The sequence below is a fragment of the Papaver somniferum genome, unplaced genomic scaffold (assembly GCF_003573695.1).
Source record: "Papaver somniferum cultivar HN1 unplaced genomic scaffold, ASM357369v1 unplaced-scaffold_29, whole genome shotgun sequence".
NCBI classification, from domain to species: Eukaryota; Viridiplantae; Streptophyta; class Magnoliopsida; order Ranunculales; family Papaveraceae; genus Papaver; species Papaver somniferum.
Window position 1 is genome coordinate 2,363,205 of NW_020639929.1, and position 72,089 is coordinate 2,435,293.

At 39.5% G+C, this 72,089-nt stretch overlaps 1 long non-coding RNA gene and 1 pseudogene across 6 annotated transcripts; one reads left to right on the forward strand and one right to left on the reverse strand.

Moving 5' to 3' along the window:
- Positions 1–23,966: 23,966 nt before the first annotated feature.
- On the forward strand, positions 23,967–24,066 carry LOC113341490 (annotated as a pseudogene).
- A 13,107-nt stretch (positions 24,067–37,173) lies between these two features.
- Positions 37,174–41,122, reverse strand: LOC113341459. 6 transcript variants are annotated; one of them, XR_003355933.1, is made up of 14 exons: positions 40,796–41,122; positions 40,391–40,556; positions 40,162–40,283; positions 39,985–40,059; positions 39,743–39,891; positions 39,542–39,654; positions 39,388–39,455; positions 39,083–39,163; positions 38,754–38,850; positions 38,600–38,646; positions 38,284–38,501; positions 37,647–37,790; positions 37,470–37,559; positions 37,174–37,391 (listed from the first exon to the last, which is right to left on the reverse strand). It is a non-coding gene; the product is annotated as an uncharacterized LOC113341459 (long non-coding RNA). The 6 variants fall into 6 exon arrangements; XR_003355934.1 differs by having other exon boundaries at positions 39,743–40,059; positions 40,391–40,545; XR_003355937.1 differs by having other exon boundaries at positions 38,785–38,850; positions 39,743–40,059.
- Positions 41,123–72,089: the final 30,967 nt, after the last annotated feature.

Genomic DNA, 72,089 nt, shown 5'->3' on the forward strand with positions numbered 1-72,089 from the left:
GGGTGGATGGTGGGTTACCCACCATAAAATACAATGAACATTACACTACAGTTACAGATTTACAAATCGAAGTGAAAATGAACAAAAGAAACGGAGTCAAAGTCTGAAAGGGAGAGAAGAGGCTGCTGCTGGAGTGATTCAAGGGAACTGAAGAGAAGTTAGCGATGATTAGAGTTTGGGCATCATATATCATTACTTCAACGGCTGTGGTTCATCTAGGATATCTAATCTAAGGGTTATAATTACCTTAAAAATATTTAGGTAGGTGGGTGGGTTGGGTCGGATGAGGGAACCTGTCACCCACAGTCGACCCATCCTACGATGGATTTTGATGTTGTGATCCATAATCGACCCGCTCCTAGATGGGTTGGGTCAAGTGTAGGTAATTTCAGGCGGATGTGGGTTAGGTTGGTGGGTTGAGTCGGTTTTGTGCAGCCCTATATAAAAGTCCCTCTTTTTATATCTTACAAAGTGGCAGGCACGCGCGTGCAAAAGTAAATAAACTGTGTAGAGTTAATTTTTGGGCATCAACAGTCCAAGGTGTAAATAAGACACGTATCTCTGTAAACATGTGAGGTGGTAAGTTTTAGGACGTCCTCCCTCCTCGTTCACATGTTCAAGTTTAGAAGTTACTTGGTTTTCTCCCAAAAAGAAAACCTAAAACTCTGTTTAGTTTCTCCTCCCTCCCAGTTTTGTTGCTGCTGCACATGCACCACCATTCCAACAACCACCTCTCTCAGATTCATACTATGCCACCACCACTGTCATTCTTTTTGTCGCAAGTTACGCACGATGCACCTTTGATCTACCGTCCACCATTAGATCTAGAACTGAAACTTCACTCTTACATAAAAGAAGAAGCTTAGATATGGGTTTTGCTTGTATGGTTATTTTGATCATTTTCAAGGACCGCCACTTTGTTGATTTTGTTTTTCAAGATTTTGATCTATGAGAAGAAGCAATCGGTGCATCCTTTTAATCTCTTCTTCCAATTAAAAATCTATGAATGTGTGATGAAATTTCAGATCAAATACGGGTCAATGGGTTGGAGAAAGGAAGATGGGATCCGAGCATTTAATTGCGTTCAAGTTACCGTGGTGCCCCTGCAATAATTTTTAATCTCTTTTAATGTATATATGAAAGTTAGGGTAAAATGGGAATAATAATTTTCAGATATCTAGATTACCATTGAGTCGTCAAATAATATTTTCTCTTTTGTTTTAATGTTATACAATCAGGGTTAAATTGTCCAAAATTTTTGCAGCTTCATTTTGCAACAGTAAGGTAAGGGTAGTTGGCTTTATATAATAGAATAGATATTTGTCATGTTTACAAATAGAAATAATATATATTTGTTTTAAACACAAACTCGGTTAAAAAGACAAAAATCAATAATTCTCTGGTAAAAAGGACATTTAGATTTTGATACTGTTTAAATGGACGAAAATTTAAAAATGGTCAGGACGTAAACAGTTTCATCATATCCATTTTCAAATACTTTTTCTTATTTTTAACTTATATCAGGATGTATCCAGTTTCATCCTTTCTATATTTTAAGTTTATGTCAGGAAAAATCCAGTTTCATCCTTGTTATTTTTGTGGTGCCCATTTCACCCATACTAATTTTTACTCGTCCATTAGAACCATATTTTAAAAATAGGGATATTTTGACTTAGGTGCCCATAAAATGGTATACCTTTGCGTTTGGTGCTTAACTTTGTCCAACTTTAAGTTTGGTGAATCAACCGATTGACCGTGTTTGACACTGCTGACCACCCATTTTACACTTAAACTTGTGAAATGACTAGATGAATGGAGGAAAGTTATTTGTTGGAAATGAATGGTTGAACGTAGATGAATGCAAAAGCTATTTGAAGCACCTTGAATTTTACAATTTTTAATTGTAAAGCGGATGGTCAATACGATCAATTGACTGGGCACAAAATTCAAAGTTGGACAAAATTAGACACCAAACGCAAAAATATACCATTTTATGGACAACTAAATTAAAATATTCCTTTAAAAATATTTGGACAAATGACCCATTTTCCGTTGTTGAAATATCATTTTCGAATCGATTAAGAGCAGCTTTAGTGGGATGGAAGAATGAGCTAACTTGTCCATCCCGGCACAATAGAATAAGCAAATTGGTAAAATGAATGGGCAAGCAAACTATCAGATTTGAGAGTTTACCATTTAATCTCAAGTTAAGGTCGTCTTAAGTCAGGTCAATCTAGGAAAAGACTCGGCTTCTGTTGACTGAATTTTCAATCTCCAGTCTCAAGCTGAGATAATCCGGTTCACCATGATGCTTGCTCTGAAAATTCTTAGTACGACTGAATTCTTTTGCACCCGCGTGTTTACGCCATACATGTTGGGAAAACATTCACTAGTGGCCAAGGTAACACGTGGGTTACAAATTTTTTGTTGTGATACACTGCATTGGCATTCAAATTGCAATTTTGCTTATTATATTGACTAAGAAATGTAACAGAAAAGAATTTCAAAATAGTAATAATCACATGTAGCAAAATTCGTATACTATATAATATATAATTGCATATCGCGTGGGCTAGCAGAAACATGCTGCTTTTACACACATATTAAGAAAGGAAAAAGAAAAAGTAATCAAATTCAAACCATAGCCATTTCAAAAATGAATATACAAGAAAGCGTAAATTTCAGGGCATGCCTTGACTCTGCTTATCCAAAATATCGTCAACACAAACAAGCTAGCATGAAGATGGACAAATTCACCGTATCAGTTTTTAGTGTATATTTTTTTGTTTGATTTTCACTTTTCTCCTCATTTCTGCTCTGATATGACGTGAGGGGGCGTTATTTCTTAGTCAAACTAATAGTTGACCATTTCCATGACTTCAAAGAGAAAATGCCTTTAGTTCTTTATGGGCTGGCCTGCGACTGCGTAGACAATTCTTCAAAAGTGAAAATGCCTTTAGTTTCTTATATACTTTCTGAAAGTCCTACGTCCCGAAACAACAGAAATTCTTCCGTAACTTGTGTTCATTGGTTTATCCTGGTTGAATTTATTGTTTCAATTTTGGTATCGATAAGACGTGTAGGGATATATGATATTCTCTATATAATAACATAGTCTTTTAACGCGTTCTCATCCACATTCACCAGAACTCCATATTAATTCTCACTTCTGATTGATTCTGGTACCACCAATTTTTCTTCTTTTTTGTAAAGTTATTGAATTTAAGCCAATAAAATTTAGGAAAAATACTTTTTTATTCCAATCGTACAAAATAATTCTCTTAACCTAAAATAGTTAAGTCTTAAAAATCTCACAACATGCAAAAAAATATATAAATGTATAATTAATCACAAAATCCACGATTTTATCATGATAATCACAAAGTCCACGATTTCATCATAATAATCAACAAATTAAAATCAGTGATGTATCAATCCCACAATTAGTATGCACAGTGGCGGAGCCTGGTTTTTAATATAGGGGGGGGGGCTAAAAAAAAATTACAGTGAAGTACTAATAGTAACCAAGGCCGCTGCAATTTTTTTTTTTTGGAAGGAATCACATAATTGCAGGGCAACTGTGGATCGATATCCCAATATCAAATAAACAACCTCATGTATGAACTTTGGAATGGTGAAGAATAGAGATCATCATCAAATGAACAACAACAATGAAAAAGAATAACCAAGAAAACATCGGACAATATCAACAACAATGAATTAGTTATAAACGAAAAAGATTGGAATGCAAAAGAAGTAACATACTCATTGAACATGTTGTTTTCATGGTGACAAATTGCAAAAGAAATGTCCATCAAGTTTTCAAAAGAGGTAAGGGAGCTAGGAGCCTATGAACATAATAATTTCCTATTTGCGGACTAAAAAAACTAATGGACGTGATGGACTAAAGTAGTGGAAGTGGTGCACTCAATATTCTGCTCCCTTAAACTGTCCCTCTCGGCCTCTCCTTTTCTCCCTTCCTTTTAACTCTGCAGGTGAAGGCATAAAACCACTGATAGATTTTGGAAGGTGGACGGATATTTTTGGGCTTTAGTGGACTAACTTAATGGACCTGGTGGACTAACTCGTAAAAAGAAAAGAACCATTTTTTTCGGGACCATGATTTTTTTTGTGGAGGATCATGATTCTATTTTAGGCAAGACATTATAAGCAATCCTAAGTCACCCCTTATCTAAATGTTTTTCTTAATACCAAACGTACCCTCCTTAATTAAATGTGTTAGTTTAATGATTAGTTAGTTATTAGTTAATGATTAGTAATGATTACTGATTAGTATGATCAGTGATTAGTATGATTAGTAATGATTAGTTACCATTAAGAAGTTCTATTAAAAAAAAATGGGGAAAAAAATTGCGAGAAATTTTAAATTTTTTTGCGATTAAGTTCGTTTACCCAAATTTATGACCAAAAATGAACTTAATGATTAGTGATTACTATGATTACAAGTGATTAGTATGATTAGTAATGATTAGTTACCAGTAAGAAGTTCAGTTACAAAAAACTTGAAAACTTTCCTTGCGACTAAACCGAACTATATATTTGGTGTGACCATTAAATAGTTCGGTTACAAAAATATTTAAAACATTTTACGATGAAACCGAACTTTTTTAAGAAACATTTTTTTATGACGTAACCGAACTGACCAGTTCCGCTGGGAAATGTTTTTTGCAACTAACCAAACTGTTAGGTTCGGTTGGGAAATATTTTGCGAAATAACCGAACTAAGGTTCGATTGGGAAATGTTTTTTGCAACTAACCGAACAACTAGATTCGGTTGGGAAATGTTTTTAGCAACTAACCGAACTATTAGGTTCGGTTGGGAAATGTTTTTTGCTACTAATCGAACTATTAGGGTTCGGTTGGGAAATGTTTTTTGCTAGTTCGGTTGAGAATTTTTTTTTTTTGCGAAATAGCCAAACTCTTCTTCATGTTCGTCATTTCCATTAGGTTCGGTTAGTTCGACAAAGTTTTTCACATAATTCCTAGACGAGCTTCTCTCCGCAACTTCCATTTTCAACTCATTTGATGGTTAATACTCATTTTTCAATCGAACGAGGAACGTCAAGGAAAGAGAGAAGAAGAAGAGAATAATTCTTTTTTTCAAAACTAAAAAATTTCGATTCCCCCTTGTTTTTGTTTTTGATTTTGATTTTGGTTAATATATTCATTTAGATTAGATATATATGATTAGATTTATATAGTTATTGGGTTAGTTTTGATTTAAATTGAAGTAAAGGGTAAATGTGTATTTACCCAACTTTAGGACACCCCTTATAAGTATAGGGAGGTTGGCCTAATAAGACCATGTTCCCCCATAAAAATCATGGTCCCTAAAAAATGGTTTAAAGAAAAATCCAAAGGGGAAAATTACTAACAAGTCAAGTTTTTATGAGAAAAAGGGGGACTACACCCAGGGTTATCCCCCCTTTGGTTTCGCCACTGACTATGCATCATGATAATTAAATCAATTGTGCATCGAATAATCATCACATAATAAATAAATAACGATCTTAAAAAATAGAATTTTCTAAGATAATGTCCAATGTCCGTTTACATCTTAAAAATAAATCACATGATAATGTCCAATGTCCATTTACAATCTTAAAAACTAGAATTTTCCTAATTACAACCCCAAACTATCAATTAAAAAAGAAAAAAAAAACTGATAAGCCTGGTGGTGGGTACTAACCTTTTGATCTGATGATAAATCTCTTATGCGCGTATCTTTGCCAGCAGTCTTGCAAGGCAGTAAAATATTTTGTTAAAATTTTGGAGAAATAATTGAGAGAAAGGATTATGATCTAGGAGAAGCTAACAAAACACGAGCATGAAAAAAAAACAAATCAGAATAATGATCCTGATTTCCCTGTTACTTTTCGTAGTTTGGTTTTTTCCATAACTAAAAATAAAATAGGATTAGAATATAAACGATTTAGATATTTTAGTGCAAAAATAGCCGTCACCGATTGAGACAATGAAACAGTTAAAACTGACAATTTTTACTTAATATATACTATATTCCAAAAAAAGAATAATAAAAAAATATCTTTTCTAAATCCGTAAAACATGTGCAACGTTTTTTGGACGTAAATATTTTTTGCGTTTAATGTGGCTATGAAGAAAAATATACTCAAAACTCAAGATTATAGAAATTTATGTAGATTTTGATATACTTATTTCCAAAATATTTTTTTTTATTTCTTTTTTTTGCTTTGGTCGCTCTCTATATAAAGTTCTGCAGCCAACACCAGATCTCGTCGTTTGCAGCTTGCATTGTGTTTCTTCTTTTGCTAGGTTTCAATTGTTTTCCTTTTTCTTTTTATGGTTTTGTTGTCTAACCTAATATATTCATTTTTCGTCTTGCATAAACCTCGAAGGTGTTAATAGTGGCTGAGGCATTGAAGCTCACGAGCATCGAAACGGTTATCCTGGAACTTTGTGATCATACTAAAAAAATCACGCAAGGTATAGATCGTAAAATCCTACTTTTTTGGTGTTAGTAGTATTTGTTTGTTTTTTAATTTTGTTTTGGTTTTTAATTGATTTTGTTTGGAAGATGTTGATGATCCGTCACGAGCTATGGAAAGACAAATACTACGAAAATTGCTTTATATTATGGGGAAAAGAAAAATCATGCAAGGTATAGAATCGTAAAATCCTATATTTATGGTGTTCGTGGTGTTGTTTTTTTTTTGATCAATTGACTGGGCACCAAACTCAAAGTTCGGAGTATGTTTTTTTCTTTTTTTTTTGGTAGGTGGAATCATCGTCTTTTCTTCTACAGGTATTGCTTCTTTTGCTCATTCTGTCGTAGTATGACGTATTGCTTCTTTTGCTCCAGCTGCCGTATTATGAAATCTATTAGGATTAGCTTGATTTTATGTGATGTTTTTTTTTTCTTTTTAGTCCACTCACGTCCAGGTTACGAAGTAGATGGACTTATAGTAGTCCACTCACGTCCAGGTTACGATCTCGGAGCCAAGGTATGCGTACAATATGCCAGAACATGGTTTGTTTAACGTTTCAGGGTATATTCCGAAGGAATCTTATTTGTAAATGGATGAATTCATCGTTCGTACGAAGTATATCACTTATAATAGTCCACTCACGGCCAGGTTACGATCTCGGAGCCAAGGTATGCGTACAATATGCCAGAACATGGTTTGTTTAACGTTTCATGGTATATTCCGAAGGAATCTTACCTGTAAATGGATGAATTCATCGTTCGTACGAAGTAGATGCACTTATAGTAGTCCACTCACGACCAGGTTACGATCGTATGCGTACAATATGCCAGAACCTTGCCGAAGCTTCTTGGTTCACAGTTTGTATTCCGTTATACCACATTTGAAGTTCGAATCAACACTGAGCTTCATATTTATCGATTTAGATGATGTATCATTCTAAGTTTGAAGTCGGAACCCTCCCAGAGCTTCTTGGCTCATAGTTTGTATGTTGGTATACCACGTTTGAAGTTCGAATCAATGCTGAACTTCATATTTATCGATTTCGATGGTGTATCATGCTAAGTTTGAAGTTAGAAACCCTCCCGGAGGTTCTTGGATCATAGGTTGTATGTTGTTATACCATATTTGGAGTTAGAATCAACACTAAACTTCATATTTATCGATTTCGATGATGTATCATGCTAAGTTTGAAGTCAGAAAACCTCCCATAGGTTCTTGGATCATAGTTTGTATGTTGTTATACCACATTTGGAGTTCGAATCAACACTGAGCTTCATATTTATCGATTTTGATGATGTATCCAGCTAAGTTTGAAGTCTGAACCATCATGAATTTCGTGGTCCATCTCTAGTAATCTTATAACCTGAGTTTACCAGTGTGAACTAAAGCTACTTCATGACCTGTATGACTTGTAAAAATTACTTCATGACTAGTCGAAATTCAAACCCGGAGCACAAAGAGAAATCACAAAAACACAAAGAGAAAGCACAAAGAAACACACCAATTATCAAATTCATTTTTCATTTTCCCGATTCATTATTATACATTTTTTGGATTTTTTTATATCAGAATGTCGGAAACAATGTTCTAAATTTATTTATATTTTTTTTGGATTTTTTTTCATGTTAAAGGTTGATAATTAAACCGAAAACATGAGTTCGTATTAACACAAAAGAAACACAAATGCTTCTCAATCCGTATGAGCATCACAAATACAATCTCAACCGTCAGATTCTTCTCTCAATCCGTATGGATGGATCCAACGAACTCCGTCCATCATTTTCATTCACCCACCAAACCCTCCCAACCACTCGAACTCTATCTATTTTGCTCTATCTTCATCTTCTCTGCTCTTCTTCGAACGACGGCATTACTTGAGAAAATCTAATTCACTCAACCCATCTTTACTCATCATCGCCATCTCCTCTCCCTCTCCTCACCTGATTCACCAAATCTCTTCAAAAACCCTAATTCTTTTACATAAAATCAAACCATTTACTTTCTATGGTTCTCCTAGGTTAGGTTAGGTCTTGGTCGAGAAGAACACAGACTCAGAGTAGACATGAATTGTGCTGCTACCAGTTGCTGGTTCGATGTGGGGTTATGATTTTAACTTTGATGTCGTGAATTAAATGGGTTTAGATTTAAATCATAGAAGAAGTGAATCGGAAGGAATTAGTGAGGATTTTGTGGAGTTACTTAGTGGAGAAGTGAATCGGAAGGAATTGGTTTACTTATGGGTAGGGTTCCTATATTCTTTCAATTTTTCCTACAATCCTTAGAGTTATGATCGACATATCCTTTTTACTACTTAGGGTTTGGTTTTTTATTTCAATTACGCCCTGCAATTCATTTTTTTGTTTTTTCTTATTTTTTCCCAAGATCTGGATTCGATTTGGTTGGATTGTGTGGTTTTCAAATTTTGATTTTGTTAATCTTTGTCTGTATATGTTGGATTTTGGGGATTTTTGATTGAATTTACTGGATTCGATTTGGGGTATTTTGATTTTTCACTCTTTCTTCCTTAATCCTTGTACTTGTTTTTGATGTTTTGATTCATAATTTGATGGGGGTTTGATGTTATGAATGGCTGAGAAGTTACTAGGTGTTGATGTTGATGGTCTTGGAGGTAGCATATTACAGTCAAGGGTGAGATGGTGAAGCAGCATATGGAATAACAAGGTGATGGTGGAGGTTGCAGCCACAACTACAGATGAGAGATTGCAAGCAGTGTTAATGTCAACTAATTTGGGTATCCTTCTACTTTTGCATCCTAAACTTTGACATCAAAACCAGATCTAGAAAATACGGTATCAGGTCGCAACAGTATGAATCTGAGTGAGTTTCAGAAGAAGCGTGATGTAGCCTTCAAAGATTTAAGTAGATGTATCGATGGTGTTAAAATTAAAGTATGTTGAAGAGCTTGTAATTTGTTTTTTTTAAAGAAATGAGACTGTATTTTTATTTAATTTTTGTACAATGAGATTGTAATTTTCCTGATTAACAATTGATGTTGTAAATTGAATTTAATGATAATAAATTAAATTAATTTCGTATTTAGTTTGTTTTATATTTGCTTTTTGTGTTAATTATGATTTCATTTTTTATTCAGCCGAGTCAAAATTGGTCGGAAGCCTTTAAACGAACCGGAACATTTTGTGTAATGAGCAACTAATTTCAGACAAATCAGACAAGTTGAAAGTTTGTACCGACTAAAATCTTGTACATCCAATACCCTTGAGCAACTTATTATTAGTCAGTTAAGTTGCTCTAAACCTTTGTCAACGTAACATATTACTCGCTAAGATGGTTGAAATAAATTTAGAGCAATGATACTGGTTGGACGCTCATGGCAGTTGAAGCATATTTAGAGCGACTTGATCAACGATAATTGGAATAAACTGACAGCAAGCATATTAGTTAATCGCTGATGGTAGTTGAAACATTCTTAGAGCGAGTGCCTAGCTGCTCTAGACCTATAGAGATCCCACCTTTTGCAACTCAAAAGCGAGAGCCAAATTAAGTCGCTCTAAGGGTTAGTGCGACTCAATATGTGCTTTTGCAACCAAAACTGCCTGGTTGCTTAATCCAGTTTTTCTTGTAGTGAGGCAAAGTACTTAGCCAATATTTATTTTTAGATAAGAAGATAATTTTAGTGCAGTAATTAGGGGATTGCATAATGACCCGTGCGTAGTACGGGTGGACAACTAGTACTATATAAACATAGACTTTGAGAGGGCGGAACGAGTTGAGGTTTTAGAAGAGGGATGGAAAAGGTAAAAGGGCAGAACGTAAAAGATTAAAGCACTACAAAATAAAAGGCCTCTTGGGACGGTCAAAAAGCGTCCCAAAAAGCCCTAAAACCGTCCCAAGAAGCATTTGTGACGGTTTTGTGTCTGTCCCCTATTCTACCGTCACTAATACTTTTTTGTCATACTTTCTTTTAGGGACGGCCCAAAAATAACCTTAAATTAATTATCCCGTGACCTATAGGGACGGTCAGGCCATGAACGTCCCAAATAACCATCTTTAGGGACGGTTTTGAAAAAATGATCGTCCCTAGAAGCCACCTGTTTTGTCGTGAAGTCAACTACGGGTACCCGAACTTGGACTAGAGCCACCAGACAAAGTAAAACTAGAAACTTTTAAATAGGGCAACCTTTTTTAGTTGTTGTTGCTGAAGAGGATAGGTTATCACTTTGTTAAAAGAGAAAACCGGAAGTGCTTAAATCTTTCGTTAGTGACGACGAAATTGGAAATTTACAGAAAATATTAAAATCCGAACACTACAACAACCTGATCCCAAAAAGAACTCCTCCCTTGGACTAAATGCTATTTTCATGAGTGATATATGGCACCGAGAAAAGTGCAATCAGTATTAATTGGCGATCAATGGCGGAATCAGGATTCAAAATTAGTGGAGTGGCTTGGAATTTTTTTCGACGCACTTGTAAAGTATTTTATTTTTGCAATGCAAAGAAAAACAAGAAGAATACCTACTCCTAGTTCCCAAGGGAGACCTAGGAGTGTAAGCGTGTGACTTCATTATTGATAGGCTGGGAACAGTCACGAGGGCCCTGATTATTTCATCAAGAATAAACAATTCAGATCAGCAAGACAATTAGTGGAAACCTGCAAACAAGAGCAACCAAGCAAATACAGTACATCTTAGACAACACACCAAAGCAAATACAAGCCCATACCATCCCGGTGAAAATAGCCTAAAAGTAAGAAAATCCCTTGCCATTTTCACGAAAGAAAAATAGTAGTTTATAAACATTCCATCTGTAACCCATAAAATCTTTATCAAATCAGTTAAATCAACCTACCTAAAGGTTTTCGTGTTTTTGACTCTTTCTCCCGCTCGAATTGAAACAATCAAAAGCCTTCTTTCTTCTTCTATTCTATCCAACAAATTTGGATTGAGGATTTTATACGCGCGCCCAAACAAATAATATTCTTATTATCAGACCCAAAATTAATTTTAGATACCTTGACACCCAAAATTATCCGAAATTATTAAGAATCAATACATAATTCGTTATGCATACTATTTTTTTAGGCATAACTCGTTATGCAGCTGTTTGAGGGTGAAAACGATTTCTGCTGATTTTGGTAATTTCGGGTGTGTGGGTGAGAAACGAGTTTAAACCCTAAACAATGTACTACAAGGGAGTACTTTAGATTTGAGAGATCAATCTGTACAAATCCGGCCTAAACCAAGAAGTGGTCGTTCCAGACTTGCTTCGGTCACAAAGTGAAGGAGAAGGGTTGGTTTTGGGGAGGAAAGCGAAGAGAGTGTTGAGACCAGAATAGTTGATTCTGGAAGAGTAGTTGTTTCACGACTTGTATCAGAAAGTGGGAAGCTAACAGATATTTTCTGAGTATTGTATCCTCCTGACCTGAACTTGTTGTTCGGTGGAAATAGGTAAGACCTATTTATACAAGTCGAAGTGAAACGTACTCTGGTCTCGTAAGAAATGGAAAACAGACGAGTAAATGGAGGAGGTGGTAACCGGTAACGCTTGGAATTGATGTTCCATAAAAGAAAATGTTTCACCATTACTCCCTGTATTGACTAACCGCCTCATCCTTATGACACTGTCTTATAACGGGCGTAGTGTACGCCGCGCGCTGTAAACCTCCAAACCAATACCCAATGAGCATCCCCCAGTTTGTGACATGTGTTGATGTCTCGAGTGTTATCGTAGAAAACATGTAGCATGTTGTTGTTCGGCAAGTTGAGCTTGGGATACTTGCCGGCTCGGTGATGACCTTCGACGGTCGAGATTTTGCATCTTGAGAGGAAGGGTAGTCGTTGATTATTGCAACCCTTCATTTGGTAGCCAGTGGCATGAAAGCATGGACGGTACGGCTTTAATATGGCCTAGTTTAGGCGCGGCCAAAAGTTAGGGTTTTGGCTTTGTTTGGGCGCGACAAAACTAGGGCTTGGCGTCGGGCCAAAGGTTGTCATGCGTTAGCTGGTAACCTTGGACGGCTAAGATCTACATCTTAGATTGAAAAGTGGTCGTCTATCTTCGCAAGCCTTTGTTTTGGTAGCCGCATAGGGAAGTCCGGCATGGTATGGCGCGGCAAGGTGGTTGGCATGCCATTGGCACATTTGGCATGGCTGGCATGCCTTGGCGCGGTTGGGGCGTGGCCAAAACAAAGGTTTTGGCATTGGGCCAAAGGTTATCATGCATTGGTTGGCGACCTTGGACGGCTAAGATTTGCATCTTAGATGGAAGGATGGTCGTTGATCGTCTCCAGCCTTTATTTTGGTAACCGCATAGGGAAGACCGGCATGGTATGGCACGAAAAGGTGGATGGCATGCCAAATGACCGTTGATCGTCGCAAGCCTTTATTTTGGTAACCGCATAGGGAAGGCCGACATGGTATGGCGCGGCAAGGTGACTTGCATGCCATTGGCACATGTGGCAAGGACGGCATTCCTTGGCGCGGTTTGGGCGTGACCAAAACTAGGATTTTGGCGTTGGGCCAAAGGTTACGATGTGTTGGTTGGTGACCTTGGACGGCTGAGATTTGCATCTAATATGTTAGGGTGGCCGTTGATTGTCGCACGCCTTCGTTTTGAAAGTCGTGAAGGGAAGGCCGGCATGGTATGGTTTAGGCGCGACAAGGTGGCTGGCACAACATGCCATTGGCACATCTGGCATGGTCGGCATGCCTTGGCGTGGTTTAGGCACGGCCAAAGGTTAACATGTGTTGGTGACCTTGGACGGCTAAGATTTGCATCGAATATGGAAGGGTGGTCGTTGATTGTCGCACGCCTTCGTTTTGGCAGCTGTGAGGGGAAGGCCGGCATGGTATGGTTTAGGCACGACAAGGTGGCTGGCGCGGCATGCCATTGACACATGTGGCATTGTCGGCATGCCTTGGCGCGGTTTAGGAGGCCAAAACTAGGGTTTTGGCATTGGGCCAAAGGTTATCATGCGTTGGTTGGTGACCTTGGACGGTTAAGATTTGCATCTAAGATGGAAGGGTGGCCGTTGATTGTTGCACGCATTCGTTTTGGCGGCAGTAAGGGGAAGGCAGGCATGGTATGGTTTAGGCGCGACAAGGTGGCTGGCACGGCATTTCGTTGTCACATGTGGCATGGTCGGATACCTTGCGCAATTTAAGCGTGGCCAAAACTAGGGTTTTGGCGTTGGTCCAAAGGTTACCATGCGTTGGCTGCGATATTGGACGTCTAAGATTTGCATCTAAGATGGAAGGGTGGCCGTTGATTGTCGCACGCTTTCGTTTTGGCAGTCGTAATGGGAAGGCCGGCATGGTATGGTTTAAGCGCGGCAAGGTGGATGGAACGACATGCCATTGGCACATGTAGCATGGTCGGCATGCCTTGGCGCGGTTTAGGCGTGGCTAAAACTAGGGTTTTGGCGTTTGGCCAAAGGTTACCATGCTTTGGATGGCGATCTTGGACGGCTAAGATATGGATCTCAGATGGAAGGGTGGCCGCTGATTGTTGCAACCCTTCGTTTTGGAAGCCAGCGGCATGTAGCGGGGACGACATGGAATCGTGGCTGGCATGGTTGGCATGCGGAGGTGTGGCTGGCACGAAATACCATTGGCACATGTAGTGCGGCTGGCATGGTTGGCATGCCTTGGCGCGGAGACGTGGCTGGCATGGTTTGTCATTGGCACGGTGGCGCGGCTTGCATTGTTGGCATGATTTGGAGCGGAGACGTGGCTGGCATGGTTTGTCATTGGCACGGTGGTGCGGCTGGCATGGTTGGCATACCTTGGCGCGGAGACGTGGCTGGCTTGGTGGTGCGGATGGCATGGTTGACATGCCTTGGCGCGGAGATGTGGCTGGCACGGCTTGCCATCAGCACGGTGGCGCGGCTGGCATGGTTGGCATGCTTTGGCGCGGAGATGTGGTTGGCATGGTTTGCCATTGGCACGGTGGTGTGGCTGGTATGGTTGGCATGCCTTGGCGCGGATATTTGGCTGGTACGGCATGCCATTGGCACATACGGCTGGCGTGGTTGGCATGCCTTGGCTCGGAGACGTGGCTGGCATGGTTTGCCATTGGCACGGTGGTACGTCTAGCATCGTTGGCATGCCTTGGCGCGGAGACGTGGCTGGCATGGTTTGCCATTGGCACGGTGGTGAAAGAATTTAGGGTTTGGTGTACGAAGGTGATGTCGGTCAATACTAAAGGTTCTACCATGGAACATGACACATATATATGTAGAAAAAAAGGTACCCTGGTAATTCTTATGTAGGCGTGTTGAACGATTCAATAAATGCGCTAGTGGTCCTAGTGACGTCATGTCAGATGTAAGGTTTTACGATTTTAACCCTAAGCTAAAAACCACCATCAACATTAAGTCCCCTGCTTAGCACGGAACAAGAGCATTGTTGTGAGGTAAGCATAAGATGGTGACAGGCAAGGACAAAATTGGAATGACAGGTCATGAAAAGATGGCCAAGAAGACCCGACTAACCTTTTTCGATAGGTAAGGAGAGTTCATGATTCTCGTGTTGGCGTCCTTGCATAGATTCTACTTGTGGTGTTGCTGGGTAGACCGTGAAGTGGTGAGATGTAGATTGTCGGATTGGAATGGGAGCCACAGGCGTTAGTCGACCTGGAATGGGATCCGCAGGAGTTGGTCAGCTTGGAATGGGAGCCGCAGGCATTGGTCGGCTTGGAATGAGAGGAAACTGGCTTCGGTCAGCGGAATGGTGGAAACTGTCTTCAGTCCGCAGAATGGTGTAAACTGGTTTCAGAACTTCGGCTACCAAATGATGGTGATGATGCTGGAACTTCGGTTATCAAATGGTAGTGATGACGCCTGGCAACTTTGTCGAAATCAGGGTTTGGGATGCCGAAACCCTAATTAGCGCTCCTTACTAAAAAAATCGTTGTAGAATTCTCGTACGAATTCGGATTTTGACGGTCTGCCCCTCCATATGACCGGAAAATAATTTCCTATCTCCTAATACGGGAATATTTAGTTTTTGAGCTCGTTTAGGAGGTGAAAACGGCCCGGTAGTGAAACTCAGGAAGAATTCAGGAGGGATGTTGCGGGGCCGGGGTAGCATAGTCGCACCGAGTCATCTGTTCCCATTCATGGAGCAAGAAGGGAACTTTATTATGTGCAAAACTCTAGAAACTCCGTCCGTATGAAAAGAGGTATTGACCTTCTTCTGTTTTCTGTTGCGCGTTTGTATTCGCGCTTTCGTCTGCAGTGTCTCTCCAGTGGATTCCAAAATTTACCAAACTCCATTGCATTCTTGGGACGGATGGATGGAATATATTCTCGGCAACGATCATGTCAGGGTTAATCTTGTATATTGTGGTTGCGGTGTCGGTCCATCCTCGGCTTTAGGTTGTTCAGTGCCTGGACCTTCTGATCGTGATGATGATGTGTTGTGAATGCTTGTATGGTCGAAAATTTCTGGCGCCCCCGGATGAAATAGGGAGACGTTCTGTTGCCGATGTGCTGCTATCAAGTCTTCTAGGACTTTGTTCCAAGCGACATCCTACGGACCATCTTCTGAATCTTGGAATATCGTATGGAATGAGATGTGGTAAGAAGTCCCCAGTTATACTTCGGTTTGATCCGATGGAATGGATGAATATGTGAATGTATCTTTGTGGCGTGCTCTTGAAGTATTCGGTGTACATGTACGGCTTCGTGTTGAGAAATTTCTTCGGCCCGTGAAACTTCGACAGTGATGATGTTGAAATCAGAAATACCCTGGTTGAAAGGAGTGAAAGCGTCTCATGCTGGTAGTTCCCATGTGTATCCTATTTTCATTGCATCGCCTTGAATCCACGTCCACGTGATTTGATACAAGCTTATCGTACTCTTCTGGATGTGACGCTGGGACGCTCGGGATATCGCATGGACGAAATATTCTGTATAGCGAAGATGTAGTAATGAGAGAGTTATGTTGTTTATCATGGCTCCCTCTGTTTCTTCAAGAAAATGTTTCAGCGCGTCTCTGGAGTTATCTCATGAGTCTTTGATGGTCTTCGATGGACTGCGAAGAGAAGTCCCCATTTGCATTTTTCTTCAGTTTCTGAAGTTGTTTTCCTCTGAGCAGGCTTTGGATCCTCCGCGGCCTCGTAAAGTGTTGAAGGCGTCTTCTAGACATAGAGGTGATGATATTCTTGCGCTGCACCCTTGAAGAGTAGATGACCTTTTTGCGGCTATGACCTTTTGGTTGACTGTGTCTTCTGATCTTTGACAGTGAAGGGATTCCGTGTATATCCTCATTCCTCAAGTATGGTTTACATGTTTCTATCTTTGTAGTGATTGCTGCTGTGGTGAATCTCTGGATGGTATCAACAAATGAGCGGAAACAATTCTTGGTAGCAGATGTAATCAGAAGAGACTACATTGTCGTGGTAACAAAGTAGGTTGGCTGGAATTGTATGGGAATCCGTGGAAGTAAAAGGATTGGCTGGAGTTGTACGGGCATCCGTGGAAGTAAAAGGATTGGCTGGATGCGTAAGCGAGAAAATTGTCCATGACTACGAAGATTGGTTGGCTGTGATCATGATCCTTGACATGGGGAGCATGGAGGTACGACCCTTTGCAGGAAGAAGCGTCTTTGAAGCAGCTTCGGCTATTGGAGAAGATGTTGAAACTTTAGAAGACGAACGCTGAAGCCTCGTCTTCGGATCCTGGAGAAGCTTATGGATAGAACGCTGAAACGGAGCGGCTGATGGAGCGAGTGTTGAAGCGGAGTGGCTGTCGGAGTGATATTTGAAGCGGAGTCGCTGCTGGAGGATGTTGAAGCGGAGCGGCTGCGTTTATCAGTGTGCTGTCAAACTGGACACCCTTCGAGCGAACAATGGTTAGGAGTCCCCAGTTTCATCTATCAATCGTGCTTTCTAGGAGAGGTTGGGGTTTGGGAACGACTTCTTTGGTTGGAAACAGCTGCTTCCCTGATGCAGTGCGGTTGAGGGCTGCAAATATTCCTTGACGTTGCGCCTTGGGGAAATATAGAATCTCACATAAATGTTTCATAATAAACTGCACGACTTTGCGGGCGAAGCCCTAGAAATCATGCATCTCCTGAAATGGAAAAGAGTCTTTGTGAGCTCAGGGGGGTTGCTGATTTTTCTTTGCTTCGATTTTGGAGAAGTCGTTCCTAATCTTTTCGTGTAATGAAATTAGATTGTTGATTCCCTTATACTGGGCGTTCAAGAGCAACGCTGGAAGGATGCAAGATGCTGTCGCAAGGAAGATGCAAGCTGTTGTAAAGATGCAAGCTGTTAGCGCTGGAAAGGATGAAAGCTGCTGGCGCTGGAAAGTCGCAAGCTGCTGTAAAGATGCAAGTTGTTAGCGCGGAAGGATGCAAGCTGCTGGCGTTGGAAAGATGCAAGTTGTTAGCGCTGGATCGGCTTGGAATGGCGTTGGCTTGGCGTGGACGCTGGCTTGGATTTGGTATGGCGCGGACTGTCGTCTGGGCATGGAGCGGATTGGTGGCTTGGAACGGCGCTGGCTTGGAATGGCTCGGACTTATTCTTGCGGGCCCAGTTTCCTCTTTCCATACGTAGCTCAAATAGGAAATCATTTCCTTATTCAAATTCTAAAAGTGTTATGCGTATGAAAGGGGTTGGATCTCCTTTTTATATCGTATCTTTGTTCTCGCGTCCTGGTGTTAGCGGTAGCGCGGTAGCAATAAAGTGGGAAAGCATATTCCAGCTATGTACTCCAGCGTTTCTCTTTCAATTCGTTTTCTTGTTTTCTTGTATTGGTGCAAACCCTAGCCATAGGTATGCCTTCCATAAATCTTTAGAAATATTTTTCTTATGAACTGGTATAAACCCTAGCCGTGGGTATGCCTTTCATAAACTTGTAGAAACACTTCGTCATAAACAATTCCTCTTCTAATATCACCGTAGTAACATCGACTACCTCATGAATAGTGACGAGTAATCATTATTATGCAAAGTAGGCACGTACGGGTAGGTGACTGTTTTTTTTTTTGAATGGCAAACAAATTGCTTGGTTTATGGTTTTGATTTTCTGGATTTTTGGGTTGATAAACAAGTATTACCCCTGAGAGTTTTGGATTATTATTTGGAATGAACTGTTTTATAATATTGATGTTTTTGGTTATGAATATAAGTGGCATGAGTACCGCAGGGAAGTCATGGAATTGTGAATGTTGTGCGATAGTAGAAAGCATGAAACACGGGAAAAATATGACTATCAGTTTTTTATCTCCCCTGTGAAGATTTAAAGTAGTAGACCATGTGTTTTATCTAGCAAGACTTACTCGGTTTTTCGGATCTCTTGATGAAAAGGAATCTCCTGGGTGTAAGACCGAGTTTTGTGGGAAGCACCGCCGTAATGGTGGAAAGTCCACAGTCATCCCTTGTCGTGTCATGACTGGTAACTGGACCGTCAGGTAACTGAGCCGTCGATCCTTGGGCGGGTGATGTGTTTTCAAAGTTGTCGTAGTAATATGATTCGTTCAAGACTTGTGAAAGCGGATTTTTATATTTTTTTTTAATAAATAAAAATAGCGAACTAAATTAAAAAGATGTTGTGAAAATTATGGAGAGAATGGAGCTAGGATTCCACCATTAGTTGATATTAGTGATTTAATAAAACAATAATTATGCAACTCAACATTCAAATTGATTCTAATAGTATTGCCAAGACATGTAGATTTCCAAAAGAATAGATGTTAATCCAAGCATAGAATATCAAAATCCTAAAGCAAGCATATTCTATCAAGAGAAAATACACCTAACTAATCAAAATCATATAAAAAAATTTTAGTTCAATGCAAAAATCATAATAGAGTTGTTGTAATTTAATTAATAGAAATATATCACTTTTACCGAAACAACGGCTTCTTCCATAGCCTAAAGGATTGGGTTTAGCTCATCATGATGTTGGAAACACGCTCAAAAGTTGATTTCATTGCTCAAAGTAGGTGTACAAATGATGAAATGGAGAAAATGATGAAAATCGGGTGATTGCAACGTTTATAATTGTTTCAAAACACTGTTACAAAGAACGATAGAAAGGAACTGTTGTTGTTGTAACTCTGCGACCCTCGTGTGGTTGTCGTTGTCACTGTTGATAAACGACTGCTTCTGGTGGTCTTTTGTTCTTCGTGTTCTTGGTGCAGCAGCAGAAACAGAGTTCTGAAAACTCTTGATTCTCGCCTCCTGAGCTCTCCTCTCGACCCCAAACTCTCCGTCCCCCTTCTCTATGATCCCAGCAATCTATTTATACTCCTCAGCCTCAATTACTCACGCCATAATTCTCAATATTCTTCATTGCACTCGGGCAGTAAAGAAAATATTCTGGGAATATTTTTCTTCCCTTTTTCTTCTCGTGCACGCATCTGGTTATGTGCATAGAATCTTTGTTTAACTCCTTCACGTTTCTGAAGCAACCAACGCGTGCGGTACACGTACAAACTCGCTGTAATCCCGTGATTGTTCCTCTCATGCACGTGCTTCCCTATTTTCTTCTCATGGAATTTTCAGCCAAATTTGATCGAAACAAACACCCATACCAGCTCTGTTAGGACATATCACAACTACCCATAAAGTTTCAGCGATTGAATCGCACAAAAACTCCTCCAAAATCCGATCGAAAAATTTGCCAGTGAATGGAAATATTTTCCCGCCAAAATATTTTTTTGAAATGTTGAAGATGAAGTGCCCCTATCCTTTTCTGGGGTGCGAATAGTAGATGGGTGCTGAGGACAAATTTGGGTGCTGAGGATGAATTTGGGCTACGCATAATCTTGGGTGTCCCTTAGCCAAATATGGGGTCCGTATAGCAAATGTCCTCCAGGGGTCCAAATAGCACTTTTTGAGCAACTTTTTCCGCACAAGTGTATTTCTCCAAAAACACCTACACAAACATAAAAACACCATAATAAGTACAAAATCAAGCACTAGCAATAGAGACACTGAGGACAATTCAGACACAAAAATGTATCTATCAAATACCCCCAAACTTATTATTTGCTAGTCCTCGAGCAAATCTAGTATAGAAAATAAAAATGACTACACTTAGCACGTGCAGCAAGCCGTTAAACCACTAGGTGGCCCTAGTGGCGGAGTGTTGTCTCCGGAGGGTTTACAAGAGGTGTACCCACAAAATCTTTACTCCAGACCCTAGATATCTACGCAGAACCTTGGAAGACACTAAAGAATCTCCTTGGTTGGCATACTCTCATTGACTACAGGAGGAAGTACCCTGATGCGAAATTCCAATTGTTGTGCATGAGTTTGCACTCAGCATACTAAAATTCATATATAAGTGATAGATCTCTACTCAGATAGTTTCTGTACATCATAACCGGAGTCAACCAATCACTTGGAAAGATAAAGAAGATGGATAAAGAGATGGTTAAAAGTGAACGGTGTTTCCCATATCTGTCTGAAGGCCTCTGCTAAGCTGAACCTATGCTAATGGATTGAGATACCGGCCTGACTAATATCAACACAACTGCATATACAAGGGGACCAGTGGTCGATAAACCTAACTCTAGGTCAACACAACTGGCATATACAAGGGCACTAGTGGTCGACTTTATTGAATTTATTCCGGTTGGTCTAATGGTCTGGTCTCTCTCTCTCTTTTTTTTTCTTTTTTTTTAATGTTGGTATCTCAATCACTCTATTCCACCCTAGCAAAGGTAACAACTTGAATCGTGTCCCCCACCAAATCACTTAAAAAATAAAAACAGAAGGATTAGGATTCAACGAGATATGGCGAAACTACCATGTTTTTTTAATTCTAACACCTGAGCTCTGTGCTTTTATGAATACACTCTTTAGATGTTTCCATCTAATCAGATTGGTTCCTCAACTCCTACAACCAAGATGTTCCCATCCACTTAGATTGGTTAGTGCCAACCTTAATAAGCATAAATTTCTAGGCTCTGGAGTTTATTTGTTGCAGCTAAGAGCTAACAAAAAGTTTCTTCCCCACCCCCAAACTTAAATCTAACATTGTCCTCAATGTTCTTAAGATGAAATGAACAATAAGAAACTGTTACCACTTGATGGATGGAAAAAATAAATAAGGAGGGATATTACCGTAAGCATGAGTACCTCCCAGGAATTGCTAAATTTAAAGTCTTTAGCTAGACATCAAATACCTCAAAAAGGATTGTCACCTTCCAAAGTCATATATCAATAGTCGAAACAATTGTGGGTCCATAAGACCAAATAGAGCTGACACCAGTATGAGACAACTGCACTGATTCAGAAAAATGAAAAGAAGGAGCACGTTCTCATCTAAGGTTTCTGTAAAGACAACTGGGTTTATCTGCAGAACGTAATTGAAATTCATATGTGTGTCTCGATAAATAGATTCATCCGAAAAACGGGTCTCTAATACCTGGGTTACCTCCTGGACAGTATCAGGAGGATCGGGTTGCGGAGTCTGAAAAGACTCAAGTAATATCTCAGATGTACAAGGCTCGAGTCCCAAGTTAGGGACTCTAATTAGGGATACGATACAATCACAAGAACCATCACTACCCCCGAACTTAGGGTTCATAGACAAACCTCTAACTATTTCTTGAATTTTCGGATCTTCAAAGTCCTTAAAATACTCAAGAGATTCTTCTAGTTCTCTACCCCAAAACTTAGGGTCATCATTATTCTCAGAAAAACCTAAAACTATTGCCTTAATTTCTGGGTCCATAGAATCTTTAAAATACTCAAGAGCTTCTTCTAAAGATTGATCACATATCCGATCTAATAGAATGGTTTCCACAAAATCATCTAAAGAATCTACCAGTAAAGTGTCAAGCCAATTATCCTGAACCAAATCCTGAAAGTGCTAATCATATTCACTTCTTCAAAATCATCGTTCTCAGAAGGTTGTCTAGTAACATTAAAGACATTTAGTTCAGTGGTCATATTACCAAAGGATATGTTCATAAGACCAGTCCTACAGTTGATGACAGCGTTAGCTGTGGCTAAAAATGGGCGACCTAAAATCACTGGGATTTGACGACTTGGGTCCTGAACAGGCTGGGTGTCTAGAACAATGAAATCCAAAGGATAAATAAACTTATCAACCTCAATCAGAACATCCTCTATGACACCAAGAGGGACTTTGACAGACCTATCAGCTAATTGTAGTGTCATTTTATTCGGTTTCAACTTACCAAGACCTAGCTGGGTGTATACATGATACGGGAGTAAGTTAAAACTAGCTCCTAAGTCAAGTAAAGCTTTATCGACCATGTGATTACCAACCACAAAAGATATGGTGGGGCATCCAGGATCCTTATGCTTAGGGGGTGTTTGGTTCAGAAGAATGAAACTTACCTGACCAACTAAAAAAGCTTTCTTATGGACATTAAGCTTACGCTTTCGTGTATAAAGATCTTTAAGGAACTTGGCATAAGCAGGCATCTGCCTAATTGCTTCTAATAGTGGAATGTTTATGTTCACATGCTCAAATGTTTCCATTATCTCGTTGAAAGTCGACTCCTTCTTTGTTGGGGATAACAAATGTGGATATGGGGCTCTAGGCACAAAGGTAGACCTATCAAGAATTTCTTGGGAATCCTTAGAGACTGTTTCAGTTTCCTCGTCTACGGGCTCCTCTTGGGAAGTAGAAGGTGGAACTACAGTATGTCGACTAGGCATGACTACCTTATTGTCTACCGTTTTACAACTCCTAAGGGTTGTTATCGAGTGCACATGGTTTGATGATTTCTCACCAGCTAAAGATATTTGATGGAATCCCCTAGGGTTTAGTTGTGGTTGACTAGGAAACTTTCCTTGTTCTCTCAATGTCTCATTTATCTGACTAACCTGGGTTTTCAACTATAGCCTTGTACCATATTTTTATTTTCATCTAATCGTTGTGCAACCGATTGCTGAAATTCTAAAGTGTTCCGAGTTAACAAGGCAAGAGACTCTTCTAAACTCATGATTTTCTTATCTGAAGGGATCTGAAACTGTGCCTGAGCTGAAGGATTCTTAGTATAGCCAAAACCTGGGGAACCTGAGCATTACTAGACTGACCTTGATTCTGGACCTTGGACCAAGAAAGGTTTGGATGGTTTCTCCAGCCAAGGTTATAGATTTCTGAATATAGGTCAAACTTCTGTTGGTTATACTACTTAGTGTTGTTATAAAGAGCATTGACTTGCTATTCAACAGCATGGCCTTCCCAAAAAGGCTCATTTCTTCCACTACTACCACTTGAATGGCCTAATTCTAAGGCTTATAACCTTTTGGCTATAGCTGCTATTTTGGCATCTGACTCATAAGATCCTTCTACCCTATTAACATTTCCTCTACTTAGAAGAATTTTTTTCTGGGTTCCCTACTATTTTCCCATTGTTGGGTCTTATCGGCGATTTCATTCAAAAATGTCATCGCTTCATCAACAGTTTTATTCTCAAACCAACTTGCGTATAAGGACTCAACCATGGTTGTTGTTGAATAATATAAACCCTTGTAGAGGATCCGAACTAACCTAACCTTCTCCAAACCATGATGAGGACATTGAGATATCAAGCCATTGAACCTTTCTAAGTACCTATATAAAGATTCTCCCTCTTGTTGGGAAAAAGTACATATTTGTGTCCTAATAGACGATGTTTTATGCCTTGGGAAAAACTTATGTATAAAGGCAGAAGTAAGTTGGTCATAGGTTTCAATTGACTCAGTGTCCAAACTATACATCCAAGATTTGGCTTTATCTTTTAAGGAAAAGGGGAATAACCTAAGTTTCAAGCATCATCACTTAGGTTTTTAATTTTCAGAGTACTATAAACTTCCTCAAATTCCCTAACATGAAAATTGGGGTTCTCATTCTCCTTCCCTAAAAACATTGGGAGCATCTGTAAAGTCCCAGGTTTCAGTTCATAATTTGCCTCGGTTTCAGCTAACTTGATACAAGAAGGACGAGAGGTCCTAGATGGGTTTAGCAAAGCTTTCAAAGTTGCCATTTCTGGCACTACCAAAGGACTAGGAGTACTAGGGGTAATTTCCTCACAAAGAGACAGATTCTCAAAACTGAAGTTTCCAAAAACGGGGATCTCAAAAGAAGAGTCTTCGAGCTCCCCGCCTTCACAACAAGAACTACTAGGTTTGTCACTACCCAGAGTGTTTCTTTTCCAAGCCCTTTAAAAAACTTCGGGCATACACTAGAAAAAGTCCGAAAACGGAAGGGATGTTCTATGCGAACACAAACAAGGCTGACTCCACCACAGCAAACCTACTGATTTCTAGCAAACAAAAAGCATGATGGCTCCACTTAGATTGTTTCTAGACCAACTTCTAATCCTTCGAAAGGGAATTCGTTGCAATTTAAGCAAACCCCTCTGGAAGCAATCTGAGTCAAAGTAAGTTGAATAGAGGCGAGGGAATCTCGGTGGAGATTTGATACCCAAGGCCTCACCGGTATTACAAGGCGGCGCAGTCACGCATTCAACCTACAGAAACCGTCAAGAACTTCGAAGTATGCTTAAAAGAGTAACAATATTTTTCGAATGGCTTTCCTGTTAAGCTCGTTACCCTATCGGTCTAGTTCTAGTCAAAATTTTAGGCTTAGGTTCGCGTTTGGTGTCGTTTTCCTAAGGAGGATAAGAAGAGAACGGTGATGAAATCCGAACCCTTATCTTGTATGGCCAGTCCTTACCCTTTACTAGGAAATTAAAGCAACCGTTTTCAAGTCCTCAACATATATGCATACGAAGGAAGACAGTAACTCGCTGACAGTGGATTCGCGAGTGTTTCGACAAACTTACCTCCCGTACCAGACGTGGGATGAACCTTTGTAGTCAACTCGGGCCACGAATCCTATGTCATGTACGAACCCGAGGGGCCGAGGTGATATCGTAATCACCGTCCTTCTCTGCAAACAGTTTATATTTAAACTACCCTTCCGTAGGGTTTAAAGAAAAAATAATGTCCCAAAATTTAAAGTCCAAAGTCCAAAAATATAAAGTGCAAAAGAAAAAGAAAGTCTAAAAAAAAAATCTACAAAAATAAAAATGTCTCTCTTTTTTATAAATTAAAAAAAAAAATCTTTTACTTTCGCTCCTTTCGCTTTTCCTTTCACTCGAAGTCTTTAAGTATTCACCAAAAGCTTTGGCAAAATTTTCTTTTGCTCCAAATTCCGAATTCTGTAAGAAAAAACAAAAACCCAAAAACATAAAGAAGAAGAAATAAAATAAAAACCTAAAAAAAATAAAACCTAAAAACTCTAGCCTAAAGACAAGTCCCCGGCAGCGGCGCCAAAAATTTGATGTGTTTTCAAAGTTGTTGTAGTAATATGATTCGTTCAAGACTTGTGAAAGCGGATTTTTAGATTTTTTTTTTAATAAATAAAAATAGCGAACTAAATTAAAAGATGTTGTGAAAATTATGGAGAGAATGGAGTTAGGATTCCACCATTAGTTGATATTAGTGATTTAATAAAACAATAATTATGCAACTCAACATTCAAATTGATTCTAATAGTATTGCCAAGACATGTAGATTTCCAAAAGAATAGATGTTAATCCAAGCATAGAATATCAAAACCCTAAAGCAAGCATATTCTATGAAGAGAAAATATACCTAACTAATCAAAATCATATAAATTTTTTTTAGTTCAATGCAAAAATCATAATAGAGTTGTTGTAATTTAATTAATGGAAATATATCACTTTTACCGAAACAACGGCTTCCTCCATAGCCCCAAGGATTGGGTTTATCTCATCATGATGTTGGGAACACGCTCAAAAGTTGATTTCATTGCTCAAAGTAGGTGTACAAATGATGAAATGGAGAAAATGATGAAAATCGGGTGTTTGCAACGTTTATAATTTTTGCAAAACACTGTTACAAAGAACGATAAAAAGGAACTGTTGTTGTTGTAACTCTGCGACCCTCATGTGGCTGTCGTTGTCACTGTTGATAAAGAACTGCTTCTGGTGGTCTTTTGTTCTTTGTGTTCTTGGTGCAGCAGCAAAAACAGAGTTCTGAAAACTCTTGATTCTCGCCTCCTGAGCTCTCCTCTCGACCCCAAACTCTCCGTCCCTCTTCTCTATGATTCCAGCAATCTATTTATACTCCTCAGCCTCAATTACTCACGCCATAATTCTCAATATTCTTCATTGCACTCGGGCAGTAAAGAAAATATTCTGGGAATATTTTCTTCCTTTTTTCCTCTCCTGCACGCGTCTGGATATGTGCATAGAATCTTTGTTTAACTCCTTCACGTTTCTGAAGCAACCAACGCGTGCGGTACACGTCCAAACTCGCTGTAATCCCGTGACTGTTCCTCTCATGCATGTGCTTCCCTATTTTCTTCTCACGGATTTTTCAGCCAAATTTGATCGAAAAAAACACCCATACCAGCTCTGTTAGGACATATCACAACTACCCATAAAGTTTCAGCGATTGAATCGCACAAAAACTCCTCCAAAATCCGATCGAAAAATCTGCCAGTGAATGAAAATATTTTCCCGCCAAATTTTTTTTTGAAATGTTGAATGTGAAGTGCCCCTATCCTTTTCTGGGGTGCGAATAGTAGATGGGTGTTGAGGACAAATTTGGGCGCTGAGGATGAATTTGGGCTACGCATAATCTTGGGTGTCCCTTAGCCAAATCTAGGGTCCGTATAGCAAATGTCATCCATGGGTCCAAATAGCACTTTTTGAGCAATTTTTTCCGCACAAGTGTATTTCTCCAAAAACACCTACACAAACATAAAAACACCATAATAAGTACAAAATCAAGCACTAGCAATAGAGACACTGAGGACAATTCAGACACAAAAATGTATCTATCAAATATCCCCAAACTTATTAATTGCTAGTCCTCGAGCAAATCTAATATAGAAAATAAAAATGACTACACTTAGCACGTGCAGCAAGCCGTTAAACCACTAGGTGGCCCTAGTGGCGGAGTGTTGTCTCCGGAGGGTTTACCAGAGGTGTACCCACAAAATCTTTACTCCAGACCCTAGCTATCTGCGCAGAACCTTGGAAGGCACTAAAGAATCTCCTTGGTTGGCATACTCTCATTGACTACAGGAGGAAGTACCCTGATGCGAAATTCCAATTGCTGTGCACGAGTTTGCACTCAGCATACTAAAATTCATATATAAGTGACAGAGCTCTACTCAGATAGTTTCTGTACATCATAACCGGAGTCAACCAATCACATGGAAAGATAAAGAATATGGATAAAGAGATGGTTAAAAGTGAACGGTGTTTCCCATATCTGTCTGAAGGCCCCTTCCAAGGTGAACCTATGCTAATGGATTAAGATACCGGTCTGACTAATATCAACACAACTTGCATATACAAGGGGACCAGTGGTCGATAAACCCAACTCTAGGTCAACACAACTGACATATACAAGGGCATCAGTGGTCGACTTTATTGAATTTATTCCGGTTGGTCTAATGGTCTGGTCTCTCTCTCTCTTTTTTTTTATTTTAATGTTGGTATCTCAATCACTTTCTTCCACCCTAGCAAAGGTAACAACTTAAATCGTGTCCCCCACCAAATCACTTAAAAAATAAAAACAGAAGGATTAGGATTCAACGAGATATGGCAAAACTACCATGTTTTTTTAATTCTAACACCTGAGCTCTGTGCTTTTATGAATAGACTCTTTAGATGTTTCCATCTAATCAGATTGGTTCCTCAACTCCTACAACCAAGATGTTCCCATCTACTTAGATTGGTTAGTGCCAACCTTAATAAGCATAAATTTCTAGGATCTGGAGTTTATTTGTTGCAGCTAAGAGCTAACAAAAAGTTTCTTCCCCACCCCCAAACTTAAATCTAACATTGTCCTCAATTTTCTAAGATGAAATGAACAATAAGAAACTGTTACCACTTGATGCATGGAAAAAAGAAATAAAGAGGGATATTACTGTAAGCATGAGTACCTCCCAGGAATTACTAAATTTAAAGTCTTTAGCTAGACATCAAATACCTCAAAAAGGATTGTCACCTTCCAAAGTCATATATCAATAGTCGAAACAATTGTGGGTCCATAAGACCAAATAGAGCTGACACCAGTATGAGACTACTGCACTGATTCAGAAAAATGAAAAGAAGGAGCACGTTGTCATCTAAGGTTTCTGTCAAGACAACTGGGTTTATCTTCGGCGCGTAATTGAAATTCATATGTGTGTCTCGATAAATAGATTCATCCGAAAAACGGGTCTCTAATACCTGGGTTACCTCCTGGACAGTATCAGGAGGATCGGGTTGCGGAGTCTGAAAAGACTCAAGTAATATCTCAGATGTACAAGGCTTGAGTTCCAAGTTAGGGACTCTAATTAGGGATACGATACAATCACAAGAACCATCACTACCCCCGAACTTAGGGTTCATAGACAAACCTCTAACTATTTCTTGAATTTCCGGATCTTCAGAGTCCTTAAAATACTCAAGAGATTCTTCTAGTTCTCTATCCCAAAACTTAGGGTCATCATTATTCTCAGAAAAACCTAAAACTATTGCCTAAATTTCTGGGTCCATGGAATCTTTAAAATACTCAAGATCTTCTTCTAAATATTGATCACATATCCGATCTAAGAGAATGGTTTCCTCAAAATCATCAAAAGAATCTACCAGTAAAGTGTCAAGCCAATTATCCTGAACCAAATCCTGAACTAAAGTGCTAATCATATTCACTTCTTCTAAATCATCGTTCTCAGAAGGTTGTCTAGTAACATTAAAGACATTTAGTTTAGTGGTCATATTACCAAAGGATATGTTCATAAGCCCAGTCCTACAGTTGATGACAGCGTTAGTTGTGGCTAAAAATAGGCGACCTAAAATCACTGGGATTTGACGACTTGGGTCCTGAACATGATGGGTGTCTAGAACAACGAAATCCAAAGGATAAATAAACTTATCAACCTCAATCAGAACATCCTCTATGACACCAAGAGGGACTTTGACAGACCTATCAGCTAATTGTAGTGTCATTTTATTCGGTTTCAACTTACCAAGACCTAGCTGGGTGTATACATGATACGGGAGTAAGTTAAAACTAGCTCCTAAGTCAAGTAAAGCTTTATCGACCATGTGATTACCAACCACAAAAGATATGGTGGGGCATCCAGGATCCTTATGCTTAGGGGGTGTTTGGTTTAGAAGAATGGAACTTACCTGACCAGCTAAAAAAGATTTCTTATGGATATTAAGCTTACGCTTTCGTGTACAAAGATCTTTAAGGAACTTGGCATAAGCAGGCATCTGCCTAATTGCTTCTAATAGTGTAATGTTTATGTTCACCTGCTTAAATGTTTCCATTATCTCGTTGAAAGTCGACTCCTTCGTTGGGGCTAACAAATGTGGATATGGGGCTTTAGGCACAAAGGTAGACCTATCAGGAATTTCTTGGGAATCCTTAGAGACTGTTTCAGTTTCCTCGTCTACGGGCTCCTCTTGGGAAGTACAAGGTGGAACTACAGTATGTCGACTAGGCATGACTACCTTATTGTCTACCGTTTTACCACTCCTAAGGGTTGTTATCGAGTGCACATGGTTTGATGATTTCTCACCAGCTAAAGATATTTGATGGACTCCCCTAGGGTTTGGTTGTGGTTGACTAGGAAACTTTCCTTGTTCTCTCAATGTCTCATTTATCTGACTAACCTGGGTTTTCAACTCGGAAATAGCCTGAGAGTTAGCTTGTACCATATTTTTATTTTCATCTAATCCTTGTGCAACTGATTGCTGAAATTCTAAAGTGTTCCGAGTTAACAAGGCAAGAGACTCTTTTAAACTCATGATTTTCTTATCTGAAGGGATCTGAAACTGTGCCTGAACTGAATGATTCTTAGTATAGCCAAAACCTGGGGGAACCTGAGCATTACTAGACTGACCTTGATTCTGGACCTTGGACCAAGAAAGGTTTGTATGGTTTCTCCATCCAGGGTTATAGGTTTCTGAATATGGGTCAAACTTCTGTTGGTTATCAAACTTAGTGTTGTTATAAAGAGCATTGGCTTGCTATTCAACAACATGGACTTCCCAAAAAGGCTCATTTCTTCCACTACTACCACTAGAATGGCCTAATTCTAAGGGTTCTAACCTTTTGGCTATAGCTAATATTTTGGCATCTGACTCATAAGATCCTTCTACCCTATTAACATTTCCTCTACGTAGAAGAATTTTTTTCTGGGTTCCCTACTATTTTCCCATTGTTGGGTCTTATCGGCGATTTCATTCAAAAATATCATCGCTTCATCAACAGTTTTATTCTCAAACCAACTTGTGTATAAGGACTCGACCATGGTTGTTGTTGAATAATATAAACCCTCGTAGAGAATCTGAACTAACCTAACCTTCTCCAAACCATGATGAGGACATTGAGATATCAAGTCATTGAACCTTTCTAAGTACCTATATAAAGATTCTTCCTCTTGTTGGGAAAAAGTACATATTTGTGTCCTAATAGACGATATTTTATGCCGTGGGAAAAACTTATGTATAAAGGCAGAAGTAAGTTGGTCATAGGTTTCAATTGACTCAAAGTCCAAACTATACATCCAAGATTTGGCTTTATCTTTTAAGGAAAAGGGAATAACCTAAGTTTCTACGCATCATCACTTAGGTTTTTAATTTTCATAGTACTACAAACTTCCTCATATTCCCTAACATGAAAATTGGGGTTCTCATTCTCCTTCCCTAAAAACATTGGGAGCATCTGTAAAGTCCCAGGTTTCAGTTCATAATTTGCCTCGGTTTCAGCTAACTTGATACAAGACGGACGTGAGGTCCTAGATGGGTTTAGCAAAGCTTTCAAAGTTGCCATTTCTGGCACTACAAAAGGACTAGGAGTACTAGGGGTAATTTCCTCACAAAGAGACAGATTCTCAAAACTGAAGTTTCCAAAAACGGGGATCTCAAAAGAAGAGTCTTCGAGCTCCCCGCCTTCACAACAAGAACTACTAGGTTTGTCACTAATCAAACGACCCAGAGTGTTTCTTTTCCAAGCCCTTTAAAAAACTTCGGGCATACACTAGAAAAAGTGCGAAAAAGGAAGGGATTTTCTATGAAAACACAAACAAGGCTGACTCCACCACAGCAAACCTACTGATTTCTAGCAAACAAAAAGCATGATGGCTCCACTTAGATTGTTTCTAGACCAGCTTCTAATCCTTCGAACGGGAATTCGTTACAATTTAAGCAAACCCCTCTGGAATCAATCCGAGTCAAAGTAAGTTGAATATATGCGAGGGAAGCTCGGTGGAGCTTTGATACCCAAGGCCTCACCGGTATTACAAGGAGGCGCAGTCACGCATCCAACTTACAGAAACCGTCAAGAACTTCGAAGTATGCTTAAAAGAGTAACAATATTTTTCTAATGGCTTTCCTGTTAAGCTCGTTACCCTATCGGTCTCGTTCTAGTCAAAATTTTAGGCTTAGGTTCGCGTTTGGTGTCGTTTTCCTAAGGCGGGCAAGAAGAGAACGGTGATGAAATCCGAACCCTTATCTTGTATGGCCAGTCCTTTTCCCTTTACTAGGAAATTAAAGCAGTCGTTTTCAAGTCCTCAACATATATGCATACGAAGGAAGACAGTAACTCGCTGACAGGGGATTCGCGAGTGTTTCGACAAACTTACCTCCCATATCAGACGGGGGATGAACCTTTGTAGTCGACTCGGTCCACGACTCCTATGTCATGTACGAACCCGAGGGGCCGAGGTGATATCGTAATCACCGTCCTTCTCTGCAAACAATTTATATTTAAACTACCCTTCCGTAAGGTTTAAAAAAAATAATGTCCCAAAATTTAAAGTCCAAAGTCCAAAAATATAAAGTGCAAAAGAAAAAGAAAGTCTAAAAAAAAAAATCTACAAAAAGAAAATGTCTCTTTTTTTTTCTCTCTTTTTTATAAAATAAAAAAAAAATCTTCTTCTTTCGCTCCTTTCGCTTTTCCTTTCACTCGAAGTCTTTAAGTATTCACCAAAAGCTTTGGCAAAATTTTCTTTCGCTCCAAATTCCGAATTCTGTAAGAAAAAGACAAAAACCCAAAAACATAAAGAAGAAGAAATAAAATAAAAACCTAAAAAAAAATAAAATCTAAAAACTCTAGCCTAAAGACAAGTCCCCGGCAGCGGCGCCAAAAATTTGATGTGTTTTCAAAGTTGTTGTAGTAATATGATTCGTTCAAGACTTGTGAAAGCAGATTTTTAGATTTTTTTAATAAATAAAAATAGCGAACTAAATTAAAAAATGTTGTGAAAATTATGGAGAGAACGGAGTTAGGATTCCACCATTAGTTGATATTAGTGATTTAATAAAATAATAATTATGCAACTCAACATTCAAATTGATTTTAATAGTATTGCCAAGACATGTAGATTTCCAAAAGAATAGATGTTAATCCAAGCATAGAATATCAAAACCCTAAAGCAAGCATATTCTATCAAGAGAAAATACACCTAACTAATCAAAATCATATAAAAAAATTTTAGTTCAATGCAAAAATCATAATAGAGTTGTTGTAATTTAATTAATAGAAATATATCACTTTTACCGAAACAACGGCTTCCTCCATAGCCCAAAGGATTGGGTTTAGCTCATCATGATGTTGGAAACACGCTCAAAAGTTGATTTCATTGCTCAAAGTAGGTGTACAAATGATGAAATGGAGAAATTGATGAAAATCGGGTGATTGCAACGTTTATAATTGTTTCAAAACAATGTTACAAAGAACGATAGAAAGGAACTGTTGTTGTTGTAACTCTGCGACCCTCGTGTGGCTGTCGTTGTCACTGTTGATAAACGACTGCTTCTGGTGGTCTTTTGTTCTTCGTGTTCTTGGTGCAGCAGCAGAAACAGAGTTCTGAAAACTCTTGATTCTCGCCTCCTGAGCTCTCCTCTCGACCCCAAACTCTCCGTCCCCCTTCTCTATGATCCCAGCAATCTATTTATACTCCTCAGCCTCAATTACTCACGCCATAATTCTCAATATTCTTCATTGCACTCGGGCAGTAAAGAAAATGTTCTGGGAATATTTTCTTCCTTTTTTCTTCTCCTGCACGCGTCTGGATATGTTCATAGAATCTTTGTTTAACTCCTTCACGTTTCTGAAGCAACCAACGCGTGCGGTACACGTCCAAACTCGCTGTAATCCCGTGATTGTTCCTCTCATGCACGTGCTTCCCTATTTTCTTCTCACGGAATTTTCAGCCAAATTTGATCGAAACAAACACCCATACCAGCTCTGTTAGGACATATCACAATTACCCAAAAAGTTTCAGCGATTGAATCGCACAAAAACTCCTCCAAAATCCGATCAAAAAATTTGCCAGTGAATGGAAATATTTTCCCGCCAAAATATTTTTTTGAAATGTTGAAGATGAAGTGCCCCTATCTTTATCTGGGGTGCGAATAGTAGATGGGTGCTGAGGACAAATTTGGGTGCTGAGGATGAATTTGGGCTACGCATAATCTTGGGTGTCCCTTAGCCAAATATGGGGTCCGTATAGCAAATGTCCTCCAGGGGTCCAAATAGCACTTTTTGAGCAACTTTTTCCGCACAAGTGTATTTCTCCAAAAACACCTACACAAACATAAAAACACCATAATAAATACAAAATCAAGCACTAGCAATAGAGACACTGAGGACAATTCAGACACAAAAATCTGTCTATCAAATACCTCCAAACTTATTATTTGCTAGTCCTCGAGCAAATCTAATATAGAAAATAAAAATGACTACACTTAGCATGTGCAGCAAGCCGTTAAACCACTAGGTGGCCCTAGTGGCGGAGTGTTGTCTCCGGAGGGTTTACCAGAGGTGTACCCACAAAATCTTTACTCCAGACCCTAGCTATCTACGCAGAACCTTGGAAGGCACTAAAGAATCTCCTTGGTTGGCATACTCTCATTGACCTGAGCACGTGAAGCAAGACATTAAACCACTACCGTCCTGACGTCTGGGTCAAAATATTAGATCGAGGATTGTTTGAGGGTGAAAACGATTTCTGCTGATTTTGGTAATTTCGGGTGTGTGGGTGAGAAACGAGTTTAAATCCTAAACAATGAACTGCAAGGGAGTACTTTAGATTCGAGAGGTCAATCTTTACAAATCCGGTCTAAATCAAGAAATGACCGTTCCATACTTGCTTCGGTCACAAAGTGAAGGAGAAGGGTTGGTTTTGGTGAGGGAAGCGAAGAGAGTGTTGAGACCAGAATAGTTGATTCTGGAAGAGTAGTTGTTTCACGACTTGTATCAGAAAGTGGGAAGCTAACATATGGTAAACTAGCAAATATTTTCTGAGTTTTGTATCCTCCTGACCTGAACTTGTTGTTCGGTGGAAATAGGTAAGACCTATTTATACAAGTTGAAGTGAAACGTACTCTAGTCTCGTAAGAAATGGAAAACGGATGAGTAAATGGGAGGAGGTGGTAACCGGTAAATCCTGGAATTGATGTTCCATAAAAGAAAGCGTTTCACCATTACTGCATGTATTTACTAACCTCCTCATCCTTATGACACTGTCTTATAACGGGCGTAGTGTACGCCGCACGCTGTAAACCGCCAAACTAATACCCAATGAGCATCCCATAATTTGTGACATGTGTTGATGTCTCGAGTGTTTTCGTGGAAAACATGTAGCATGTTTTTGTTCGGCAACTTGAGCTTGGGAGACTTGCCGGCTCAGTGGTGACCTTTCACGGTCGAGATTTTGCATCTTGAGAGGAAGGGTAGTCGTTGATTATTGCAACCCTTCGTTTGGTAGCCAGTGGCATGAAATCATGCCCAGTACGGCTTTAATATGGCCTAGTTTAGGCGCGGCCAAAAGTTAGGGTTTTGGATTTGTTTGCGCGACCAAACTAGGGCTTGGCGTCGGGCCAAAGGTTTCCATGCGTTAGCTAGTAACCTTGGACAGCTAAGATCTGCATCTTAGATGGAAAAGTGGTCGTTGATCTTCGCAAGCCTTTTTTTTGGTAGCCGCATAGGTAAGGACGGCATGGTATGGCGCGGAAAGGTGGTTGGAATGCCATTGGCACATGTGGCATGGCTGGCATGCTTTGGCGCGGTTTGGGCGTGGCCAAAACAAAGGTTTTGGCGTTGGGCCAAAGGTTACCATGCGTTGGTTGGCGACCTTGGACGGATAAGATTTTCATCTTAGATGGAAGGATGGTCGTTGATCGTCGCCAGCCTTTGTTTTGGTAACCTCATAGGGAAGGCCGGCATGGTATGGAGCGACAAGGTGGCTGGCATGCCATTGGCACATGTGGCATGGCCGGCATGCCTTGGCGCGGTTTGGGCGTGAGCAAAACTAAGGTTTTAGGACAAAGGTTACCATGCGTTGGTTGGCGACCTTGGACGGCTAAGATTTGCATCTTAGATGGAAGAATGGCCGTTGATCGTCGCAATCCTTTGTTTTGGTAACCGCATAGGGAAGGCCGACATGGTATTGCGCGGCAAGGTGGCTGGCATGCCATTGGCACATGTGGCATGGCCGACATGCCTTGGCGCGGTTTTGGCGTGACCAAAACTAGGGTTTTGGCGTTTGGACAAAGATTACCATATGTTGGTTGGTGACCTTGGACGGTGGATATTTGCATCTAAGATGGAAGGGTGGTCGTTGATTGTCACGCCTTCGTTTTGGAAGCCGTGAAGGGAAGGCCGTCATGGTTTAGGCGCGGCAAGGTGGCTGGCACGGCATGCCATTGGCACATGTGGCATGGTCGGCATGCCTTGGTGCGGTTTAGGCATGGAAAAAATTAGGGTTTTGGCGTTGGGCCAAAGGTTACCATGTGTTGGTTGGTGAACTTGGACGGCTAAGATTTGCATCTAAGATGGAAGGGTGGTCGTTGATTGTCGCACGCCTTCGTTTTGGCAGTCGTGAGGGGAAGGTCGGCATGGTATGGTTTAGGCGCGACAAGGTGGATGGAACGGCATGCCATTGGCACCTGTGGCATGGTCCGCATGCCTTGGCGCGGTTTAGGCGTGGCCAAAACTAGTGTTTTGGTGTTAGGTCAAAGGTTACCATGCGTTGGTTGGTGACTTTGGACGGTTAAGATTTGTATCTAAGATGGAAGGGTGGTCGTTGATTGTGGCACGCCTTCGTTTTGGCAGCCGTGAAGGGAAGGCCGACATGGTATGGTTTAGGCGCGGCAAGGTGGATGGCACGACATGCCATTGGCACATGTGGCATGGTCGGCATGCCTTGGCGTGGTTTAGGCGTGGCCAAAACTAGGGTTTTGGCGTTGGGCTCAAGGTTACCATGCGTTGACTGGCGATCTTGGACGGCTAAGATTTGCATCTAAGATCACTACACCAAATTCTGGGATTAGGAACAGAAATGAGCCGTTACTAAAATGGGTTGTAACGGTTGTCTCCTGTTTCACAAAGAGGTGTTACATTTTTCTTGTAACTGCAATGGGACCTTTACGAATTTTGGTTTGTAACGGATTTTGTAACAGTTTTCACCGTTACTACGTGGTGAGTCGTAACAAGCATGATCCGTTACGAAAGTTTTGTAACCACACAGTCGTTCACGGAATAGTCGTTACGATCTTTTTTGTAACAGCAGAAAAGTTACTGCTTGTCAACATTGACCGGGTCAAAATTGGTCAGACCAATACTGACCAGGGCAATATTGACCGGCAGTACATTTTCCACCGGAAATACAAATAACCTGCATTTCTTTCATTCTACCGTAGTTTATTAATTCAATTCATATCAATATTCATTGGATTCATACCACATTCAAATTCAACCAATCAATTCACATCAGAAAAGAACATCAATTCTTCCAAGTATAATTTCATCTCAAAAACTACATACAACTTACTCAAAACTTGTAGATACTTATCAAAACTTGCAGATAGTTTCCAAGCATTCTTCATCAAGTTCTCCGTAATCCCTGACTTATTCATATGGATAATGACCAGGCCGCTTGCAGTTTCTGCACAAAGAATCTGGCCTGCACAAGGTAGAAAAAAAAATTAAAACCGCTAAGAAGCCAAGATTTAAATATACATGCAATTTCAATATGAGATACCTTGTATGTTGTTGTTTGTGCAGCTAGACCAAGTGCAGAAGCATCCAATTATGTTCTGATCTTTTGATCACCTCACTAAGTCATCCTTTTCTATGTTAATACATGAGAAAGCAAATTATTGTGTTAATTCCACGATCTTCGATATACATATTCTTCCTAGGATATTGGATAACAAACCTTGTCAACATCCATATGACTGTGCTGTACGTTCCAATCTCAGATGTTAATATATGGCAGGTGTAGTGACTATGATGAAGATAATACTGCGGTCTGCAAAGAGTCATGCCATGTCTACCATAGGGATCATATGATCCTGTAATCCTGTTGCATCAGAAAAAATAAAACAAAATGAAGCCTATTATGTTCCAATCTCAGCTGCTAATACATGGCCTGCTATTTGTACTCAAGGAGTTGATAAAGAAAAGTAGAAATGAACATGGCTAATAATAACACATCAAGACTCTATATCATCACACAAAAGAACAAAGTTACAAAAGAAACCTCCTAACATATTGAACAGGAGAACAGTGCAGTGCAGGTAAAGCTAATACAGTAGTGTAGGATAAGACTCATCCTACACCACTACATTAGGTTAACCTGCACGGCACTTACAGCCCAACTTAGACGTAAGCAAACCAAACTAGTGCCTAATTCCTTAATATAATACCTGCAATTGCAAGTGAGGGAATCTTTCTATATAACGAACTCATACAACTTGAAGCGTAAACTTAAAACGAATATACAAATGCCAGATACTGACATAACCAAACATAAATAGTAAAAGTCTACAGGCTTATCAAAAAAGCAGAAGTACCTGGAATGGGAGGGACATGCGGCCAATCTACACACTCATTATCATTAACACAGAAACACCGACAATATAGTGCTCCCCGATATGAAAGTTGCCAATAGAGATTTATCGTTCAGATTTGTCATCATATTGTGGTAGATATGGAGAAGGAAACAAACATCATCAGCAGCAGCTCGGACCATTTGTTCAGTAAATGGTCTGTATGTCCAAAATATAGGATCCTAGAGAAAACCAAGGCATTCAACTTAAGTATCTGACTGAAAGAAAGAGAGGTAACTACACTACCAAAATTAAAAGACAGTTGGCAGTTAACACCAACCTTCCTTAATAGAACTCGCACTTCTTCCTTCTCAAAATATGATACGCCTGTAATTACATACAGAAATTAAAAACCAAAACGAAAGCTATAAGCCCCAGAGAAAATGCTAAAAGCCAATAACGATACAACTACTATCATAAAACTGATATAGTACCACAATAACGTGGATATGCAAGGAGGGTTACAAAAGATATGTAATCATCTGGTGTCCTCGCCTTCCCCTCTTGCTCTTCAATCAGAGAATAAGCTATCTGAATGAGAAGATCAGAACTAATGTCATTTTATTTTAAAGCACAGAGATCCCTTACACAATAGATCAAGAGGTCAAGATGAAAAACTGTATCGACAGAAAATTGAAAGGATGCTCCAGTTTCAATGTCAATCAATGTTAACTAAAGTCACAGACACAAGTACGAATGGATTGTTCTTTTACTTATTCAATATCTCTGTTTCACCTAACTTTTCAAAATTTTGGCAACTCACACAAGCACAACATCTTCAACTAGGAAGCAATTAGAAGCAATTGGTCTGATGATTTCTACAGTCCCGCAATCACATAATGCCCTGCATGATAAAAGAATTGGTAAAGGCATCAGCCGATTTCACTGCAGTACATTGATACAGTCGTTGGGGAGATGATACTAATGACCTGAGTTAGAAATACGTCAACACTAAATTGTTTATTGATAAAAAAATACAATAATAACAGAAGAATTGTGTAGAATGAAATTGAAATTTTCAAACAAGCTTATCCTAGATTTCAACCACTATGTTTTTAACAAGCTTACCCTTCCATGTCATTCCGACCATATGAAGCCTACTACACCACAAAGTGAAGAAGGAATTCGAACTGAGCCTGCGTATTAATAAAAATTGCATTCTGAATAAGAAGAATATTCTTAATATGTGTCATGCGGAAAGCCAATATGTTACTGGTCCAACCTCCACCATCAGTTCCAAGTGCGGCCGAACATAATCCAGAAGCTACAATTGCTGCTGGACCCGAGGAAGATCCACCAGTATATCTGTCTAGGGATTGAGGGTTTCTCGCTGTTCTGTAAGGAAGAAGCATTGAAAAATATAAATATCATAATCACTAATTCAACATTTTATACAAACTCGACATATATCAGATCAACCTACCCATAATTAGGATTATTTCCAGTTGTTCCAAGGTCCAATTCGTGCATATTTGCTTTCCCAATGAGAATCGCACCACAACTTCTTAATTTTGACTGGGCGGACTTCGTGGAACCATGTTGTCGCACTTGTGGTTATAGTTTAGTGAGAAACTTCGAACAAAGTCCAACGGTATAACAGTTAGACAAACAAACAACAACTCGCTCTACGTATCAATACAACACTACACACTGATGAAAGCTTACCAGATGGGTATGCAGAGCAGTCTATATCATCCTTGATTGCCACAAAAATTCCATCCAAGATAGTCATTGGGTTTCCTGCAGAACATGTATCCATTACCAGTAAATACAAGATTACACGAACAAAGGTGTACACTGTACCTCAATTAAAAACAACATACGAAATAAAATTAAACTAACCTCACATAATTCTGTCGGTATAATTCCACCACTCCACCACTCTCATCTTTTTCATCATCTTAATCAGTCTATATCATCCTTGATTGCCACAAAAATTCCATCCAAGATAGACATTGGGTTTCCTGCAGAACATGTATCCATTACCAGTAAATACAAGATTACACGAACAAAGGTGTACACTTTACCTCAATTATAAAAAACATACAAATTAAAATTAAACTAACCACACCTAATTCTGTTGGTATAATTCCACCACTTTCATCTTTTTCATCATCTTAATCATTCACTTCTGTTTTGATTTGTTGGGTTCATCTTCATTCTCATCCTCTGCTTCAGAATCTACTCAATCCACAGAACCACCTCCACCTAAAGCTGCTACAGCTCCTACAAATCAACTAAAAACCAAATTTTCAATTGATAACTAAAACACAGAAAAATAAAACAGAGGAAAACTAAAATTAAACTAACCTCACCTAATTATGTTGGTATAATTCCAACATAATTCATGTTTTAAACAAAATCCCTAATTTTCAAAACCCTGAAATCAATTTTATAAAAACCCTAAATTTCAATGTTGCGATTAAACCAAAATTTAAAAAAATAGAAAAATGATGTTTGGGTTTGAAGAACTGACCCATTTTGACGATCTATGATCTTTACTGAAGCCTTTTTCTCTCGATTTGTATGGTCTAAAAAACCAAATTGGGTCAATGAGTTATCTTCATCTTCCTTCAATGACATCAAATCATCTTCAAATCAGCATACATGACAAATCGAAAAAACTAAAACCCTACAGATGATGAAAGACTTGTACAGATCTATGAAATCAAAATCCTAAACTAGATTAACAGACGATGAAAAACCCTAAGATTGAAAAACTGATTATGATAACAGAGAGAGAAAAGATATGAAAAATGAGAAGAAAAGTCGATGATTGAAGATGATTGAGAGGTTTCTGTGATGTTTCTCGGCTGTAGATTATTGAAGATGAAGTTTCGCTAAGGTTTCAAAGAATAGAGGGTGGAGGCTAGGGCTGCACAAGACCCGCCCACGATACCCAAACCCACCCGTACCCGCTAAGTCCGTGGGTTTTTAATCCATACCCGCCCGTTGTGGGTGCGGGGTTGGTTATGAAAAAAAAACCCGCTGTCTGTGGATGCGAGGTTGGTTTAAGCTAATACCCGCCCATACCCGCCCAAAAACCCGCAGATTATATACCATTAGATAAAACTAATCCTAGTCGTCCATTATGAAACCCTAATACTAGTAGATAGGATAACTGATAACCCTCATTCACTTTCTACACTCTTCTCTCTGTTCGGCCTCTCCTCTTCTTCCTCCTCAGTTCTTCTTCTTCACCTACGAACGACAATTATCAGAAATCTTCACCAGAAATCGACAACAACAACTTCGAATCTTCACCAGAAATCGACAACAATCGAAAAATCAACAGATTCAACACTTAATCTTCATCTGTGAACTTCCTAGATATGAATATTTTGGGGGTTTTGGTTTTTTTTCTCACTTAATCAAGGAGAATAGAAGTTACTCTAAATACTTGAATATAAAGCGGGTTTAAACCGTTTAAACCCATACCCGCCCAACCCGTAGCGGGCGGGTAACAAAACCCGCCCGCTGTTTGTGGGTGCGGGGTTGGTTATGAAAAAAAAAACCCGCACTATGTGGATGCGAGGTTGGTTTTAGCTTATACCCGCCCATACCCGCCCATGTGCAGCCCTAGGTGGAGCAGAAAAGGAGAAAAGAGAAATGAGAAATGAAAATTCGATCTGTCGATTCTCACCAAGGCATGGGATGAAATGAGGCATGCATGTGAATCGCACACGCAGGGGAGGAAATATCCTCTGGAATTATTCATCTTGGGTGGAAAAAATAATAGCACGCATGTGAATGGCACACGCAAAATTGCAAGTGTTATGACCCAGGTGTGATGATAGACACATTTTTGTGTCCGATTTGTCTCGATTCTATATATTGTCAGGGCTCATTTTTGTACTTATTATGATGTTTTATTTATTCGGAGGTATTTTTGGCTAATAAACATTTTTGAAAAAAATTGGCTCGAAAATTTGTCGGAAAGCACCCGGAGGACATTTGCTATTCGGACTCTCACTTTGGATAAGGGGTAACATAATTACTAAGGGGCATCCAATTTCCAGGCATCTGCTAATCGCACCCTTACTCTGGATAAGGGACAACCATCTTCAACATTCAAAAACCAGAAAATTGGCGGGAAAATAGTGCAGTTAAAGAAAAGTTTTGGTGATCGTGATTTGGAGGAGTTTGAGGTCGATTAAACCTCTGATTTTCATAGGATATACTCCTTATGGGTCTAGGAATATGATATGGGTGTTTAAATCGATTAGAAAGGGCTCAAACGACGGATTTTTCTCACAACAAGAAAATATGGAAAGTCACGTGTGTGACCTGTTTTAGGGAATTTTAGAGTGATTAAAACGCTGTAAACCTTCCCAAAGATTTGTATCTATCTAAGGAAGAGTTTAGAATAAAAAGGAAAGCTCAGAAACGCGTAGAAATCCTAAAACAATAAATTGTCGCCACTTGGCCGTGAAGAGAAGGAAAGAGATTTTGGAAGATTTGGGAGAGATTTAATCGGTATTTTTTATATAAATAGATGTCTTGGGTCATATAGAAGAGGTGTCGAGAGTTTGGGAACCTAAGGAGAGCCAGAGAAGAAGAAATCAGAGCTTTACCAAACTCTGTTTATGCTGCTGCTGCTGTTGAAGAAGAAGAACGCTGAAGAACATTGACCCTCGTTAGACAGTCGCAGAAACGTGTCGTTGTTTAACAGCCGAAGAACATTAAGCTGTTCAGGGCAGTCTTATTCTAGGGATTTAAAATCAGCGACAAAGCAACAGTTTTTCTGTAACAATTCCATTGTAACAGCTGTTTTGCAACACCAATACAATGTTGCAAACAGTCTGTGTTATTACTTTTCACTCTTTTAATCATCTTTTGAGCAACAAACACATATTTTGAGATCATGATTAATATGAGGAGCTAAACCCCATTGCTGAGGCGATAGAGGAAGCTATTTTTCCAACAAAAAGTGGTATATTCTATTTTATCTTTTTATTTGCAATAATTATATGATTATTTTCCTTGAAATTTTATTGAATATGATTTTTATTTGAGTGATTGTGATCTATTTTGATGGAGTATGCTTAGTTTTAAGACTTTTGATGCTTCATACTTGGTATTTACAATTATTACTTTGGAAAATCTACTTGTTGCAATATTTTAGAATCAAATTAAACAAGAAAATTGCATAAATATAAGTATTGGTTTAATCACTTTGAACTTGGAAAATAGTGGAATCTTAGCCTCAGTGTTTCTTTTAGTATTGATATCATCTTTGATTGAGTTTGCTATAATTTTTAGTGAGTTTTCTATTTTAATATTAGGATTTAAGTCTAATTAATATCATTCACAAGTCTGAGAATCGAACCACTTTTACCACTATCTACAAATCACATCAATTTTTGGCGCCGCCGACGCGGATTTGTTTTTAGGGTTTTAGATTTATTTTTTTTATTTTTTTATATTTTTGTCTTTTTTTATGTTTTTGGGTATTTATCTTGTGTGTACAGGTTCTGGATCATAAAGAAAATTGAGCCAAGGAGTTTGGTGATTTCATAAAGATTTGGAGCTAAAGATTAAAGCAAAAAGAACAGAAAAGAAGACAATTTTATTTTAGACAATTTTAGTTTAGGGTTTGTTTATTTTATTTAAAAAAAATTGTATTAGGGTTTATTATTTTTGTAATTTTTATTTATTTTTTTGGACTTTTGGACTTTGGGACATTATGTTTTTTATTACCCTACGGAAGGGTACTTTAAATATATATTGTTTGCAGAGAAGGAGGACAATTACGATATTGTCTCTGCACCTTGGGTTCGTACACTAGACATCGGAGTCAGTAGCCCGAGTCGACTACAACCGATTCATCCCCCGTCTGGAACGGGAGGTAAGATTCTAAACACTCGCGAATCCCCTGTCAGCGAGTTACTGGACTCCTTCGTATGCATATATGTTGAGGACTGAATACAGACATTTATTTTTCTAGTAAAGGGCAAGGCCTGGCCATACAAGATAAGGGTTCGGATTTCATCACCGTTCTCTTCTTGCCCGCTTTAGGAACACGTAACCTACGCGAACCTAAGCCTAAAATTTTGACTAGAACGAGACCGATAGGGTAACGAGCTTAACAGGAAAGTCATTCAAAAATATTGGTTACTCTTTTAAGCATACTTCGAAGTTCTTGACGGTTTCTGTAAGTTGAATGCGTGACTGCGCCGCCTTGTAATACCGGTGAGGCCTTGGGTATCAAAGCTCCACCGAGCTTCCCTCGCCTATATTCAACTTACGTTAACTCGGATTGATTCCAGAGGGGTTTGCTTAAATTGTAACGAGTTCCCGTTCGAAGGATTAAAAACTGGTCTAGAAACAATCTAAGTGGAGCTATCATGCTTTTTTTTGCTAGAAATCAATAGGTTTGATTTGGTTGAGTCGGCCTTGATCTGTGTTTGCTTACCCTTCCAATTTAGAAAATTCTATTGTATGCCTGAACGTAAAAGAGATGCACTAGGTAGATTTGTTAAAGAGAAACCTAGTAGTTCGAAGCGTCTCGATTACCTTAATCTAGAAAGTCTGGCTTTTGAAGAGTCTATTTTTGGACGTTCTTTGACTGAGGAGAGAATCCATGTTGCTCCGATAGCGCCAGAAATGGCAACTTTGAAAGCTTTTTAAGTTAGCTGAAATGGAGGCGCCCTATGAACTGAAACCTGGGACCTTACAGATGCTCCCAATCTTTTTAGGGAAAGAAAATGAAAACCCTTATTACCATGTTAGGGATTTTGAGGAAATTTGTAGTACTCTAAGAATTAGAGGCTTAGATGATGATGCTTTGAAACTTAGGTTATTCCAATTTTCCCTGAAAGATAAGGCCAAGTCGTGGCTGTATAGTTTGGACTCCGAGTCAATTGAGACATATGAACAACTTACATCTTCCTTTTTCAATAAGTTTTTCCCTAGGCACAAAACATCGTCTATTAGGACGCAAATATGCACATGTTCACAACAAGAGGGAGAATCTTTATATAGGTATTTGGAAAGGTTCAATGATTTATTATCCCAGTGTCCTCATCATGGTTTAGAAAAGGTTAGGCTAGTTCAGATCCTTTATGAGGGTTTAGATTATTCCACAACGACCATGGTTGAGTCTCTATGCACTGGTGGATTTGAAAACCGAACTGTTGATGCGGCGATGGAATTTTTTAATAAAATCTCCGAAAAAACCCAGCAATGGGAAAATAGTAGGGCACCCAAGAAAACAATTCTTTTAAGTAGAGGAAACGTTAATAGGGTAGAAGGAGGCTATGAATCAGATGCCAAAATTGTTGTTATAGCAAAAAGGTTAGAAGCCTTAGAAGTGGGCCAGACTAGTGGTAGAGTGGAGCCTTTTTGGTAAGGCCAGAATATTGAAGAGCAGGCCAATGCTCTTTATAATAACACTAGATTTGATAACCGTCAAAAGATTGACCCATATTCAGAAACCTATAATCCTGGTTGGAGAAACCATCCGAACCTTTCATGGTCTAAGGGCCAAAGTCAAGGTCAGTTTAGTAATTCTAATGCTCCCCCAGGTTTTGGCTATACTAAGAATCCTTCAGGACTAGCTCAGTTTCAGAATCAGTCAGATAAGAAAATCCTAAGTTTAGAGGAATCTCTCGCCTTGTTAACTCAGCAAACTGCAAAATTCCAGTTATCCGTAGAACAGAGTCTACAAGCTAGTAACAGGATAGGACAAGAAAATAGTCAGGCTATTTCCGAGTTAAAAACCCAGGTTGGTCTGATAAGTGATTCTTTGAGAGAAAAAGGTAAGTTTCCTAGTCAAACACAACCCAACCCTAGAGGAGTTCATGAATTAGGTGCAAAACCATCGAATCAATTGAATGTTGTTAGAACCCTTAGAAGTGGTAGAGTTGTAGACAATAAGGTAACCATGCCCGATAGTGAACATACTGTAGTTCACCCCTCAGGATCTCACCTCTCAGGACCAGTAGCTGAAGAGACTGATAAAGTTTCTGATGATGTGAATTCGGTTCCTGAAAGGTCTGATTTTAGGCCTAGAGCCCCATTTCCTCAGCTATTAGTACCAACAAAGAAGGAATCGAACTTTAATGACATAGTGGAGGTTTTTAAGCAAGTTACCATAAACCTTCCCTTATTAGATGCAATTAGGCAAATTCCTGCTTATGCCAAGTTCCTTAAGGATATGTGTACGCGAAAGCGAAAACTTAGCGTCCATAAGAAAGCCTTTTTAGCTAGTCACGTAAGTTCAATCATTCAGAACACCACAACTCCAAAGTACAAAGACCCAGGTTCTCCTACCATTGCTTGCACAATAGGTAACTTCCGGGTAGAAAAAGCTTTACTTGACTTAGGAGCCAGTGTGAACTTACTGCCATTCCATGTATACTTACTAGGACTTGGTGAAATGAAACCTACTCAGATGACACTGCAGTTAGCTGATAGGTCTGTTAAAATCCCTCGAGGTGTTATCGAGGATGTTCTTATTGAGGTCGACAAGTTTATTTATCCAGTGGATTTCGTGGTCCTAGATACCCAACCTGTCCCTGACCCAGAGAACCAGATACCTGTGATTTTAGGTCGCCCATTTTTAGCTACGTCTAATGCGATCATTAACTGTCGAAATGGTGTGATGAGTTTATCTTTTGGTAATATGACTATGGAGATGAACATTTTTAATGTCAGTAAGCAACCTCATGAGCTAGATGACACATGTGTTGAGGAGGTGAACATGATAGAAGCCTTAGTTCAGGAGTCATTACCAAACATCTTGTCTGAAGACCCATTAGAAAGTTGTCTATCCCATTTTGGTTTAGATTTTGACGACGATAGCACTATTGAACAGGTGAATGCTCTATTAGATTCTACCCCTGTGTTAGACACTGATAGATGGAAAGCTAGGTTCGAACCGTTACCAGTTTCTGAGACTACCCTAATTCCTTCTTTAGAAGAGCCCCCAAAGTTGGACCTTAAACCACTACCCGATACTCTAAAGTATGTGTTTTTAGGCCCATCTGAGACTTTACCTGTGATTGTAGCTTCCAATTTGGATAGTGATCAGGAAAGTAGGCTAGTAAATGTACTTCAAGACAATAAGGAAGCTTTAGGGTGGACTATAGCAGACATTAAGGGTATAAGTCCTACTGTGTGTATGCATCAGATTCATTTAGAGGAAGACTCCAAACCTTCTAGGGAGATGCAACGTCGACTGAACCCTAACATGAAAGAGGTAGTTCGAAAAGAGGTGCTTAAGTTGTTAGATGCGGGTATTATTTACCCAATTTCAGACAGTAAGTGGGTCAGCCCTGTTCAGGTTGTCCCCAAGAAATCAGGTATCACTGTAGTCCAGAATGATAATAATGAATTAATCCCAACCCGAGTGACCACGGGATGGCGTGTGTGTATTGACTATAGGAAATTGAACAAGGTCACAAGGAAGGATCACTTTCCCCTTCCTTTTATCGACCAAATGCTAGAGCGATTAGCTGGACATAGTCACTATTGCTTCTTAGATGGCTACTCCGGTTATAATCAGATCGTTATTGCCCCAGAAGACCAAGAGAAAACCACTTTTACCTGTCCCTTTGGTACCTTTGCGTATAGACGCATGCCTTTCGGGCTATGTAATGCCCCTGCAACTTTTCAGCGTTGTATGATGAGCATATTTTCTGATATGGTAGAACGGTTCTTAGAGGTCTTTATGGATGATTTTTCAGTGTTTGGTTCATCTTTCGATGAGTGCATCATTTGACATTAGTGTTGACTAGGTGTAAGGAAAAAAATTTAGTGCTTAATTGGGAAAAATGCCATTTCATGGTTAAATCAGGAATTGTATTAGGGCACATCGTCTCTTCAAAGGGTATAGAGGTAGACAAAGCCAAAGTTGACCTTATTAAGACTTTACAGGTCCCAAAAACCGTAAAAGATATTAGGTCATTCCTAGGGCATGCAGGTTTTTACCGTCGATTCATTAAGGATTTTAGCTTGATTTCTAGACCTCTTTGCAATTTGCTTGCAAAAGATGTTAAGTTTGTCTTTGATGATGCTTGTTTAGAGGCTTTTGAGAAGCTTAAAACTTTACTCACTACTGCCCCGATAGTCCAGGCACCTAACTGGAACCTACCCTTTGAGATTATGTGTGATTCTTCAGATTATGCTATAGGCGTCGTTTTAGGACAACGAGAAAACAAATTACTTCATGTGATTTATTATGCTAGCAAAACTCTGAATGATGCCCAAATGAACTACACAACTACCGAGAAGGAACTTTTAGCCATCGTGTTTGCCTTGGATAAGTTTAGGTCCTACCTATTAGGTTCTAAGATCATAATCTATACAGATCATGCTGCTTTGAAATACCTTTTATCTAAGAAGGATACCAAACCTAGATTGATTAGATGGATCCTATTGTTACAGGAATTTTCCCCAGACATTAGAGACAAAAAGGGTGCAGAAAATGTAGTAGCAGATCACTTGTCTAGGCTAGTTGTTAGTTCCCCTAGTGATTCCCTTCCTATAAGGGATAGCTTTCCTGATGAACAATTGTTCTCTGTTTCCCAATCACCTTGGTATGCAAATATAGTGAATTATCTTGTTACTGGTCGAACCCCTCAACATTGGGGTAAGCAAGATCGTTCTAGGTTTTTAGCCGAGGTTAAGCATTTTTTTGGGACGATCCTTATCTGTTTAAGTATTGTCCGGACCAGATTATTAGGAGATGTGTATCTGAGAGTGACCAGTCTAGTATTATCTCCTTTTGTCATGAACATGCATGTGGGGGTCATTTTAGTGCTAAGAAGACTGCTGCTAAGATTTTGCAGTGTGGATTTTACTGGCCTTCGTTGTTTAAAGATTCCCATAGTCATTGTGTTTCTTGTGAGCGTTGCCAGAAGTTAGGAACCATTTCCCGTAGAAATATGATGCCTTTGAACCCTATTTTAGTGATTGAGGTCTTTGATGTGTGGGGCATTGATTTTATGGGTCCATTTCCTATTTCGTTTGGTTATCTTTACATACTTGTCGCTGTAGACTATGTGTCTAAGTGGGTTGAGGCGGTTCCGTGTAGAACGAATGACCACAGGGTCGTAGTCCAGTTTTTGAAAGAGAATATACTTACACGTTTTGGTACGCCGCGAGCTATAATTAGTGATGGAGGTTCACACTTTTGTAATAGACCGTTTTCTCTTTTAATGAAACAATACGGTATTACCCATAAAGTAGCAACCCCATATCACCCTCAGACTAGTGGTCAGGTAGAGGTTTCCAATAGGGAAATTAAACGTATTCTAGAGAAAACAGTTAATCCAAATAGGAAAGACTGGTCGTCGAGGCTTACTGATGCCTTATGGGCTTACCGTACTGCGTTTAAGACACCCATTGGAATGTCACCTTATCGTTTAGTGTTTGGCAAGGCATGTCACCTGCCTGTTGAGTTAGAGCATCGAGCCTATTGGGCTATTAAGAACTTAAACTTTTCACTTGACAAGGCAGGAGCTCAAAGAAAGCTCCAGCTCAATGAGTTGGACGAGATTCGTAGAGATGCATACGATAGTGCTAAGGAGTATAAGAACAAAATGAAACTTGTGCATGATAGGAATATTTTACGAAAGTCATTTTCTCCAGGTCAAAAAGTTCTTCTGTATGACACTCGTTTGCATCTATTCCCCGGGAAGTTGCGCTCTCGGTGGACCGGTCCTTTTGTGGTCCGTACTTTTTTCCTCATGGCGCTGTTGAGATTGAGACACCAGATGGTAGTAGTTCTTCGAAGGTTAACGGTCAGCGATTGAAGCCCTTTTTAGAGCCTTTTCCTACAGGTGATGTTGAGGAGGTCCCTCTGGAGGACCCTGTTTACCTTGATTGACCATCGAGGCGATTTTGTATGTTGTATAATATTTTTGTAGGTTTTTGGTTACACTTCACCCAGGTACTATCTTTCCGACTTCTCTCTTTACTATTTCCTCATGTTACTTATATTTTTGGTACTGTTCTTTGATTAGAAACATTGAGGACAATGTTAGATTTAAGTTTGGGGGTGGGGTAGAACTTTTTGTTACCTTTTCGTTGCAATAAATAAACTCCAGAGCCTAGAAATTTATCCCTATTAAGGATGGCACTAACCAATCTAAGTGGATGGAAGCATTTTGGTTGTAGGAGTTGAGGAACCAATCTGACTAGATGGCAACATCTAAAGAGTCTATTCATAAAAGCACAGAGCTCAGGTGTTAGAAATAACATGATAGTTTCACCATATCTCGTTGAGTCCTTTTCACTTCTGTTTTTATTTTGTTTTGTTTTTAAACTATGTTTCTCTAAGTGATTAGGTGGGGCTCACGATTCAAGTTGTTACCAATGCTAGGGTGAATTAGAGTGATTGAGATACAAAAAAAAAAAAAAAAAGAACCAGATCAGACCAACTGGAATAAATTCAATAAAGTCGACCACTGGAACCCTTGTATATGCCAGTTGTGTTGACCTAGAGTTAGGATTATCAATCACTGGTTCCCTTGTATATGCCAGTGTGTTGATATTAGTCAGACTAGTATCTCAGTCCATTAGGATAGGTTCATTTTGGCGGAGGCCTTCAGACAGATATGAGAAACACCGTTCACCTAGTAAACATCAAAACCATCTATGTTTTTCTATATCCATTTTCTTGATCTATCCGTGTGATTAGTTTCAACTCCGGATATTGATGTCCATAGTGCAATTATCTGAGTAGAGCTCTGTCACTTCATATGAATTTTAGTATGCTTGAGTGCAAACTCGTGTACAACAATTGGAATTTTGCATCAGGGTACTTCCTCCTGTAGTCAATAAGTATGCCAACCAAGGAGATTCTTTAGTGCCTTCCAAGGTTCTGTGTAGATAGATAGGGTCTGGAGTAAAAAGTTTTTGTCGGTATACCTCCGGTAAGCCCTCCGGAGACAACACTCCGCCACTAGGGACACCTAGGGGTTTAAAGGCTTATTGCATACGCTAAATCCAATCGACGATGCCTGCGACAGTGAGTTAGGATTTTATTTCTATTTTATTTTTGCTCGAGGACTAGCAAATAATAGGTTTGGGGGTATTTGATAGACACATTTTTGTGTCCAATTTGTCTCATTCTATATATTGTTAGGGCTCATTTTTGTACTTATTATGGTGTTTTATTTATTTGTAGGTATTTTTGGCTAATAAACAATTTTGGAAAAAATTGGCTCGAAAAGTTGTCGGAAAGCACCCGGAGGACATTTGCTATTCAGACTCTCAATTTGGATAAGGGGTAACCTAATTATTAAGGGGCAACCCATTTCCAGGCATCTGCTAATCGCACCCTTACTCTGGATAAGGGACAACCATCTTCAACATTCAAAAACCAGAAAATTGGCGGGAAAATAGTGCAGTTAAAGAACAGTTTTGGTGATCGTGATTTGGAGGAGTTTGAGGTCGATTAAACCTCTGATTTTCATAGGATAGACTCCTTATGGGTCTAGGAATATGATATGGGTGTTTAAATTGATTAGAATGGGCTCAAACGACGGATTTTTCTCACAACAAGAAAATATGGAAAGTCACGTGTGTGACCTGTTTTAGGGAATTTTAGAGTGATTAAAACGCTGTAAACCTTCCCAAAGATTTGTATCTATCTAAGGAAGAGTTTAGAATAAAAAGGAAAGCTCAGAAACGCGTAGAAATCCTAAAACAAGAAATTGTCGCCACTTGGCCGTGAAGAGAAGGAAAGAGATTTTGGAAGATTTGGGAGAGATTTAATCGGTATTTTTTATATAAATAGATGTCTTGGGTCATATAGAAGAGGTGTCGAGAGTTTGGGAACCTAAGGAGAGCCAGAGAAGAAGAAATCAGAGCTTTACCAAACTCTGTTTCTGCTGCTGCTGCTGTTGAAGAAGAAGAACAGCTGAAGAACATTGACCCTCGGTAGACAGTCGCAGAAAAGTGTCGCTGTTTAACAGCCGAAGAACATTAAGTTGTTCAGGGCAGTCTTATTCTAGGGACTTAAAATCAGCGACAAAGCAACATTTTTTCTGTAACAGTTCCATTGTAACAGCTGTTTTGCAACACCAATACACTGTTGCAAACAGTCCGTGTTATTACTTTTCACTCTTTTAATCATCTTTTGAGCAACAAACACATATTTTGAGAACATGATTAATATGAGGAGCTAAACCCCATTGCTGAGGCGATAGAGGAAGCTATTTTTCCAACAAAAAGTGGTATATTCTATTTTATCTTTTTATTTGCAATAATTATATGATTATTTGCCTTGAAATATTATTGAATATGATTTTTATTTAAGTGATTGTTATCTATTTTGATGGAGTATGCTTAGTTTTAAGACTTTTGATGCTTCATACTTGGTATTTACAATTATTACTTTTGAAAATCTACTTGTTGCAATATTTTAGAATCAAATTAAACAAAAAAATTGCATAAATATAAGTATTGGTTTAATCACTTTGAACTTGGAAAATAGTGGAATCTTAGCCTCAATGTTTCTTTTAGTATTGATATCATCTTTGATTGAGTTTGCTATAATTTTTAGTGACTTTTCTATTTTAATATTAGGATTTAAGTCTAATTAATATCCTTCACAAGTCTGAGAATCGAACCAATTTTATCACTATCTACAAATCACATCATGTGACAAAGCGTGTGACTGGCACGCCTATAAAAAAATTCGTAACGACTGACCTCTGTTAAGAATTTGGTAACAGTCTCTGCCTGTTAAGATTCTTTTTGTAACGGCCATTTGTAACGGGAATTTTGTAACGGCTGCAAAGCAGTTACGAATTCCTGTTACTAATCCGGGAATTTGGTGTAGTGGATGGAAGGGTGGTCGTTGATTGTCGCACGCCTTCGTTTTGGCAGCCGTAAAGGGAAGGCCGGCATGGCATGCCATTGGCACATGTGGCATGGTCGGCATGCCTTGGCGCGGTTTAGGCGTGGCCAAAACTAGGGTTTTGGCGTTGGGCCAAAGGTTACCATGCGTTGACTGGCGACCTTGGACGGCTAAGATCTGCATCTCAGATGGAAGGGTGGTCGTTGATTGTTGTAACCTTTCGTTTTGGCAGCCAGCGACATGTAGCGGGGTAGCATTGCTTTGGCATGAGATCGTGGCTGGCATGGTTTGCCATTGGCACGGTGGCGTGGCTGGCATGGTTTGCCATTGGCACGGTGGCGTTGCTGGCATGGTTGGCATGCCATGGCGCGGTGGTGTGGCTGGCACGACATGTCATTGGCACATGTGATGCGGCTGGCCTGGTTGGCATGCCTTGGCACGGAGACGTGGATGGCATGGTTTGCCATTAGAACGGTGGTGCGGCTGGCATGCGTTGGCGCGAAGACGTGGCTGGCATGGTTTGCCATTGGCACGGTGGTGCGGCTGGCATGGTTGGCATGCCTTGGCGGGGAGATGTGGCTGGCACGGCATGCCATTGGCACATGCGGCTGGCATGCCTTGGCGCGGAGACGTGGCTGGCATGGTTTTCCATTAGCACGGTGGTGTAAGAATTTAGGGTTTGGTGTACGAAGGTGATGTCGGTCAATACTAAGGGTTCTACCGTAGAACATGACACATATATATGTAAAAAAAAAGGTACCCTGGTAATTCTTACTTAGGCGTGTTGAATGATTCAATAAATGCGCTAGTGGTCCTAGTGACTTCAAGTCAGATGCAAGGTTTTACGATTTTAACTCTAAGCTAAAAACCACCATCAACAACAACCTAATTTTTCAGGGGTATAATTGGCAACGCAACTTGGATATAATATATCTAAAAATTCGCACCTTGGAATTTTACAAATTTTATATCGTTGGAAATCTTTTTAAGATATCTACACAACGAGTACAAACAACAATATCAAATTTTTGTTTTTCACGAAAAAATTGGAGGTGATCATCATTTTAGGGAAAATTTTCGAAAACTGACTACATATTCGTTATGCAGACTCCAAAAAAGATGCATAACACAAAATGCATACACCACAAAAGATGCATAACACGTTATGCAACCATATTTTTGTTCATGCATCAATTATTTTGGTTATGCAGCCACTAAAATGCTGTATATGACTGAATCCAACAGAAAAAGCAGACACATAACAAATTATGCGACCCTTTTCTCGACTGCATAACTTGTTATGCAGTCATATTTTGGTTGATTTTAGTGCAAACAGATAGAATTGATACATAATGCATTATGCAACCATATTTTCGGATGCATAACAGGTTATGCATCCATTTTCATGACTGCATAACATGTTATGCATATATTATTGTAGGTGCGTGACAAGTTATGCAGTTCTTTTTTCTTTGTTGGTTTCAATACCAACAAAAAGGTTGTTGCATAACGTGTTATGCAACTATTTTCTGGACTGCATAACAAGTTATGCAACAATTTTTGTAGATGCATAACAGGTTATGCTTATGTTCACTGCACCAAAACCTATTATGGTGCATAAATTTTGTAGATGCATAACATGTTATGCACCTTTTCAAACCCATCTGTTTACTGCACCAAAACCTGTTATGTTCATTATGTAATGCATTCCCTAAGCATACATCTAATTCACATTCCATGTATGTCTAGTGATGAGTGCTAAAAAGTGCATATTTCTATATATTTTTCTTGGCATTTAACTCATCTTTTGTGCATTAATTCTACATTTTATCCCATATTCTGTATTTTCATTGTTTTCAAGAATAAATATTTTTCTTAATTAATTTTGCATTTTTAGGTACTAAATAAAGCATGGTTATCTCACGGAGCGAAAAGAGCAAAGGAACGGCAAAGACTCTCGCTAGGAGGAAGCAAAGAATGATGTTTGCAAGAGCCGGATCAACTAGGAGTGGGCTTGAAGAGGAAGAATTGTCCTTAAAGAAGATATGTGCTTGGCATACCCAAGGCCCAAAACCCTTACTCAAACACATTTCCACTATCCAACCCCGTCTCGGATTTCAGCCGTCAGATCGAAGCAGTTCAGCATCCTACGGTCGCTACATCATCGCACATCAAACTCCGAAGCCCCCGCTTTATATCGCAACGCCCATCTCCATCTTGGGTCGTCCGTTTTGCTACATCCCTTCATCCGACGGTCGCTCCACGCTTACCTCCGTATCGCCGTTGGATCCACCTACCATCTTCTCATCCATCGCTCCTTGTCGCAGATCATCAAACTCCGCTGCACCTGATTCACACCCTAGCAACCGAACACCTACACCCCAAACAAACAGACTCTAATCCCATTTCCATCGAGTTCTTCCCCTTCTTCCCAAAAATTTGCAGAGCTCTGCAACTCCATCACCACCATCTCTTCCATCTCCACCTCGAACACCACCACTACCACCTTCCCCCGACAAACTCAGGAGTCAATCACCACCCTTGTCTCTCCCTTTCTCGTCTGTAGCATCGAGTCCTGATGCTGCAAACTCGACAGTGAGAGAAGCTAGGGTTCACAGAAGTCTAGGTCTAGGCCAACAGCGCAACAAGAGCTAGAGGAGGAGAAGTAGAACATCAACAGGGCATGGGTCGAGCAGAATTTACACATGGGTATGTCGAATTTGATTTTTCCCCAAAAGTTAGGGTTTACAAATTTAGGGTTTTGTGAAATTAGGGATTTGGTTGTAAACTATAAATAGGAAGTGATGTAGGATGTTAAAGGGTGTTCTTGGTTAGCCGAGATACCCCCTAATTGGGTTAATTTAATTCTCAATGTTAATCTGATTTCACTGTTAATTTTTAGGGTTCTTCATTTGCAACTTTCATTCACTGTTTAGTAGTTTAAATGTTGTGTTGTTCCTGTTAATCATGTGTTGTTCCATCTGTTTTCTCATGTTCTGAGTTCACTGCTGAGGCTCAGATGAAGCTTTAGTGGACTGTTAGATAGTGGAAGGCTAGGTTAGAGCCTTAGTGCAGTGTGTTGATTGAGTAATGGGAAGTAGTTGGTGCTCTGATATGCCTGTGGGGGCAAATCAGTGAGCAAGCTGATTTTCCTCCCATTCTAGATGTATGCATATGATTTTCAACTCAACCTAGGATCACATTGTTTGGCTAGGACACAAGGGTGGATTCAAAGCCTTAGCTTAACCCACATTTTGTTTTCACAGTCACTTGCAACTTAACTGTTTTGTTACTTCTTCTCCTCCTTGCCCTTGGCTCACAGCCTTGGTTTCTTTGGTTTTGTTTCCTGTTTTGTCACTGTTTTGAATCACTTGTTTTGTCAACTGTTAGCTTCTCAAATGTTAGGATTAGTTTACTGTTGTGTGTCAATGCTAGGTTAGAGCCTTAGAGCATTGAGTTGATTGAGCAGTGGGGAGAAACTAGTGCTCACTAGTGACTGTGAGCAAGCTGGTTCTCTTCCCACTCTAGATGAATGCCTAAAGCCATTGCCTTGGCTTTGCTTTTTTTTTTTTTCCTTTTTTTTACTTCATTGTCAGCTTATCTCCACACTCCTGCCCTTGGCTTGTAGCCTTGGTTTGCAACTATCTCTGTTTTGTTATTACTTGGCTTGCAATGTCACCATTGCTGCTTTCTTTCCATTCCCTTGCTGTGCACCTGCTCCTGCTGTGCCAGCCACCACTGCTACTACTTGCTACTGCTTTTGCTGCTGTGCACTGCTTCTGCTGCTGCTGAAGCCACCACTGCTGCTGCTGCTTCTTCTCCAGCCCAGCCTTGTCTGCTGCTGCTCCAAACAGTTAGCTTAGAACCAAAGGCTAAAAGCCCAGGTTCAAAGTCCAGGTTAAGACCTAAAGCCTAGTTCATAGCTCAGAAGCCTAGCTAATCTAAAGGCCCAGCCAACTGAGCCCAAGGCCCAGCCAACTGAGCCCAAGGCCCAGTTCACTGTTAGCCCAAGGCCCAGTGCAATTCAAAAGACCAAAAGCCCATAAGTTCACAGTCAATCCAAAAGCCCACTGAGCCCAAAACCATTTCATTGTTACAAAAACCCACTAAGCCCAAAGCACAATTTAGAGTCCAAATAGCTAGAAACTCCAAACACTCCCAATCTCTGTGGATCGACCCGTACTTGCACGAGTTACAACTGACGACCGTGCACTTGCGGTATTACTGTAGGCCCGTTTTCATTTCGTTTCAATTTTATACGCTTTCCCGGGCCCACCAAGTTTTTGGCGCCGCTGCCGGGGACTCGGGTTGTTTTTTCTTGTAGTTTTATTAGCTATTTTTGCATTTCACTGCATAGTATTTGCATCTGCATCTGCTTCACTTCATTTGCTGTTGGACCTGCTGTTCTGAACCTGTTTTCCTCTGCTGGGACGCCACCAAGGAAAAGAATCAAAGCCCATCTTGCTCTTATTGTGAAAGCAAAAGCTTCAAAGTTATTCAAAGCCCATTGATATTCAAGACCCTTTGGTACTCAAAGGCCATTAGCAATTTAGAGCCCAAATAGCTAGAAACTCCAAACACCTCCAGTCTCTGTGGGTCGACCCGTACTTGCATGATGAGTGCTAAAAAGTGCATATTTCTATATATTTTTGTTGGCATTTAACTCATCTTTTGTGCATTAATTCTACATTTTATCCCATATTCTGTATTTTCATTGTTTTCAAGAATAAATATTTTTCTTAATTAATTTTGCATTTTTAGGTAATAAATAAAGTCTGGATAACTTGCGGAGTGGAAAAGAGTTGAAGAGTAGTGAAAAGCCGGAAAAAATTACGCAAGGAAGCCGCAAAGAATGGTGCGCATAAGCCCAAAAGACTAGAAATGGGCTCAAGAAGGAAGAATTGTTCTTAAAGAAGATATGGGCTTGGCATACCCAAGGCCCAAAACCCTTACCAAAACCCATTTTCTATAACCAAAACCGCCTCCATTCTCAGCCGTCAGATTGGATCCAACTCATCATCCTACGGTCGCTCATTCATAGAGCATCAAAATCTGAAGTCTCTGCCAAACACCACAGCGCTTAAATTCCAAGCCTTCAGATTAGATTGTAGTTGAATCCAACGGTCGCTCCTATGCCTGTGCATCAAAATTAGATACTTCCGATTTACACTACAGTACCTAACATCATCTAACACCGTTGACTTCGTTGTATTTCACAATCCGACGGTCGAGTGATTCATCTCTTATATTACCGTTAGATCTACCAAACATATTGCATCCAACGCTCAACGTTTCTGATCATCATATCCGATGTACATGCTCCACAGTGAAAATTCCTATACCCTAAAAACCATCGAGAGTTTTTTCTCTCATTCCCTTCTCTCTTCCTTTCTTCTTCCTCCTCCCTGTTTCCTTACCGCTCCACCACCAACTCCACTGCCGTCCACCGTACCACCATGTCCACACACCAACCTCTGCCAAACCACACCACCTTCTTTATCATCACCACCACCTACCGCACATGGTAACTTTCAATCAACTTCATCAACATCACACGATTTCAGTGACGTGTTGGAATTGATGAGAATGATTGCATGTTATCAATCGAAGCTAGAAAAGGCATGGGAAGGAGCAGTGAAGTCAGAGGAAGGATGGGTCGTCAGCGATTGATTGAAGAAATTGCGCCATCAAAGTAGATTTTACGAAACCCTAATTTCTCATTTTGGGATTTTTATAGAAAACCCTAATTTCTGTTCGGAGAAGCAATGAATTAATTATGGGTCAATTTGTACTGTCAAATATTAGGTAAATCATATACCTAATTTCACTGTTGAATTTGGGTATTTTCTATAAACCCTAAATTGGGTGTATTGGGTATAAAAAGGGAACTGTGGGTGTGATGTAAAGCTCATGCTGGACTATCAGTGTCCAGGACTGTGAAGTTCTGTTAATGTTCAATTTCAGTTTCCAAATCAATTTTAGTTAATTTTCAATTTCTGTTTTATTTCAGTTTACATTATCATTCCAATATTCCATTAATTTAATGATTATGTTTGTTTCTAATTTCAATTTAGTTTTGTGTTTAATGTTAGTTCAATGTTATGTTTAGTGTTTAAAGGTTTAGTTCCTCAACTGTTGTTTCAATTCACTGTCAAGAAGTGATGGAATGTTAGGCTAGAAGCTTTGAGGCACTGTATTGATTGAGCAGTGGGGAGAAACTAGTGCTCACTAGTGACTGTGAGCAAACTAGTTCTCTTCCCACTCTAGTTGTATGCCTAGGCTCACCTTCACCATTTCACCTTCACTGTTATGTGCTTCCCATGTTATGTTATTGTGTTTAAATTCATGTTTTGTTCACTGTTAGTGGTAGAAGTTTAGCTTTGAGGCACTGTATTGATTGAGCAGTGGGGAGAAACTAGTGCTCACTAGTGACTGTGAGCAAGCTGGTTCTCTTCCCACTCTAGATGAATGCCTAAAGCCATTGCCTTGGCTTTGCTTGTTTTTCCTTACTTTTTTTTTTACTTCACTATCTCCCCTGCCCTTGGCTTAGGCCTTGGTTTATCTCTTTGTCATTCTTTATGCCATTATCACCTTCACCATCATCATTGTTGTTTGCTGTTTGCTTATGCCATTGTTAATATGCACATGTAGATTATTTTTGTTTCATCATTGTATATATTGCTACATTGTATATATTGATACTATCTCCATTGCCATCCTCATTGCCTTGGTCTTTCCCTTTGCTATATTGCCTTGTTTTTCCCTGTTATGCTTCCCTGAGCAGCCTGCATTACCCTTCTGCTGCTGCTGAAGCCACTGCTGCTGCTGCACTGAGCTTGCCTCAGCTAAGACCACAGTTCAGGTTAAGGCCTAAGGCCCAGTTCACTGTTACCAAGCCCAGTACACATCAAAAGAACCCAAGCCCAAATTCAAAACCAAAGCCTAGTTCACTACCAAGCCCAGTTCACAAGTGAACTGTTAATCCCAGTCCACAGTTCTCTCCAAAAGCCTAGTGTACTGATAGGCTAAAGCTGAAGCCCAGTTCATTCCCAAAGAACTCAAAGGCCCAAAGCACAATCATAACTCATTGGTTACCAAAATCCATTGGTACCCAAAGCCCAACAATAGCAATTTAGAACCCAAAATAGCTAGAAACTCCAAAACACACCCAGTCTCTGTGGATCGACCCGTACTTGCACGAGCTACAACTGACGACCGTGCACTTGCGGTATTACTGTAGGCCCGTTTTCATTTCGCTTCAATTTTATACGCATCTCCGGGCCCACCAAGTTTTTGGCGCCGTTACCGGGGACCATTTTGCATTTAAATATAATATCTTTTGGCCTACCAAGTTTTTGGCGCCGTTGCCGGGGACCATTTTGCATTTAAATATAATATCTTTTGGCCTACCAAGTTTTTGGCGCCGTTGCCGGGGATTGGTGCTGTGTTTTTCTTGTTGTTTTATTAGCTATTTTTGCATTTCACTGCATAGCATTTGCATCTGCATCTGCTTCACTTCATTTGCTGTTGGACCTGCTGTTCTGAACCTGTTTTTCCTCTGCTGGGACGCCACCAAGGAAAAGAACCAAAGCCCAACTGGGTTTTTGCAACAATATCAGAGCAGCTGGGCTGTGCTTAAAAGGTAACCCATTTAAGAGAACCCAACCTGTGGGCTTCCAATTTTTTTAATTGTGGGCTTGTAATATTAAAGCCAATTTTTGGGCTTCTCTTATTTTCTGTTGGGTTTGTAATAATTTATTTGTGGGCTTGTTTGTTTAATTTGTGGGCTTGTGTATTTAATTTTTGTGAGCTTGTTTAATTTGGACTTGTATTTTGTATTCTGGGTTTTTAAACCCAGCTGAGCTTGTAACCGATCACGCTAGTTGAACTCGTTAGTGGGCCGAGTACCCAAATTCTAGGCCGAGATTTTGGACTCAGTTCCACCAAAAGTTTTCAACCAGCTGAGCCACAGCAAACACAAAACCAACAGTGGGCTTGCTCCCATTCAGAAAAACCAAATTTTATTTTCTTTTTAAAAAAAAAAAAAAAAAAAAACCAAAATTTTCTTTGCTCCCAATTTTAAAACCAAATTTCTACTTTGCTCCCATTTTTAAACCAAATTTTCTTTTTCAAATATATCCCATCAAAACCAAAATTTTCCCAAAAAGTCCAATCCCATTAAAAACCAAATTTTCTTGTAGATAATGTGTTAATTAAAATTCCTTTTGTATATATTTTGCTAATCCAATATGATCTCGGCTGAAATATGTTGGATTTTTGCCTTGAATAACGGAGTTCTAATATTGCTTTCGCCAAAATCGGGTATTCTCTTTCCTTTTACTCTACTCAGCATGTCCCTTTCCATATGTTGCATTTTAATTCTTTCCATATTTGAAACATTGAGGACAATGTTTAGTTTAGGTTTGGGGTATGGAGTAGATACCATGATAATATGCTATAATTGAAAACGAACTCCTCTTCTTTTTGAAAAAATTGAAAAATTCCAAAAAAAAAAAATTGAAAAATCAAAATAAAAAATTAAAAAATTGAAAAAAATCATAAAAATGGAGCTCATTTACCTTGAAATGTTGACTCTTGTGCAAATATGTAATTATTAGGAGTCTTAGTCTAGATATTTAGGCACCCTGATTCTAGCACAATTCACATAGTGATAAGAAATTTGCACGCGCACGATCTACCAATACATGTATGCCTCGATCTTCAAGGTGTTTGATAGGAAGTTACGATTGCCAATCACTTTAGAATACTGAACGAAACTTGACTAGCTTGTTCTTTGGTTGGTTGGGATAGAAGGTGGAGGTTACATTAAGAAAGACAACCATCGAATTTAACTGGGTGCATCAAAAAGGGCTACCTCTTGCAAAGTGTCATGTAATTTTTGTTTCCTTTTGTTTATGTATCAAAAGTGTCCTTCAAAAAAAAAAAAAAAAAAAAAAAAAAAAGATGTATATATTCAAAAAAAAAAAAAGAGAAAAAAAATATATCAGAAAAATACAAAAAAAAAAAATCAAGTATTTATCAATTCCATCATCTCTTGTTCCAAAAATAAAAGAGAGTAGTCAATGTAAATAAGAGTCATGTAAAGAGTCATTTTGTTGTTTCATTGTAATAAGCAAGGAGGGTGTATGCCATTGATGTACAACGCGAGTAATTGTGAAATACCTCCAACTCATTCACAATTCTCGTAAAGTCCGGACAGCTAGCTAGATTTCGACCTTGGTTCTTAGCCTGAGAAACTATCTCTTGGTGATTAGTAGTCATAACTTCAGATCTTTCTTTACACATGTGTAGATACACTTTACACTCTTATCACATGTCTTTTTTGTTATCAGTGCTAGGATTGTGCCTTCGATAGCTAGATTGACATCTCCATTTTGCTGTGAGCTTAACTGACTTGCACATGTCACATTTGATGGAATCTGAGCTTATATTTTGACCTAGAACTTTGTAGGTACGTTCTAAGCAAACCTTCACGAGACTTCACTCGTCCACTAGGGACACTTAGTGGTTTAAAAGGCTTAGTGCTACGCTAAATGCATTCGAGAGACCAGCGACAGTGTATAGTTAGGATTCCTTAGTTTGTTTTACTTGAGGACAAGTAAAATTCAGGTTTGGGGGTATTTGATGAGTGCTAAAAAGTGCATATTTCTATATATTTTTGTTGGCATTTAACTCATCTTTTGTGCATTAATTCTACATTTTATCCCATATTCTGTATTTTCATTGTTTTCAAGAATAAATATTTTTCTTAATTAATTTTGCATTTTTAGGTAATAAATAAAGTCTGGATAACTTGCGGAGCGGAAAAGAGTTGAAGAGTAGTGAAAATCCGGAAGAAATTACGCAAGGAAGCCGCAAAGAATGGTGCGCATAAGCCCAAAAGACTAGAAATGGGCTCAAGAAGGAAGAATTGTTCTTAAAGAAGATATGGGCTTGGCATACCCAAGGCCCAAAACCCTTACCCAAACCCATTTTCTATAACCAAAACCGCCTCCATTCTCAGCCGTCAGATTGGATCCAACTCATCATCCTACGGTCGCTCATTTATAGAGCATCAAAATCTGAAGTCTCTGCCAAACACCACAGCGCTTAAATTCCAAGCCTTCAGATTAGATTGTAGTTGAATCCAACGGTCGCTTCTATGCCTGTGCATCAAAATTAGATACTTCCGATTTACACTACAGTACCTAACATCATCTAACACCGTTGACTTCGTTGTATTTCACAATCCGACGGTTGAAGTGATTCATCTCTTATATTACCGTTAGATCTACTAAACATATTTGCATCCAACGCTCAACGTTTCTGATCATCATATCCGATGTACATGCTCCACAGTGAAAATTCCTATACCCTAAAAACCATCGAGAGTTTTTTCTCTCATTCCCTTCTTCTCTTCCTTTCTTCTTCCTCCTCCCTGTTGCCGTACCGCTCCACCACCAACTCCACTGCCGCTCCACCGTACCACCATGTCCGCCACCACCAACTCTTCCACAACCACACCACCTTCTTTATCATCACCACCACCTACCGCACATGGTAACTTTCAATCAACTTCATCAACATCACACGATTTCAGTGACGTGTGGAATTGATGAGAATGATTGCATGTTATCAATCGAAGCTAGAAAAGGCATGGGAAGGAGCAGTGAAGTCAGAGGAAGGATGGGTCAGCGATTGATTGAAGAAATTGCGCCATCAAAGTAAGATTTTACGAAACCCTAATTTCTCAATTTTTGGGATTTTTATAGAAAACCCTAATTTCTGTTAGGAGAAGCAATGAATTAATTATGGGTTCAATTTGTACTGTCAAATATTAGGTAAATCATATACCTAATTTCACTGTTTGAATTTGGGTATTTTCTATAAACCCTAAATTGGGTATTGGGTATAAAAGGGAACTGTGGGTGTGATGTAAAGCTCATGCTGGACTATCCAGTGTCCAGGACTGTGAAGTTCTGTTAATGTTCAATTTCAGTTTCAAATCAATTTTAGTTAATTTTCAATTTCTGTTTTATTTCATGTTTAATTCCATGTTCATTTAATTTATGTTCTTATAATTTCTGTTTGTTTCTAATTTCAATTTAGTTTTGTGTTTAATGTTATGTTTAGTGTTTAAAGGTTTAGTTCCTCAACTGTTGTTTCAATTCACTGTCAAGAAGTGATGGAATGTTAGGCTAGAAGCTTTGAGGCACTGTATTGATTGAGCAGTGGGGAGAAACTAGTGCTCACTAGTGACTGTGAGCAAACTAGTTCTCTTCCCACTCTAGTTGTATGCCTAGGCTCACCTTCACCATTTCACCTTCACTGTTATGTGCTTCCCATGTTATGTTATTGTGTTTAAATTCATGTTTTGTTCACTGTTAGTGGTAGAAGTTTAGCTTTGAGGCACTATATTGATTGAGCAGTGGGGAGAAACTAGTGCTCACTAGTGACTGTGAGCAAGCTGGTTCTCTTCCCACTCTAGATGAATGCCTAAATCCATTGCCTTGGCTTTGCTTGTTTTTCCTTCCTTTTTTTTTTACTTCACTATCTCCCCTGCCCTTGGCTTAGGCCTTGGTTTATCTCTTTGTCATTCTTTATGCCATTATCACCTTCACCATCATCATTGTTGTTTGCTGTTTGCTTATGCCATTGTTAATATGCACATGTAGATTATTGTTGTTTCATCATTGTATATATTGCCACATTGTATATATTGATACTATCTCCATTGCCATCCTCACTGTTGGTCTTTCCCTTTGCTATATTGCCTTGTTTTGCCCTGTTATGCTTCCCTGAGCAGCCTGCATTACCCTTCTGCTGCTGCTGAAGCCACTGCTGCTGCTGCACTGAGCTTGCCTCAGCTAAGACCACAGTTCAGGTTAAGGCCTAAGGCCCAGTTCACTGTTACCAAGCCCATTACACATCAAAAGAACCCAAGCCCAAATTCAAAACCAAAGCCTAGTTCACTACCAAGCCCAGTTCACAAGTGAACTGTTAATCCCAGTCCACAGTTCTCTCCAAAAGCCTAGTGTACTGATAGGCTAAAGCTGAAGCCCAGTTCATTCCCAAAGAACTCAAAGGCCCAAAGCACAATCATAACCCATTGGTTACCAAAATCCATTGGTACCCAAAGCCCAACAATAGCAATTTAGAACCCAAAATAGCTAGAAACTCCAAAACACACCCAGTCTCTGTGGATCGACCCGTACTTGCACGAGCTACAACTGACGACCGTGCACTTGCGGTATTACTGTAGGCCCGTTTTCATTTCGCTTCAATTTTATACGCATCTCCGGGCCCACCAAGTTTTTGGCGCCGTTGCCGGGGACCATTTTGCATTTAAATATAATATCTTTTGGCCTACCATTGCACGAGCTACAACCGACGACCGTGCACTTGCGGTATTACTGTAGGCCCGTTTTCATTTCGCTTCAATTTTATACGCTTTCCCGGGTCCACCAAGTTTTTGGCGCCGCTGCCGGGCCAACCTAATGCTTCAATTTCGCTTCAATTTTGAAAACCCATTAAAACCAAATAGTGGGCTTTGTGTCTTTTCAAAATGGGCCAACCTAATGCTCTCCATGAATACATGTGTCCCACAATAAAAATTCCATCATCATGTATTGTCTTACCTCAAACCAATGACCTTTTTGAAATAAATGCAAGCATGATACAAATACTTCCTATATTTCGAGGGCTCGATTCTGAGAACCCCTATACTCATGTAAGAGAGTTTGAACAAATTTGTCGGACTATGCAACCTGATCATATGTCCGAAGACTCTCTGAAATTGCGTTTGTTTACATTTTCTCTAAAGGAAAGGGCCAAAACATGGTTTTACGGTTTGAGACCACAATCAATCACCACTTGGGAACAACTCACTAATCAATTTTTCCAAAGATTTTTTCCACATCATAGGACCATCGCTATTCGTCAAAGTATCAATTGTTTTGTCCAGTTGGATGAGGAAACTGTTTTTCACTATTTTGAACGTTTTAATGAATTGTTGAGTGAATGTCCGCACCATGGATTTGAGAAGTGGAGACTTGTCGCTATCCTCTATGAGGGACTAGACTTTAAATCTCGAGCCATGGTTGATTCAATGTGTAATGGTTAGTTTATTGATAAATATGTGGATGATGCATGAAATTTTTTAGCCGAGATTGCAGAGAAAACCCATCAATGGGAATCCGTTAGGGAAACATGAACAACACCACATGATATGAGTCACCCCCATGAATTAGAGTTTTATTCTTGTAATAGCTCCGACCTTAGGATTGAAAATTATCCTAGATTGCAAAATCCCTATCATGATGATGATGATGAATATGATGTTATGTTAGAAGAACATGTCTATACTGAAAATGTTATGGAACCTTTGGGTTCAAAAACATATGGCTTCTCGCCCTCGACCTTCATGCATGTTGTTCTTTCTAATACTCATTGTAATTCATATGATTTTGATATTGACATGGGATTCGTACAATTATTCTGTGAAGATGAGCATGACATAGGAATATAGAATCTTCTGTTGACACTAATATGCATGAAAATATAATTGTTGTGTCTGATTCTCTACCTGGGTCACGTTGTGATGTTTCCACTGATTTGCCGATGCATGAGAATAATTCTTCTGATGATGTTGATGATTCTGATTTGTGTGAGCATGGTAAGCATGTTGTGACACGTGTAGAAGACTTAGGATATGTTGATGTGATTACTAATGATGTGCCTATCGTCCTACATAACTCACAATCTGATGGCCTTCCACCCAACCTAGATTTGGTTTGTACCCATATTGTCAAACCGACTTTTCTGAGAGTCCCTAATCTAGGTTTGGAACTGTGTGCTTCCCAAGTCCTCTTGGACTATTTTGCTTCTAAGTATAATACATTTGAGGAACCACAGTTGGAATTAGCATGTTTGCCCGTCCCTAGCACAGTTCATTTCGAGCTAGACCTCGTGCATGATGAACCCCCAAAACTGCGAGATTTTGTTTCCAAAATTTTATCCGTTGAAAAATCCAGGTTTGGGGGTAGCTCATTTTGTTTCACAGTTTCACTTGCGTTTCTTTCTTGTTATATTTGTGTGAAGCTGTTGAAACCTCTACACTTTGTCTTTTGGGTTGATCCTCAACTCTTTAAATTGTTAGTGTATGGTGAATTTTTTGTATATAATCCAGTAGATAAAATTTCTTAAAAACCTTTTTGTTCCTTTTGTATATATTTTGCTAATCCAATATGATCTCGGCTGACATATGTTGGATTCTTGCCTTGAATAACGGAGTTCTAATATTGCTTTCGCCGAAATCGGGGATTCTCTTTCCTTTTTCTCTACTCAACATGATCCTCTTCATATGTTGTATTATAATTTTGTTCATATTTTGAAACATTGAGGACAATGTTTAGTTTAGGTTTGGGGGTATAGAGTAGATACCACGATAATATGCCATAATTGAAAACAAAACTCTATCTTTTTGAAAAAATTGAAAAATTCCAAAAAAATTGAAAAAATCAAAATAAAAAAAAAATTAAAAAATTGAAAAAAAACATAAAAATGGAGCTCATTTACCTTGAAATGTTGACTCTTGTGCAAATATGTAATTATTAGGAGTCTTAGTCTAGATATTTAGGCACCCTGATTCTAGCACAATTCACATAGTGATAAGAAATTTGCACGCGCACGATCTACCAATACATGTATGGCCTCGATCTTCAAGGTGTTTGATAGGAAGTCACGATTGCCAATCACTTTAGAATACTGAACGAAACTTGACTAGCTTGTTCTTTGGTTGGTTGGGATAGAAGGTGGAGGTTACATTAAGAAAGACAACCATCGAATTTAACTGGGTGCATCAAAAAGGGCTACCTCTTGCAAAGTGTCATGTAATCTTTTGTTTCTTTTTGTATATGTATCAAAAGTGTTTCCTTTTCAAAAAAAAAAAAAAAAAAAAAAAAAAAAAAAAATAGAATGTGAAAAATGAAAAAATCAATCAAGTATTTATCAATTCCATCCTCTCTTGTTCCAAAAATAAAAGAGAGTAGTCAATGTAAATAAGAGTCATGTAAATAGTCATTTTGTTGTTTTATTGTAATAAGCAAGGAAGGGTGTATGCCATTGATGTACAACGCGAGTAATTGTGAAACACCTCCTACTCATTCACAATTCTCGTAAAGTCCGGACAGCTAGCTAGATTTCGACCTTGGTTCTTAGCCTGAGAAACTATCTCTTGGTGATTAGTAGTCATAACATCCGATCTTTCTTTACACATGTGTAGATACACTTTACACTCTTATCACATGTCCTTATTTGTTATCAGTGCAAGGATTGTGCCTTGATAGCTAGATTGACATCTCCATTTTGCTGTGAGCTTAACTGACTTGCACATGTCACATTTGATGGAATCTGAGCTTATATTTTGACCTAGAACTTTGTAGGTACGTTCTAAGCAAACCTTCACGAGACTTCACTCGTCCACTAGGGACACTTAGTGGTTTAAAAGGCTTAGTGCATACGCTAAATGCATTCGAGAGACCAGCGACAGTGGTATAGGTAGGATTTCCTTAGTTTTGTTTTACTTGAGGACAAGTAAAATTCAGGTTTGGGGGTATTTGATGAGTGCTAAAAAGTGCATATTTCTATATATTTTTCTTGGCATTTAACTCATCTTTTGTGCATTAATTCTACATTTTATCCCATATTCTGTATTTTCATTGTTTTCAAGAATAAATATTTTTCTTAATTAATTTTGCATTTTTAGGTACTAAATAAAGCATGGTTATCTCACGGAGCGAAAAGAGCAAAGGAACGGCAAAGACTCTCGCTAGGAGGAAGCAAAGAATGATGTTTGCAAGAGCCGGATCAACTAGGAGTGGGCTTGAAGAGGAAGAATTGTCCTTAAAGAAGATATGGGCTTGGAATACCCAAGGCCCAAAACCCTTACTCAAACACATTTCCACTATCCAAGCCCGTCTCGGATTTCAGCCGTCAGATCGAAGCAGTTCAGCATCCTACGGTCGCTCCATCATCGCACATCAAACTCCGAAGCCCCCGCTTTACATCGCAACTCCCATCTCCATCTTGGGTCGTCCGTTTTGCTACATCCCTTCATCCGACGGTCGCTCCACGCTTACCTCCGTATCGCCGTTGGATCCACCTACCATCTTCCCATCCATCGCTCCTTGTCGCAGATCATCAAACTCCGCTGCACCTGCTTCACACCCTAGCAACCGAACACCTACACCCCAAACAAACAGACCCTAATCCCATTTCCATCGAGTTCTTCCCCTTCTTCCCAAAAATTTGCAGAGCTCTGCAACTCCATCACCACCATCTCTTCCATCTCCACCTCGAACACCACCACTACCACCTTCCCCCGACAAACTCAGGAGTCAATCACCACCCTTGTCTCTCCCTTTCTCGTCTGTAGCATCGAGTCCTGATGCTGCAAACTCGACAGTGAGAGAATCTAGGGTTCACAGAAGTCTAGGGCTAGGCCAACAGCGGAACAAGAGCTAGAGGAGGAGAAGTAGAACATCAACAGGGCATGGGTCGAGCAGAATTCACACATGGGTATGTCGAATTTGATTTTTCCCCAAAAGTCAGGGTTTACAAATTTAGGGTTTTGTGAAATTAGGGATTTGGTTGTAAACTATAAATAGGAAGTGATGTAGGATGTTAAAGGGTGTTCTTGGTTAGCCGAGATACCCCCTAATTGGGTTAATTTAATTCTCAATGTTAATCTGATTTCACTGTTAATTTTTAGGGTTCTTCATTTGCAACTTTCATTCACTGTTTAGTAGTTTAAATGTTGTGTTGTTCCTGTTAATCATGTGTTGTTCCATCTGTTTTCTCATGTTCTGAGTTCACTGCTGAGGCTCAGATGAAGCTTTAGTGGACTGTTAGATAGTGGAAGGCTAGGTTAGAGCCTTAGTGCAGTGTGTTGATTGAGTAATGGGAAGTAGTTGGTGCTCTGATATGCCTGTGGGGGCAAATCAGTGAGCAAGCTGATTTTCCTCCCATTCTAGATGTATGCATAGGATTTTCAACTCAACCTAGGATCACATTGTTTGGCTAGGACACAAGGGTGGATTCAAAGCCTTAGCTTAACCCACATTTTGTTTTCACAGTCACTTGCAACTTAACTGTTTTGTTACTTCTTCTCCTCCTTGCCCTTGGCTCACAGCCTTGGTTTCTTTGGTTTTGTTTCCTGTTTTGTCACTGTTTTGAATCTCTTGTTTTGTCAACTGTTAGCTTCTCAAATGTTAGGATTAGTTTACTGTTGTGTGTCAATGCTAGGTTAGAGCCTTAGAGCATTGAGTTGATTGAGCAGTGGGGAGAAACTAGTGCTCACTAGTGACTGTGAGCAAGCTGTTTCTCTTCCCACTCTAGATGAATGCCTAAAGCCATTGCCTTGGATTTGCTTTTTTTTTTTCCTTTTTTTTACTTCATTGTCAGCTTATCTCCACACTCCTGCCCTTGGCTTGTAGCCTTGGTTTGCAACTATCTCTGTTTTGTTATTACTTGGCTTGCACTGTCACCATTGCTGCTTTCTTTCCTTTCCCTTGCTGTGCACCTGCTCCTGCTGTGCCAGCCACCACTGCTACTACTTGCTACTGCTTTTGCTGCTGCTGTGCACTGCTTCTGTTGCTGCTGAAGCCACCACTGCTGCTGCTGCTTCTTCTCCAGCCCAGCCTTGTCTGCTGCTGCTCCAAACAGTTAGCTTAGAACCAAAGGCTAAAAGCCCAGGTTCAAAGTCCAGGTTAAGACCTAAAGCCTAGTTCATAGCTCAGAAGCCTAGCTAATCTAAAGGCCCAGCCAACTGATCCCAAGGCCCAGTTCACTGTTAGCCCAAGGCCCAGTGCAATTCAAAATACCAAAAGCCCATAAGTTCACAGTCAATCCAAAAGCCCACTGAGCCCAAAACCATTTCATTGTTACAAAAACCCACTAAGCCCAAAGCACAATTTAGAGCCCAAATAGCTAGAAACTCCAAACACTCCCAATCTCTGTGGATCGACCCGTACTTGCACGAGCTACAACTGATGACCGTGCACTTGCGGTATTACTGTAGGCCCGTTTTCATTTCGTTTCAATTTTATACGCTTTCCCGGGCCCACCATCTAGCTGCAATGTTCATCTCTAGTTCCTACACCAGAAACTCCAATTACACTCCATATTCTCTGGCTACTTCACTGCACCAAAACCAACACCATCTGCATCTTCAATAGAAACCACAAATCTGTTCCTGCACAACCTAATTATTCGTATAACATACCCATTTCAGTCCCATGACAACAACATCACAACCAGTTTGCAATTTCATCAAGACTACCACCAAATTCCACAGACCCATTAGCTCAATTGATCCAAAAGCAACAACACCTTCTCAGTTCCTGCTTCAAAACATCAACACAGATCCTTGACAGCATCACCACCATGAGCAATACCAGTACCACCTTCTCCTAACATACATCTAACCTTCTTATCTCCAGAGCTGCATTACAAACTGTACCCATCACAGAACCCTTTTCATTCACTTCAACCACCACCTGCAACAACTCACAATCTAGCCGGCAAGTTCATATCCATCCACCTAAACCCATTTTACATCATTGACAGTGACCACCACCAAAGAATACCCATCACCATTTCTGCAGCTGCTGCAATTTATAACCCAGACCTAGGCATTCATCTATAAGTTAACTCATACCATATTCTCCCTGTCAAATCAATCTCTCCCAAACTCTCAAATAACACAACACAACAGCATCATCTCAGATCTTCTATTGCAGCTCAACTTCATTTCTTCTTCATCTCCCACCTCATCTGAGAACCCTAATTTCATTAACAACAGCAAAATCAGAAACTGTAATTCCTCTTCATCTTATTCTTGACTGCAACATATTCGAAATCCCCATCGATCTCAACTCGACTAAATATTTTCTCGTCT